Source organism: Porites lutea, chromosome 10 (genome assembly GCF_958299795.1).
Source record: "Porites lutea chromosome 10, jaPorLute2.1, whole genome shotgun sequence".
Taxonomy (NCBI): domain Eukaryota; kingdom Metazoa; phylum Cnidaria; class Anthozoa; order Scleractinia; family Poritidae; genus Porites; species Porites lutea.
This window is the reverse complement of record NC_133210.1, coordinates 30,447,111-30,519,199: the sequence shown is the minus strand read 5'-3', so window position 1 is coordinate 30,519,199 and position 72,089 is coordinate 30,447,111. Positions and strand designations below refer to the sequence as shown.

Sequence of the window (72,089 nt, the reverse complement as noted above, 5' to 3'; positions counted from 1 at the left end):
GTTTTCCAAGAGTAAAGGAATATTTTGTATCAGCCAACCAAACCCTAGACAATACAATATAGGTACTAGAATCAGCCAATCAGCGCAAAGCCGCTGTGACAGCGTGCCAGAAACCAGTCGTCAGCTGATGGCAGTTTTTCGGTGAAGTAGATTACTAACGTATATTAAAATGAATATTTACAAGAAGGTCACTGTGATAAAATTACAACTTCAACTTCAAATTTTTTTGATAAAAATATTAGCGGGGCTCCCACGCGCCAGAGCCCCGTACTCATGGAATATGGTCACCCTCTTTTCGTTTGGTTGTCACGTGATTGACAGAACGTACGTAAGTACGCGTCTACAGATTGTACGGGCGGGGTAGGGGAGACTATCGAAAGGAAGGGAAGGGTGTCTCAGGCGTGTCTTCAACCTCGTCCCCAGGGTTTTCCCCTCAAAAAATGGATGGGGCGGGAAAAGGCCCTGGCATCGCCTGGTCACGTGTCTCCTCGTACACCCTAAAATCCTGGGTGTAATAAATTAGCGCCATGTGAAAAGCTAAAATTATGCGTAACCTCACAGCGCGTGATCTTGGGCGACCTTTTATCTCTTGACGATTAACGAAAATTTTTACAAGGTTTCCTTTTTGTCACAGATACTGGCTATGGTAATTTTTTGCTTTCCTCCTATTTCTATGAAGGGGACAGCCAGTAACATTTGTAAAACTTCTGTTTAAAGAACGGTATAAATGACAAACAAGCTATCGTACGTGCATAAAGGTTGTACTGGAAAAGTCCGCTTTCTCGACTCTTCTGATATTTTATTTCAGTTTCGTGCAAAGTGGTCCGCCGTACACAGCTTAGTTGTGTTCACCTTAACTCTCAGCCATATCATAGCGACGCGCGTTGGTTTAGACTTTTCCTGTATGACCTGTGTTTTTAAAAAATTCATTGACCTCTGCGATCAAACGACTGGCAACAAAAAAACTTGGGTCTATTTAAAATTGACAGAGCTGTAGTTGATTCCAATCGATCAGTCAATCTTTCCTTTGAGTAAGAGATAAAGCCCGAGAACGGAGGTATTAAGCCATATACATCCCGAGGGCCGTAGGCCCGAGGGATGTATATGGATTAATACCGACGTTCGAGGGCTTTATCTAACTTATTTCATGATATTATTCATGAGGTATAGGTTACATAAAGGTCGTCTTTCACAGGGCAATAATTGGCCACTTGTTTTTGACATCTGTTTGTTTGTCATTTTTTGATCCGACCGCAGACAATGACGTATTTCATTGTAAGTATTGTAAAGGTTTTCACACAGCATCGAGAAAGGGCGTTTCACGGGTCATAATTTGTTCAAACCACTTGTTCTCACTTAGGTGAGAAACGGAGAACAATAGCACATTGTTTGTTTGCTAAGCCGACAACAATCAAATTTCAAACCTTTTGTGTTTTTTTATTTTTGTCTTGGTATTTTTTGGAGGGCCAGTACACTTGTGAGAGCGGCAATGGATAGTGACGACGAAATTTTCCTAACGCAAAATACTTTCTCTCAGGAGCCTTTTTCCCCTGAGTTGAATTTGGAATAGTTAGTGGGAGACTTTAGAGAAGTAAGCGAACGAGATAGTGTTGAAGTCGAAAAGAAAGAAAATCCTGGGCGTAATATCGTTGTTGTTTGTGATAACGAAGTCGAGAAGAGAAGAGAGTCTAGAATACCGGCAAACACGAAAGTTAATACTTCATGGGCGGTACGTTGCTGGGAGGAATGGGCCGTCGAACGCAATGTAAAAGTTAAAAAGAATAGCAGCAAATAGAAATACTACGAAGTCAATCCTGACATTAAGAAAGTCGCTAATGAGCAGCTTGACTACTGGCTTGGGAAGTTTGTTTTGGAAATTCGGAAGAAGAAAGAACATGGAAGCGTGTAAGTGACGACGAAATTTTCCAAAGACTTAACATTTTCTTAGAGTGAACACATAGCCTGCATGATATATGGGATACTATTGTATTTTCTATAGTTGCAGAATAAATTTCTATACTTGTGTTAAAGGGAGAAATTTTGTCAGAATGTTTGGCGGGGTCAAAGGACGTGTATGATTTGCTTTAATTGCTCATTATAAATGGAAGGGATTTATTTGTATATTGCCCAGGACAGCAGGGCAATATACAGATAAATACCGGGTATTTATATAGATATTGCCCTTGCATCTATAATTAGCAATTTATTCAATTCATCAGCCCCGCTCTTCCCTGCTACATTATCAAGCCCTCCCCGGACTTTCAGTTAGTTAAATATTCATGAAGTATGTAAGTTAAATAAAGGATGTTGAATAACAAAAGAAAATGTGTGATTCATGAAATAATATAAGGAAAATCCTTTGTACTTACCCTCGGAAAAGAAAAGATATGAGAGTTCTTCAAATGTTTCAGATCGGCGACCTGTCATCGTTCCTGGCTGGAGGGCTGACTTGCATCCGGCGCGGAGATTTGTTTGTTTTATGGTCGGGTTGTAGAGAAGGCCAGACTTCATAAAGCATTTTGATGAACAATTCTATTTCAATTAAGTTTAATATGTTTAAATTCCAGGGACACCCAACGGGAAATTTTGAGAAAAAGACCTAAAAACAACAACAAAGCGTGAATAAAGTTTTATGAGACTATTTTAAGCATTTTGGGAGATTGCTGGAAAAAAATTATCTGTTCCTCACTCCCAGCAAGACTGATGGAAGAGTTCCCAGCCAGCAACCTTACAACCTGCAACCTGACTTACTGGGAAGTTTCATAGGGCCAATTCAGATCTTGAGTGGTAAGTAACCCATACAAGTAACCCGTAGCAGCTATTCTAGACTTCAAATCCCCTCTGACACCCTGAATTATCTTTTTCCCAGCAACACTTTCCTTCCAAGGACTATTATTTCTTTCACATCTCCCAGCCAGCAAAAATGTGCCTGAAGAACAGATATTTTGAGGAACAGATCCATTGGGTGCCCCTGAAATTCACTGCAGATCCTGAAGGCAAAGGCCCCCATTTTTGTTTGACATTGGATAAAATCACTTCCCGCTTGATCGTTCAGTAATTCCACAGCCACAATGAAGTTTAGTCGGAGTACTAGTCGATAACAGTGGGACATAACAGCTTGTCTCAGCGCTGAAGCATTTGACATATTTTGTACGTGACAACGTAGAGCCGGTCTACCCTTTCATAAACTTCTAGCATTTGAATAATGCGCAATTAAATGGAACTTTTTTTACTTACGCTGTTGAATCGCACACACGCGAAAATATTGACATAGTCCGCGATGTTATTATTTTCCATTGTTGCTCCCTTCTGTCAGCGCAAAACCAGCGGGTTGCATATAAATTAGCTTCTCAGGAATATTTAGGCTGTACACGTGACCAGCCGATGCCAGGGAATTTTCCTGCCCCACCCATTTTTTAACCCTTTAAGACCTGAATTTATTTTTTGCACATTTTAAGATCTAAGGCTGGTATTGTTAAATGCACTGAATCTTCCTTGAAATTTAAGGTATCAACATAAACTTTGGATATCTGGTAGACAACACTTTGGGCTATCTGCCAAGCCACTTTTTATTGATAAGTAACTAATAAATTATAATTAACAGGTTGTTAAATATTAAGTTCATGTCACACAACAAGTTCACCTTAATTGTTTTCAGTGTACTGACCTTCCAATTTGGTCATGAAAATTACTGCTGGAGTCTAAATCTAAAGCAAATTTACTGAGGATTATTTTCATACCACATTTGCCTACCTTTGATACTATCAAGGTTACATTCTGTCCACAAAATACAGCATGGTTGTGTGTTACACCTTCGTAGGCCCAACCTTATTAATTCACTGATAATTGAAAGTGAGAACTTCTCGATCGCTTTCTTCCAGGAGCTAAACATAAACATCCAAACAAATGTTTTGTGGCCTTCCAGGATGAAAAAAATCTTAATCACTGTTGAATCATCAATGTGTATGTCCCGAAGACTGAGTTTTTCCTCTTCTTCTTCTCCCTGGTTTGAAAAAATTTCATTACTCCATCCTTGCTATCTTCGGTGTTCATATCAAAGCCTTCGATATCCGAAACACGCCACGATCGGGTTTCTCGAAGTTTCCATCCAAAATAATCAAAAATTCTTTCAAATTATAAAGTTTCCTATGCTCAGACATGTTGCAGAACTAAAATTAAGCTTACTCTTGCTCTAACAAATCGAAAATGTCACAGAAACTGGTTCAAAACAACTCAAAATGGCGAACAAAACAATCCACTATGCGTTGCAAAGAAGGGGGGTCTGGAAACTAAGTTTGAGGAAACTGCTGGTCAAATGACTGTGGGCCATATCAGATCGTACAAATTTGTACCATTCGGTCTTAAAGGGTTTTAAGGGAAAAGCCCTGGGGACGAGGTTGTCGTTCTCGAGGATATTTACCTTTTCTTGGCAAGAGAACGGACAAAGCAAACTTAAAACAGAACTATGAATCTTTCAGTTATTCGCCCATTCTGATAGTTTCGTGAGTCTTCTCTTCTGAAGTGAAGCGAGCACACTTTCGCTTTTTTAACTCCGTGATAGAAAAGTGCCTCCATTCGAGGTGCCGAACCGCTTGAATCCATTTCTTTCTTCGTAAAGAACCTTGGCAAAGCGAGGATAATCAACTTTCGTCTCTGCTGGAGTTAAATCTTCTCTTTGATGGCTCTTAAGCACAACAACTCGAAGGAAACCATATCGCTAAGACGAGCAGTCAAAACAAAACTCCCGAGGCCCCACTAGCCTCGCTTTCGCGCAACTAGACCCGGGCCGACCGAGAGATCCGCCATATTTGCATTCGGTGTATTGACAGCTGTCAAAACAGGATAGCCACTGACCAGTATCCCATGACCATATCACGGGCTCATGTGTAAACTCATCGAGGTGACGTGATTTATTTGGAAGCTGTCCGCTGACCAGTTAATTGTTTTACTAGATCGCGAACAATGTTCAATTTCATACTTTTTAGCTAGTTTGGGAGCTGAGGGGTACTTACCATTTGACAGAAAAATCCGTTTGGTGTGTGTAGAAAGCATAAGGGTAAGCGATTTACCAGTTTACCGTAGAAATGCCACATCCGTTACGGTTTGAATCCAAAAAATGGGCGAATTTGTGTCGCGTGAGTCTGGAACCAAGACGGAACCGAGAAATTGGTTAATGGTAAGCAGCATTCCGTTTGGTTTGTACCAACCGGAATGAACGGACTACCTCAAAACATGGATAATAGAAAGACTGGATAGGAAACTTATGTCACGTGGGCTGATTTCTTATCGCCGATTGGTTGTTTCGTGCTGCGAGATGGCGTTGGATGGTTCCATCATAGTGGAAGTTTGTGACGAAACGATGGCGAAAATGTGGCGCAAACCATTCGAAATGTAGGGTTTGTTTGCCTGCATGTTGTTCTTCTTCGGAGTTTTTAGTGCTACTTTAATTTTTGGTGTATGTTTTTCTCTTCGTTTGTCGTGTTACGGCGATGGCAACCCTTCAAAGCCACACTGGAATCTTCGAGGTAAGCACTTCTTGTTGTTGTTTTGTGTTATTTGTCCTTGTTTTTGAGAAAATTGCGTCCCAAAAATTCACCTTACCAGAGCCATATTTAGTACACTTGGCGACTGTTTTGGGACGCCTTTATTAAGAAGGTTCCTTCTTCTTTCTATTCATAACTACGACTGACAGATCCTTCAAGGATGGAATTGTGGCATAGGCATAGTTACAGACTGAGTGCTGTTATTTTCCAGCCATAAATTTCGATTGAAAATGGCTGAAATAAACTACATTCGGAACTGGCGCCGAGCGAGTGTACGCACACTGTGTGTAAAGTTTCAATCGACAGACTAGTTTGTGTTGAGAACTGTTTCGCTCAAGTAATATGCTAATTGTTCGTAAAGCAGTATGTTAATTTCGGTCATCTTTTAATGTTGAAATAAACTGCTAAATTACATATTCAGTGAATACAATCGCCTCACGTCGCTCCTCGCAGCTTGTATTCGAAGGCACTAGAGAGACTCGAATAATTTTTGTACTTTTCCCTTACATAAACTAATAATTTTAGCATGAATGGGAAAACACCTACTAACATTTTTTGGCCTCCGTTTGGGCTCCTAAATGTTGTTGTTATTATTTAAACAGTGTTTAAGTTTTCCTTTTGTTTGTCTTTATTGTAGGATTTGCTGAACACATTTAGTCATTAGAATGAAGACAGTATAATTGTGGTCAAGTACTCTTCTGAGAGGGCACAAACCAATCAATCTTTCTGTATTAAACAGCAACTTTTGTCATGCATGAGAGCCAGAAGGTGGCATCTAAGTTTCCAACCAAAGATGGACTTGATAGAACTATTATTGTATTCGTTTTTTTAGAGATCCAAAGCAACAATGTACCTGTACCACCATGTATTCTAAATCAAATTAATAAAACATATACATGTACTTGTTTGGTTGATAATCTGACCAGACAGTCAAGTATTTTTTTCAATCCCTCATCCACTTACCTCAGACTAAACAAAAACCCTGGATGTTACTGTTTTTTTATAACCAGCTTCTTTTTTCTTTGGGAACAGCGTTTATGTTTATTTCAGAGGTGATTTACAGTATCCCCTATCCATATCATTAACTTTACAATACAAAAACTTAAACTTTGTTTCATCCTAAAAAAAAAGGTCAGCATCTCGGAGATAATATATTTCTAAGTTTTATTAAGCCTTATGGAGGACAAGTGTTTCCTCGTGAAAAATAAGTGAAGGCCCTTCTATTAACCAGGAGAGTTGTATTCTAGTAGTTAACAATTAACCGTTGTATGTAACATTTTAAAAAGCGTTGCAGTTAGTTTTTTTAAAGACCTGACTGAAAAGTACCTTGGGTCATTGTACATTTATACCTGAAAACAACAAAACAACTTGCTTTACGATGAAAATTGAGTTGAAAAAGTTAGAAACGGCTTTTCCACGGTGGTCCACAAGCAAATTTACTTTCTCTGCTGTGAGCTTTTTATCCCCGCTTTTTATACATTTCTCAGACACGGCTTCTTGTCACTGGTTGTCCGTAAATGATTTGAATAGAAATTAAACACTTGTTTGAGTTGGGTACTTGAAACATCAAGCCTCGACAGTTTTACCGCTAATAAAATCATTTTGCCAAGGGTTATTAACTTATAAAATTCGACACTCGATGAGGTTGTCGATAAAAGCAGAAAGGAAATCTTGAAAACCGTGATAAAAAGAGTTAAAACTATTTCCGGTTTTCTTGTGGTTTGTAGAAAATTAGACTGTGCCTTTTTTATAGGTGTTTTGTAGCTGTATACATGTAAGTTTTCGCATAGTTTTTATGTAGTTAGTCTTCCCGTTTGGTGCATAAAATTATCGGGCGCTGGAGTCATTCTTCGCTCTCACAAGTTTCATAATCATTTACTCTGTCTTTTGCCTCTACCGGTTTTGTACCCTTAAACTATCTTCTCCAAGAACAATTCCTCTTCATCCTTTACTTCAAAACATGGGCAACCTGTATAGTCGAAGACAGATATATGAAATAAGCGATGAAAAATAAGACGAGCAAAACATCGGATCCAGATGTAAGAGGTTGAATGGCTCTCGAAAACATGACGTCACACTTTTCCACTATGTTGGAACCGGTCGCGTCAACCAGTTTCCTATCCAGTCTTTCTATTATCCATGCTCAAAACGTACTCCTCAATTTTCGGTTGGAGTTTCCGAAAAGTGACCTTACCATTTACTTTCCATCCGGAATTTCCGAAATTTTCTGTCAAATGGTAAGCACCCCAGGAAAACTGATAATGCACACATTGGACATCATTGTTTTGATCAATTGACAGCTGTCAAAACAGGGTACCGGCTGACCAGTATCACTTGACCGTATCGCGGGCTCAGGTATCGACCCATCGAGGTCAAGTATTTTTCGAAGTCATCCGCTGACAAGTTACTAGTTTTCAAGTGATCGCAGGCTCAAGTTTGAAATCATACGAAATATGTTGTGTCGCTTGTCAAAGTTGGAAATCCGATTTCGGATGGCATCGTTTTCGTTTTCACCTTGCTTGATGCGGGTTGCAAAGTCTGAAGCGAATACTGGCCTTACTTGATACCTTTCAGGAGCTGCATCTCGAATGGTAAGCCAGAGTAATTATTGTATTTGATATTTGTTCTTTGTATCTAATTTAATGAAGTCGCGCGTAGTCTATGCGGGTATTTAGTTTAATACTTGTCCTCCTGAATGAAAAGTGTTGTCTCTGTATATGTTTCACCGAATTATATTTTTTTTATTGATTGTTAGTAGTCTCTCTTGAAATTTTAATCGTTGTGCCGATTGTTTTCAGTCGTTTAAAGAACATCGCTAGCAGGAGTATTCAAAATGCCGCGCGTTAAACCATTAAATAAAAAATAAACATAATAAATTATTTATCATGTTGGAGCGTAACTCTGTTAATATTCATTCAAACACTCGCCACAGCTCGCACTACAAAAGTGAGAACCGGATGGCCGTGTAGGTGATTTTGGAAATTTTTTTAAACGGTTTAGCTAAAAGCCCACGCGTACTTCCATCGTCCTGAATATTGAATGAGTGCAATTTGTATTGCAAAATTGTGAAATACTGCTTTCTGTCCGAGGTCTGTTTGATAAAAACAGTGCCTCATAGTACTGTTTAACCTCAGATGTGATGTACAAATGGTGTTAAAGGTTGGTTTACACGCACCCAGATTTGTTGGCAAGATTTTGCAAAGTAAACTTGTCGAACGCAAAAAATTTGGCCTGATTTTTTGTCCAGGCCTAATTAATCTTCGGTGATCAAGAGTGATCGAAGATGATTACCAGTTTTTGGATGTACATAGGAGGCTATAAACTCGATGTAAGTTTAGGTTCCCTCTTGGGCTGTTTTCAAATTGTTTTTCCCTAAAATCACGTAGCCTTTCCCTCAAAAGTCACATAAATGTGCTCTAAAGTTAACTTAATTATGGAATACAAGTTTATTGTTTGATTTAAATCAAAAATTTATTAATGGGAGCCTCGCTTTTAGCCCTGGCTAAATCTATATATTGATTACAATATTTCTTCTCAAACAAAATCTTTTTTGAAGGAGAAATTAAGGATGCAAAAATGAGCAGTTTTTCATCTGATATCCAAACACTCATTAAACATTAATTTCCTTTGAATTTTCTTTATGAATTATTAATGAGTTTGAGAATTGTTAATGACGTCTCAATATAGTCATCTTCTCTTTTTAAGATATCGGAAAGCAATCTGTGACGTGAAGCACTTTCGTAAATTCCTTTTTAGGAAGATCTCTAATACGACAAGGTATCTCATTCCAAAGTAATACGCCAAAACGAGACAAGTAGTGTAAAGGAGTTTTTGTGTATTTTCAGCTTTGAGCATTTAACGTGAAAGTTATATGAAGTAGATGATAGTGTATGAGAGTATGAATTAATTGTTGGGGTTTTTTCAAATAAACTTGAGAGATTTGTTGGTGAATTGCTGCTGTTAATATCGTGCATTAGACTAGCTACAGTTTTATAATACATAAATGACACTGCTAATATGTCAGCGTCGAGAAATAGAGGAATTGCGTGTTCACATATATCCGTAAAATACATCATGCGAAGCACTTTCTTTTGGAGAATTAGAATTTCATTGAGGGATAGTCTTGGATGCCTGATCCCAGGCAGCGAGACCAAAGTTTAGGTGAGGGTGGATTAATGTTTGGTAAATATATATATGAATATGACGAGGTAGGGAGTGCCGAAGTTTTGAAATAAGTCCAATAGTAAACGTATTTGTGATTTTTGCCGTAATAGCGTCAATGTGATATTTCCAAGTAAGGTTTTTATCAACTAACACACCAAGACATTTAATTGAATTTTTGGACTCTAGAGTAACATTTCCATTTTTTCCGTTTTTTTTTCCCTTCCTTTTTCAGCTTTAGATTGCCCTGTTAGCTGGAATGAATTTGAAGGCTCCTGTTACAAGGTTTTGGAAAAGATTGGTTATTTGCGAAAATTTTCCTGGTCGAGAGCCTCAAAAGTGTGTTCCTGGTATGGAGGAGACCTTGCTAGCATATCGAACAAAAAAGAGATGGACTTTGTTCGTAACCTGTCCTCTAAACTCAGAAACGATCCTGTTTGGATTGGATCGGCTTATCAGTTTCAGAAAATAGCATATTTATGCGTCGAAATCTTGGAAAGTGGTTCGAGTCTTTCCGACTGTTGCAAGGAAAACAAATATTTCATCTGCGAGAAAGCGAAAGGTGAGCTGCCTCAGAAAAAATTTATATGACAGCGATGCTCGTCGAACATTCTACATGTATATGAGGAGGGGAAGGAAAATTTGTTGACTGGGCATCATTCAGAGGGCTACAATCCAAAATGACTGACATTCGAGTTGTTAAGCTATCTGTTACGTGCATTGAGTCAGTTGATAAAAGTGAACATTTTTTCACTCGTGCAAAAGAATTCCCAGCAGCTTAGCAGAAATTAGTGCATCTACATACTGAAGATACTGGGTTCTATTCCCTTCTGAGAAGCTCAGGTATTTTTAATTCCCCCACCCTCAGTATAATTATATTTTCATTCATAACGTTTTTTAAGAATTGATTCGATTTTGTAGAAACGGTATCTCTTTGGGTCAACACGAACTTGAGTCGCGCCCATATACAAAACCAATTTATCATACGTTGTAAGGGTATTTCGAAACTCCGAGAAGTGTCCATCATTTTTAATTAAGCCCAAAGGTTGAAAAAGGTTTAAAATAAAGCTAACTACGGCTTAATCAATTGTCTCTACGAGAGAAAACGTCTATCATCGACAAATTTGTCAAGCTGCCTCTTTTTTAGTTAACACACCCGTTTGATTTCACTCTGATCATGTCAAATTTTCTTTTCTTCTGTGACCCAAATATAAATCGCAGTTCAGTTTCGCCCCATATGAGGTTTATCCGGATTGCGGAATCCAGGAAATTAATTTTTGCCCGTGGAGCCCGGAACTTGCTTTGAAACTTGAGATCCAGCTCACACTGCGTTAGAACTGTAGTGCTGTACCAACTGAGCTATGAAGAGCCATGCATTGGGATCAGGGGCCCGTTTCTCGAAAGTCCCGATTATTAACGGGCCCGGTACGCTGTCCCCGTTTACATTCAAGATCGAAGTTTTAATAGTTTTGCATCTAACATGATAAAACTATCAGTTCGTGAAACAAAATGGAGCAGTTTGCTAGCTGGAACCTGCGCTCATACTCTTTATATCTCGATTTGAATATTTGATTTCGGGCCCGAAAAGTTACCGGGTCTTTCAAGAAACGGGCCCCAGGCCAATTTGTCGAGTTCATCTTAACCCGTGAAAAGAATGAAACTTAGAATGAAGATGATGTGAACCGCGAAAACAAATTTAAATGAAGACATTGCAATTATCACTGCGACGATCATATCTTAAACTTAATGTATTAATGATGAGTTTTACAGTTAACCTATTCATTGAATATATATTCAGTTACTACGTTTTGATTTTACTATTTTGGCCCATTAACTAGGCGCCCTGGTTTGTCCTCCGGACTGGTTCCCCAGTGGATCATCTTGCTATCTGGAAAACAAAAACGATACTTGGAAAGGGGCAAAAGAAGGCTGTTCTAATTCCGGAGGCAATTTGGTTAAGATAAATAATAACTCATCAAAGCGCCAGGTTTTCACTCGTTTCCTACAAATTTCAGGTGTAAGGGAAGCGCAAATAGATGTAAGTACGCGTTATTTACTGCACTTATCACCAGGTGTAAAAATCATCAAACGCAATGACATGCTTACCCATCTTCTTTCTGTGTCAAGATGTTGTGCATTGTTTTACTAATAGTGAAACGTATGTCAGCCCAAACCGGGATTTGTAAGGGCGGCACCCTGGAAAAGTTGAAGACATCTAGCACATCGATAATCTTTAACAGAAGTAGTGTCGTCATGCGTGATGAAGTCATATATACCCGTATGACAACTTAAAAATATCATATTTCTAGATATGAAACAAAGAAAGTTTCGCGGTGATAGCTTGAACAGATTTGAAGTAAGTCGGTCTGAATAGATTTAAGAAAGTTTGAGAAAAGGCACAGAGGCATACTATTAAGGTGGCTAGCAGAGGTTTGCAGCATTTCTTCAGAACTTTTACATTAAGGGTTTTTCATTTGATGCCACCTACAACTGACAATTTAGCTCTGTATTAGTTTATTTTGGCCAGTTGGTGCAATGATTAAGGATCGGCTCTGTTATATTTTTTAAAAGTTTTGAAAACTTAACAACTAGGGTTTAGTAAACCGACACACTAACCAAGTGCGCTGAACATCACTCGAAAAGACAACGTAGTGGGCTTGTAACTAGGAAAAAAACAAAAGGAAAACAAGGAAAACATTTTGGAAAAGAAAAGTCACTGCCACAAAACAGTCCTTTTGCTAGTGCAATTCTGATTGCCTTGAGGCAAAGTATATGTACATGACACTAGCCAGTTATGGTCAGCCTCTAATCAGCCGTGAACCTTGTCTAAATTAAATCATTTTATTTTATTATTTTATTTTATCAGTTATTGTTAGGTATCATGTTGCTAGTCTTGTTTGTGGGACACACCTCCTTAAGGGGCTTATCACAGAATTATAGCATAGACGTAAAGAAATTTGCATTACTGAAGTTATTTCTGGGAGATCACGGTCTCTTGATTTTTCTATTACCTTTCTCTTGACCCGTTTTCAAGTACGTGTGGATTGAGAAAACCGGTAACTCAAAATGTATCCGAATGAAGACAGACACTGGAAAGATGGAGGAGGGCAACTGTGAAGATCTAGAGAACTATGTTTGTGAAAAGCCAGCCTCAATAAGTAAGTATAAATCTTGTTAGAATATAATTGGATATGTTCGGGTTTTATTTAGGTCCGAGGGAGTCTCTCTTATAAAGGGAATGGGGTTCTCGATAGTCTCGTTTAAGAGTGTACAGTGAAGCCTGTATTAAGCGGCACCGTATTAAGCGGTCACCCTCTACTATGCGGTCAGTTGATGTACTGTAATTTCCACCTCTATTAAGCGGTCACGGTCACCATCTGCGAAGTCCCAACGGGACTTTTTCTATTGTCTGGTCACACGGTGTCAATTATTTGTTCATCAGTTTCAAATAATGAAACACACGAGGTACAACAATTGATTTCCTTGTTTGTTTTCGCAAATCATTAAAAAGCCGGAAATGAATGTTCTATTTGAGGTCAAACGTCTGATCTGATCAGCTCTGGTGATCCAATTCGAATTCTTTGAACTGTGTTTCTTGCAACCTGTAATAGGCGGTCACCCTGTATTGACCGGTCACTTAGCCATTCCCCGAGGGTGACCGCTTAATACAGGTTCGACTGTAATTTGAAATTTTGTTATCCCCAGTGTACGGTGTGCCCAATAATTTTACATTTACATACTGATAAAACTAAAAAAACTTTTTAAAAAAACTAATTAAGTCATTCAGTAATGTGCAGAGTTAAAAATAAATAACTTAGCTAAAACAAATATGTGTGTGCACTTCATTTACTATTTTACAAGATTTCCGAGTGGGAAACTGATGATTAAATCACGCGTTCTATTTCCATTTTGAACTGCCCCATTGACTAGATGTTTGTAACATATTCTGGTAAAAAATTCCGGCCACAGTTGGGCCCCGCTATAGCCTCCGAACAGAAGACGCATTTCCGGTCGTCGCTTCTCTCCCTCCGAAAAATTTTTCGGAGGGAGAGCAGGGATGACCGGAAATACGTCTGCTGTTCGCAGGCCAGCCCCGCTATAGCTAAAGCTACGCTTTAGATAATTGGTGCGGTGGCTTGAGCAGAGTTAGCTTACCGCTTAGCCTGCAAAACAAGCGTTTTTGCAGCGTGATCCATGATTTTTTTCGGGAATTTTCGGGTCCGTACGAAAGCGCCCGACATCAAAACGAAAACTGTCGTAGATCGATCGTTCCCGCTCCGAGATCAAGAAGAGCCGAGCGTGCATCGTGCCCAGAGCTTTTATGTTATGATTTAGTCGGTCTTTCACAGGACGATAAGTTGCCTTCATGTGGACTTTGAATGTTTCAAATTAGCACTCATGGCCAACTTTTGCAATTGGAGACAGGAGTTTATGAACTTTTGAAGCTTTTTGACTCGTCCAGGCGATAAACACGACGAAGGGATCAGCCGTTACTCTTGGACTCCTCGTGAGTCTCACAACTTTTTAACTTTTCTCACGACAAGACTCCCAATTTCATGTTTTTCAAGGAAATATCATCTTAAAATGAAATGTTTCTTCGGTTGGATAAAAACGAAAACGTTTACTGATGCTGAATGGCAATTGATTCTCTTTAGGTTAAAGCAGCGGAATTGCAAGCTGTACAACTGCCGTCAGCAGAAGTCTTCGCGACGGTTTTGCGAGACACTTAATATCGATGAGTTAAACCGCGGCTTTTACCGTCAAAACCATGCTTCTTTTTTTCCTCGAATATATTATTCAATTTCTCATAAATAAAGCTCTTCCAGCGTCAAACAGCGTCCACCGACAGATTTTTATGGGTAAAAATGTGTAAAGATAATTGTAATGTATCGATAGTATTGTCTACCGGAAGTTGTGTTAGCGGAAGTTCTCGGTTACTGTAAACGTGCAAAGGATCATGGATATTTGTGTGGGCCACGCTTTCCTGGTGTCATTGCGGCCGAATAAAGTGTAGTTCCTTTTAAAGTTAAATCTGGTTTATTACATTTGATGAGGCAAACTTCGCCGTAAGTTCCTTGAGAAAAAAATGCTACTCTGAAGGATTTACAAGATTTGGCTCGTGTGCAGGAAGCAGTGAACATGCAGGTCAAGGCTATGGATCAGTCATCCGGTCAGGTGAATGCTGTTTCCGGCAAACCTCACAGAAAAGGAAAAGGGACAGCGCAGGGTAGAAACTGAGGAAATAAACCTGGTAAACCGTCGGGTGGTTCTCAGGAGTCAAAAGTAAGAGGCTGTTTTCGCTGTAATTACACTGACCATATGGCACGTGACCCGAATTGTCCTGCCCGTAGCAAGAAATGTAATGCATGTGGCGAGATTGGACATTTTGCAGTCTGTTGCAAAACAAAGGAACGCAAACGTCTTACAAGGGATGACGAGGGAAGGAATAATACACGGGGTAGAGCCTATCAACTATCAGAGGATTCAGCCACAGGACAACAAGATTATTATGCATTTACAGTTGGAGTCAGTCAGCCTACAAGTGGTAGTGAAGTTGATTTGAAGGTTGGAGGAGTGACGTTACCAGGGGTACTTATTGATTCTGGAGCGTCGTGCAATGTGATTGATCAAGCAACCTGGGAAGTTTTGAAGAAGAAGAGTGTTCAGTGTGAGTCCAAGAAATCAAGCAAAAAGTTGTTTGCTTATGGACAGAAAGATCCTATTGAAGTGATTGGGACATTTGTGTCTGAGATTGTGTGCGAGATCAGTGGCAATAGTTGTGCGGACGAATTCACAGTGGTTAAAGGTCCAGGAAGATCTCTTCTCGGAAAGAACACTGCAGAGAAGTTGGGCGTGTTAAGGGTCGGTCCAGATGTGTGTTCATTAACTGTTGAAGGAAGTGATGCCGACATCCGTGAGAAATATAGAGAGGTTTTTACAGGGGTTGGAAAGCTGAAGGATTTAAAGCTGAAATTACATGTAAGAGACGATGTCACGCCGGTTGCACAACCCGTACGGAGACTGCCATTTGGGTTAAGAGCCAAGGTTGACGAGAAGTTGGATGAGCTGTTAGCCAAAGACATCATCGAGGAGGTGTCACACAACCCAACTGAGTGGGTGTCGCCGTTGGTTGTTGTCCCGAAGACAGACGGTGACATTCGGGTTTGCGTGGACATGCCCAGGGCGAATTCAGCAATAGAGAGGGAAAGACACCCCATCCCTACAATTGAGGAGGTCTTGTATGACCTTAATGGCTCAACCGTCTTCTCAAAGCTCGATCTCAAGTGGGGCTTCCACCAGGTGGAATTAGATGAAAGATCGCACGAGATCACAACGTTTGTTACACACCGTGGTTTGTACAGGTACAAGCGTTTGATGTTCGGGGTAACATCGGCGCCTGAAAAGTACCAGAAAATTGTGGCGGATGTTTTGCATGGTTGCGAGGGAGTGGCGAATTTGGCAGATGATTTGATTGTGCATGGTTGTGGCATAAAGGAACACGACAGAAATTTGCATGCTGTACTGACCCCATTGAAAGAGAAAGGACTAACCTTGAATGGGGACAAATGCCAGTTTCGTCTTCCCAAGCTTACATTCTTCGGTCATGATCTGAGCAGGCAAGGTGTTGAGCCCAGTGAAGAGAAAGTAGCTGCCATCTTGAACGCAAGCCCTCCACAAGATGCTTCACAGGTCAGATCATTTGTTTAGCTTGTACAGTATTCTGCAAAGTTTCTTCCCAACTTCGCGCAAGAAGCAGAACCACTCAGGAGCCTCCTGAGGAAGAATGAGCCTTTCATCTGGGGTGAAGCACAGGAAAGGTCATTCCAGAAGTTGAAACAGCTAGTTGCACAGGCCACTACGCTTGCATATTTCAGAGGAGACTGTAACACACGTATTATTGCAGATGCAGGTCCACAGGGTTTAGGTGCAGTGCTGACTAAACTTCAAGACGGCGAGTGGCGAGCAATCTCGTACGCGTTCAGAAACCTCACTGAAGTGGAGCGGAGATACAGCCAGACCGAGAAAGAGGCCCTTGCCCTAGTATGGGCTTGTGAGAGGTTCAACATTTATGTGTACGGGCGCAAATTTGAACTTGAAAACTGATCACAAGCCACTCGAGTGTATTTTTGGCAGGCTTTCAAAACCATCAGCACGTATCGGACGTTGGGTTCTGAGGTTGCAGGGGTATGACTACAGAGTTGTTTATCGGCCTGGCAAAGCGAATATCGCAGACTCTCTCTCAAGACTCAATCAATATAACCCTAAAGACACAAGTGGGGAGGAATTTGACTTTGTCAAGGCAGTCGCCGAGGAAAGCTTACCTGTTGCCCTGACAGCGAAACAAGTCGAATTGGTTTCTGATAGTGACTCAGAAATTACTAGCCCGAGACAGTACATTTTAGGTAGGGACTGGTCTCAATGTAGGATGACAGCTTATGTGTGTGTCAAGGATGAATTGTGTGTGTTAGGCAAACTTGTTTTGCGCGGTACGAGAATTGTTGTTCCGAAGCCTTTACGGGGAGAAGTCTCGCGTCTTGCCCACGAGGGACATCAGGGCATCGTAAAAATGAAGGCACGTTTAAGGACAAAGGTTTGGTAGCCAAAGATTGACTCAGACGCAGAGCAGGTGTGTAAGTCTTGTCATGGTTGCCAAGTCGTAGGTGAATTCCAGGTTCCTGAGCCCATGAAGAGAGTGAAGCCGCCTACTGGACCCTGGCAAGACATAGCCATAGACCTGATGGGCCCCCTTCCCACTGGAGAAAGTTTGCTCGTAGTCGTCGACTATTACAGTAGATTCTACGGGGTAGCGATCATGTGCTCAACAGAAGCTAAGAGAGTGGTGGATGTACTGACACAGATATTCTCCAGATATGGATTTCCATTTACACTCAAGTCTGACAATGGTCCTCAGTTTTGCTCTGCGGAGTTTGAGAAGTTTCTGTCTGATCACGGAATCGAACACTTGACTTCTCCACCGCTCTGGCCGCAGGCCAATGGACATTTTGAGAGACAGAACAGAACTCTGCTTAAGACTTTGAAAGTTGCTCAAGTTGAGGGCAAAAACTGACGTGAAGAACTGCAGAAGTTTCTGCTAGCATATAGAACCACACCGCAAACAAGCGCTGGTATTACTCCTGCGTTCTTTATGTTTGGCAGAGAGTTGAAAACCAAACTGCCACAGTTGAGGCGCGCTGGTAACCTGTTGGACGAGGGGGTCAGAGATCGTGAATGGAATCACAAGTTCACCCACAAGGAACATGCTGACAACAAGCGGGGTGCAGCCGAAAGCCCTGTAGTGCCTGGTGATCTGGTTTTACTGAAGAACACGAAAACGTCTGGCAAGCTAGAAGCAAATTTCGAGAGTGAGCCATACACAGTGCAGACTAAGGAAGGCAGTGAGGTGACTGTTAGGTCAAAGGAGGGTGTGGAATACAGGCGGAACAGTTCATTTGTTAAGCGGTTCAACCCACCAGGGGAATCCCCGGAAGCCACAGAGGCCGCCTCTCAAGAAGCACCCAATACTCTTCCACCGGAGGAGAGTATAGCGACATCAAGACCAAGGCGGAGTGTCAGAATGCCGGAGAAGTACAAGGACTATGTACTTTATGAAGTGAACTCTGTTGACACGTTGGACTTATGTTGAAGTCTGTTAGATTTGATTTCATGTTATTAGATTTTATTGAACAGTCTTATTGAGATAACTCAATGCGAGCAGAAAAGTTTTCATACAGATTTATTTTTCGCTGTTAAGTGCCCTATTGACTTTTTCTCGTAGTCTGTTTGTTTCTAAAGAAAGGAAGGGATGTAATGTATCGATAGTATTGTCTACCGGAAGTTGTGTTAGCGGAAGTTCTCGGTTACTGTAAACGTGCAAAGGATCATGGATATTTGTTTGGGCCATGCTTTCCGGGTGTCATGGCGGCCGAATAAAGTGTAGTTCCTTTTAAAGTTAAATCTGGTTTATTACACTGCCATCCGGGCGTCATTGTTACAATAATTAATTGAACGATTTTGTTTAAAACTACAGTTGTCGTTGCGCAATAGAATAACGCCATGACTTTACTCGTCGAAGGTTCGGGGTTCGACTTCCGCTAGAGGATTTTTTTCCCTCTTTTTTGGTCGTTTTTTTTTTTTGTTTTGTTTTTTTCGTAAAACATGTTTTCATTATCTTGACAGACTTAAAATAAACTGGTGCCTAACTAATTGCAAGTTCATTACTGGGGAGCAAGGGATGGTGCAGTGATGAGAGCGCTCGCTTCCCACCAATGTGGCCCGGGTTCAAATCCAGGTGTCGATGCCATATGTGGGTTGAGTTTGTTGTTGGTTCTCTCCTTTGCTCCGAGAGGTTTTTCTTAGGGTACTCCAGTTTTCCCCTCTCCTTAAAAACCAGGATTTCCAAATTCCAGTTCGACCAGGAATCAGCTAGACGAAGAACCACTTTGTGGATGTGCTACCTCTAAATCATTATTTATTTCTTTATGTTTTGCGCGCTTCTCCTTTGTTCATTTCCAGATTCTCTCTGAAATACTGCCGCTTAGCTACTTTAATGGCATTATTTATCTCATACCTTTTTCTTTCACCAAGCGTAGTGACCACGTGGTGGGGCGACTACTCTCTCAATTATCCTGCATTTTTCCACAGGTCGTATTTGTTATCAGTACCCAAACAAGAATTCATCGGTTCCCATCGAAACCAGCTGCTCATTCCCAGAAAACCTTTGTTTCAAATTTGACAAAAAAACGGAGGATAACGAACAAGTCACCATTCAAGGATGTATAACCGCTGAACAATGCAGACAGTTTGATGACGAACATTTGCAATGTTGTGAGGAAGATCTTTGTAATAGTAGTAAGTGTCATGGTTATAGAAACGCAAAAATTTATTTATTTAGGCGCACTCTAAGATTTTGACAATGTTCCAAACCAGAGACAAGTTGGTTCAAAGTTTTTGAATCATGATGATGAGAAGGAGAAAACTGATCGGAAAGCAAATATGGTGTACTCCTATGGAATTTTTTTTCTTTATTTTGATTATGATGCTTCTATTTCGCAACTTGTAAGTCTTCGGCCAATCTCAGCTACGGCAGGATAAAAATAGGTGGGTGTCAAAAGTTGTTCAGTGATGACACAGAGGGTTCTTCGTGATACACTGTAAGTCTTTGGCTATTTGGATTTGTGCTAACCCAATTTTAAGGTAACGGACTAATTTCATTAGGTGTTTTTGCCATACTTTGTGGTTGCACAAAATCAAAGGGAATTTCCATGTAGTTCCTTTTTTTGTGTAAATGCCTTCGCATTATGACTGGATCTTATAATTACAGAGGACACGAGTATACAAGCTCAGTTAGCCAGGTAAGATCCGCTTTTGTCCTCGCCGAAGCGCAGTGGACAAGTTCCACTGTCAACAAGTGACAGTGTAGTAAGAGAAGAGGTTTTAACACTATATAAGCTCTAACATGCCTGTACCCCTTTTAACCTGACCGCATATTTTTGGAAAAAACTTCCTCATTTCTATTTATAGTACAGTACCTTTGATCACAGTTTGATATATTTATTTTATTTGCAGTCATAGAAACCAGGACTTCCGCATCTGCATCAGAAAATTCCACTGTCATTAACAAAGCTATTTACATTTCACTTGGTGTCACGTCCGCTATTTTGCTGTTGTCGGTCGCTATTTTCTTCTGGTGCTACAGAAAAAGAAAGGCAAAGACTATTGAAAGGTTTGTGGAGCTCTGCTAATGCGTAGCTGGCGTTTTTTTTGTTTGCTTCTTTTTTCTTTTCAGAGGTTTGGTAAAGTAAGAGATTCAGCCGGGCGAAAGCTGAACCGAGGACGAAAAAGAATTGATAGGGAAGGGGGCGAGGGGAGAAGTAGGTGAGAAAAACCTCCTGTATTCAACCCCTTGAGATTTTTAAAACGCCTCTTTTTGGCCCTCCAGAAAGTGTGAAAGGATGATGTGACATGTTTTAAGGTCTGACGTCATGCAACCGACAAAATGTCGCGCCAATGGTTTTTTGTTTACGATCTTTTAATGTCTTTTTTTTACTAGCGCTTTCCCGGTAATTATTCTCTCCCCTCGCCCCATCCCTCATCGTTTTCTGTTTCGACCTCGGTTCAGCCGTGTTCACGCGGCTGTAACTCTTATATTACTTTGCAAACCACCAAATAAAAAAACACACAAAGGAATCTCCAGCTATGCTAGCTTCATAAATACAGAAATAAATCTTACACTAAGGAAAGCTTTTGCTTTGTCTTTTGATCTAAACGTAGCGATTAATCTTCGCTCCCCGTGACGTTATTGGCTAAATTACATCACGTGTCAACAAAACCGACGTAGTGCACCTGCCAAGATGACAGATAACTTTAACTGGAAGTCTTATGAAAAATAATCAAAGAAATTTTTTCATTCTCGAATGATGCATGGAAAAAAATGAAAAATCTCAAGAATACTCTGATGAAGACGAATTTTGCTTTTTAGGTATGCCTAAAATGAATTCGAATTGAATAAATTCTTTTTTTTTTGTTAAGTCATTGCTTGTGAAGGATGGTGCCCTTGACTGAATGTCCTTTAAAAAAAATCAGTTTCTTTTATCCCCACTCGGCTATTTTGATGTAGCTTTTTTTTTTCACGCGGAGAACATCTCAGCTTCGGCCATTATCCTCCGATGCACCAGTAGCCAGGTGCAATAATTTTTGTTGTTAGTAAAGGTTACAGATATGCAAGTATATGTTACTATAGTATTGTGCTTAGCGTTATAATCCGGCATTCTTTTTTTTTCCTTTTTCTAGGTCATCTTATTCACAAGACGAGATTACTCCTCGTGACAAGTGGGAAATTCTGCCTGAGCAAATAGAGTTTGACGAAGAGCTGGGGAGAGGAGAATTTGGTGTTGTTTACAAGGCAACCTTTAGAAAGAGTGACGAGATGGAGGCGTTGGTCACTGAGACTTCAAAATGGCCTGTATCAACCAGGAGGCCGAAAGCACCACAGCTGGTGGCTGTCAAAGTTATACGTGGTAAGAAATACTGACTGTTATCTCCATAGACAAAGGCATAAAGTCTTAACTACCTTTCAGTCCTTTTCATACTACTCTAAGAACCCTTTTGGATTTAAGTAACTCTTTGGGAACTTTAAGATCTCAACGCAATTTTAACAGAAAAAAAAACTCGACTCTTTTCGAAGAGGTGATCGCATGATATTAAAACAAATCACACCACCTAAAGACATTGCATTTTTAAAATCGGGATTGTCTCTCGCTGGTGAAGAGCACGGCAAAGTTGGAAGTGCAAGTAATTTGTGGTTTCTTTATTCACTATGCAAGTGTGAAAAAAATAATAAAGGCTGTTAAGTTCCAAAAAGTAGGTTTAAGCCTATTAGCTCTAAACAAATCGTCTCTTAAGAATTTACATTTCCCCAAAACCAAACAAAAAGTAAATTGATCTACAGAGCCTGAATTAAAGCCAATAATGAATATAAATTTTAGCAATGCAGCCTTTAGTCAGTACATGTATCAAGGACACCCAACGTCAATTTTCGGAAAATATCTGTTCGGAAGACGATTTGAGATCTACAATTTTCGGAACATTTATTGTAAAATTTTGTGCTTGCCTGCCTCTCCTAGGATTTTCGAGCATCTAAAAAATGGTATAATTGCCCATTTTTAACGGATTTTTACCCTAAAAAGATCACCTAGAATTTTCGGGAGCCTTTTACCTGGCTGAAACTTTCGAAAAGGTAAGTTTTGATCCCTATAATTTTCGGGTCACCAGACTTTCAGCTAGGAAATCCGAACAGATGAAAAATTTTTAGGGGGTAAAAATATGCCAATATATACTATTTAAATACTAAAATACGTTTAACAATGCTATGTTTAAGTGGTTTTGAACTATATTCTCGTTGGGTGCCCCTGATGTATGGCAACTCTTTCTGACGACCCATGTTGCCCAGTTTACACCGCAAGTCATTTGATAATGAGGAGAAGGGAAAAAAAATTATTAAACTGAGCCACGACATCACCATGCTGAAGGCTAGACCCAGGGGAACTCTCTTATAGAAGCCATACAAGTGTGAGCGGGGCCGAAGGACATGGTTGTTGACCCCTTACATACATACTTTATTAGTATTCCCCAGGAGGCTTTTCAATACTAAACAGCAAAGAACATTATGATAAAAAATGAATAAAATTAAAAAAGCGGTCATTAATTAAAATAATTCTCTAGCATGTGCGTTTTCAACTTCTTTTTAAATGATGGTAAAGATAACTATTTAAAGTCTTTGTCTAAATTGTTCCAAATGTTCACTGCTCTATGGAGGAAATGTCGCTGTCCTGACTTTGTCTTGCTTGGAGGAATATCAAGGGATTCTCTGTTTCTAGTGTTATGATAGTGAATAGACTTGCGTCTTCGGAGAGACTCACACAAATATGTGGGGGCTAGGCCCTTCATGCACCTAAACGTCATAACACTATCTCTGTAGTGGAGATTCTCATTTACTCGTAGCCATTTGATCTCGCGTAACGCAGGTGTTATGTGCTCAAATTTCTTTGTTTTTTTTATGATTGTGCACGCGAAATTCTGAACAGCTTGAAGCTTCTTGATGTTTGTGGCAGTTGTGTTTGACCAAACTGTAGAGCAATAGAACAATTTGCTTAGGAATAGAGCGGAGATGATTGTGCACAGAGTGTCCCTATCAAAACTGTTCTTTACCCTGTTTATTTGACAAAGTTTGGTCATGCAAGATGAAGTAAGTTGATGGAGGTTAAGTTGTTGTCTAGAATTATTCCGAGATCCTTGGCACTGGAGACAGGTGTGATCTCTTTCCCTAAGAAAGAGATCAAGATTTCGCTCGGAAGCCTGCGCAGTAGTTGTTGTGTTCCGACCATAAGGAACTTGGTCTTTTTAGGGTTGATTAGTAGTTGATTTTTACAGCACCAGGCAGCCACTCGTCTTAAATCTTCTTCAAGAACACGTTTTGCAGACTCGACATCCTTGACTGGAAAGGATAAGAAGATCTTAGAGTCGTCTACGTAGGACTCGAGATTGCATACTTGTGGAGCGAGAGGAAGATCACTGATGTAAATACAAAACAAAAGTGGTGACAGTATGGCGCCCTGTGGTACGCCATGGGTGATAGGGAGGGCTGTAGATGTAGATGTGCCAATACGGACCACCTGAGTTCTATGAGACGGGTAACTCTCAAACCATTTCTTGGTTTTGTCGGCGGCAACAAGGCTCAGCTTCTGTAATAATATAGAATGGCTAATGCTGTCAAAAGCTTTTGATAGATCTAATAGTATAAAGGCTGACAGTCTCTTATTGTCCATAGCATCTAATAAGAAGTCGCTGATCATAATATTAAGAGTCTCTGTGGAGTGGTATTTACGATTACCACTTTGATGTTCACTAAGGAGGCCGTTATGTTGTAAATAATTGCTGAACTGTTGGAGTGCTACCTTCTCGCAGATCTTTGAAGCAACGGCAAGCATCGAAAGGGGGCGATTATTTGATGGCTCCTCGTGATCTCCGTCTTTCAGTAATGGTATGACCTCAGACGCTTTCCCGGAGTTTAGAAAGGTAGAAGTTGCGAAAGAACAGTTGATGATGTCCGTCAAAGGGCCAAAGATAACAGGAAGGCAGTCTTTGATGATGCGCATGCTGACTTTGTCGGGGCCAGGAGACTTATCAGAAGGCATAGATGATACAATACGTTCGACCTGCGTGCAGGTAACAGGTGTGAAGTTGAATAGTTCCTCGGATGAGTTTCTGGTCATTGGTGTTGAAATAAGGTTTGTATCTGAAATATTGATGTTGTTGCCTACGGCCAACTGAGCAGCAGTTTGAGCAGCGTTTCTCCCAAAAGAGGAGAAAAATTGGTTGAAATCGTTAGCAACTAGCTCAGTGTCTCTACTATAAACCGGAGTTTCTTTTTCTTTAGATGGAATACAAGTATTGATTATTTTCCATAGAGATCCAGTGTTATCTTTGTGTGATCGGCATTCTTAAGAAGTTGTTTTAGCCTTCCAGCGTTTCGGCTTTGTCGGTAACGACGAAAGAGCTGATCTCTAAAGGTCATCTGATCCTTAATTTCAGGTGTTACGTAAGGGCAGGGACGACTGCGAATTCTGATCGACTTAAATGGTGCATGAGCGTCCAGTGTGGAAAGAAAAGTGTCATTAAACGTTGCGAGTTTGTAATTTATATCTTCCTTTGAGAAAATGGAAAGAAATTTGTCTGACTTGGTTGCTAGGTCTGCGGTAAATAGATCGGGTTTATAATGCTTGTAACTCCTTGTTGAGATATAACATGGTGGAGGTTTAGGGAGTTTCAGCTTTAACTACACGTATACGGGTAAGTGATCCGTAATCGGAGTGTTAATAACGCCACGCACGTGGACGAGGTCAGGAGATGAGACTAAAATAACATCAATCAGAGATTCGCAGGTGTCTGTTATCCTTGTTGGTGTTGTAATTATCTGCTTCTGGTTAGTCTCAGACAAAAAATTAGACAAGGCTTTGCTCTCTAGGCTCTCCTTTAAGACGTTACAGTTAAGGTCACCTGAGACCACAATGGGCTTGTTCATGGTAAGTGCTTGAATGTAACTCGGTTTCAGCAACTCTTCAAAACAGGAAAACAGACAATCAGGCGGTCTGTAGGATATGGAAATCACGACTGATCGCAATTTCCTGTATTGCAGTTTTAGCCAGAACTGATGGAAATAATTATCAGATAAATGGGAAATGTCCTTCAGTAGAGTGACTGTAATGTGTTTGCGAATATAAACACAGACTCCCCCGCCGCGTTTACGTAACCGATCCTGTCTGTAGAGCTTATACCCGTCGATGCTAACCTCAGAGTTGGTAAGGGACCTAAGAAACTAAGCAGCGGTCATTCAACCGGCGCATGCAATCACATGTGTGAAATTGGGAAAAGATTTCCACGATTTCGGAAAAACAGATAAAACGTGAAACAGGATTAGGTTTTGCTCTGCCTTGTACCAGGTCTGTATTTATTATTTGGGCGTGGCCCAAATAGAGTAATGGAAACGGCTTGTTTTGACGCAAATGTGCAATAGGCACGCAATACGTGCTAACGTAAACAAGGCAAGTAAACAAGCGAAGCGAGGCGAATGTCTGCCATGCGAACGTCTTTTACAAGGTAAGAGGCATGTGGGAAAGAAAGCTCTGCTAGCACACGGCACTTTATCACACTTTTACGATCTCAAAAGTTAATCTGAATCTTCAGTAATTTTGCCTCATCGAAATTTTGAAGTCTGAAGTCCAGGGATGAAATCTATCAAAAATATTTGCAATATTAACGTCGGGTTTTGGTCACAATAAGATCACAAGCAACGAACCTTGAAACACAGAAACTCACAAAACGGATCGAAATCCACAAATCACAAACTATGACCTTTTGAACCCGTCGAAGAAAACTTTCATTTCCTAAGAGGTCCGCTAAGATGATTGGCGTCTGACGTTTTTTTGACGAGAGGATCGAAATGCACCAATCATAGAAAGACAGTTTTAATTGCATGTTTCCTAAGAGGTCATCTGAATTTGCTGTTTTCCTTATTTTTTTCCTTATTTTGTGATTGGTCGATTTTGTTAGGTCGAGTGGATAATCCAATGAGGGACGATTTCGATATCGTTTGATCCGAAATTTTTCGACGCAGCAGTAAGAAGCAGTTTGGATAACATTTGGCTGCGGCGTTTCGAGGAACGTGTTAATATATTGTTCAATCATGTTATCCCGGGTTAAACTTACAAATGCACACACTGTTCGCGCCTCCTCCGGTTCGCGGTAGGCCCACACTAAAAAATAATACTGAGTGTTTTCGGAATGGGCTGGTCCGCGAACTCAAAGAAAAACAAAGGAAATTATCAAGTCATTCAATAACATCAAAGACTCATGGACCCCACAGACGTAATAACAAATCTGAATATCAGGAGTGTATGTGTAAAATGGATAAGAGTTTGAACAGAGGAATGTTTAACAAGTTTGAGAGTCGCAAGATTTGTGTAGCTGGTTATCAGTGTGACAATAGTGATTTTCATTTTTGCCTTGCGGAACACAACGAGTTGCCTGTTATAAAAATCTGTTCCGATGAAGGAAGAGACGATTGTCAACAATTGAAACCAAAAGGGACTGAGGCTTCTTTTGGAACTACTGTGATGACTGCAACACTTCTTTTTATTATTTCTATGTTGTTTTGCAGGGTGACGGTTAATGTACTTGTTTTTGTATTGTAAGTTGTGTTTTTTCATCCAATTGTGTATATAGTGACGCGGTACATGTAGGATGCCGTGCGTCGGGATTTTGCATTATCAGCAAGTTTTGTGTTAGAGTGTTTTGATGGCAGCGAGGTGACAACAAGAGAAGGTAATGAGCTAGTTGCACAGAAGCAAAATTGTGTTCTGGGGGAAATAAAAGAGGTTGAATTGAGATCTCGTCGTGGGAAATTTATTTATAACAGAATTTACAATTCCATTGGTTTAAATCAGGTTAGTCAATTATATTTTCGGCAAGACAAATTACCATAAAATCGAGATTGTAATTCGAAACTCGCGTTGTTTTAAAAATTTGCATAAATCGGGCGCTGCAAAGAAATATTTAGGTTACGAGCGCTTCGAAATACTGTACCTTCAAAACGGCATAGCTTTTACTTGTTGAGCTATATCTTTCAAAACCATCGATCGATTCTAGCTCAAAAACTCTCAAAGCGGTGGTTTAAATGAAAAAGCCCGTGGCTGGTTGAAATCGTCTCTTATTTGTTTTCAAACGATTTAGGATGGATCGAATCGACTTTGGATCGATTATTAATTTATCAGCTTCTGGTATGAACGAAACGTATTTCTTCTCGATAAAGTTCACTCAACAAATTTAGAAAGATTTACTTGACTTTTCACGTGTGGAACGAACTGACTTTTTTGTGGAACGAACTGATTATTTGATGGCACGATCTGACTTGGAATGATCTGACCACGGAACGAAATGACCGGTTACCGTCACGCACCTAGCAGACTACCGATGAACAAATTAAAATCTTTGTTACAGAAAACACGGAAAGTGACACTTTTTGTATGGAAGAGTATTCGGAAAAATACACCATTGTCATCTTAAATTCATTGTTACGTTAAAAATAGAAAAGGTTTACACTTAAACAGGTCTTAAGGGGCAACTCCAAAAATAGTTCGTAAGCCAGGGAAGGTGTATCTGTCGTCTAAGCATCAAACCACAGGCGATTTAGGTGGAATTAGATATCCAAATAGGCTTTTAAGTAAGAATTTGCCCCTCCGTACATGCAATTATCCATTTTATAGTGCTTACAACAGTTTGAATCACCGGGTTAATTTTGGCCAATTTAAGCTTTGTAGTGATATAGAGAAGAATCCAGGACCTTCAGTTTATGTAGATGCTGCAAAAACAATTAATGCTCCATACTGTCAAGGAAATGTTACAGTATTTGGACAAAATGCTGGACAACAATGAGTCGCAATGAGTCTGTGCGCTTTAATTTACACTAAGATAACAAAGATTACTTCAGTTGATGATACGACTCAAATAATGATTGTTGGTATTCAATTCACGTTCTAGTCTAGCACTGCTTGCAAGACAATCTATGTTAATGTTAACAGAATTGCCAGGAATGGTTACAGTGTTTGAGCAATTTTTCTACCTTGAATACAGTGACAGTTATACTTGTAACATCCATCACTACTGTCTATGCCACTCACAGGGTACTGCATTTGAAACACTCTTGACACTGAACTACAACTCATTCATTTTAACGGTGTCAATTATTGGTGTTGGTATCTACAGCATTTAGGCTGGGGGATATAATGTATTTGATTCTCATGATAGAGATATGTATCATAACAGTCATAGTGAAGGGACATGTGTATTGTTGGAAATACCATCCATGCATAAATTAGTCCAATATTTTCAGACTCTACATAGGAATGAGGATATATTTATATATATGAACTAAAAGGTGTACATATTGCCACCTTTGAACCTCATCTTTTCTCAAGCAATGTTGAACATTGTAGTATATCAAATGTTAATAGTTATCAATGTTCCTGTAAACAGTGCTGCCCTTATAGCAGTTTATGCAATGTGTTACTCTCTTATTAATCCTTGTGGATACAGGACTTAGGGAACTTTATTTACCCTTGTTAGTAACCGGAATACACTGTACAATGTGATGGGTGTGAAAACACATCTGTCAGTATCAGTGGAGCTGAGATAAACCTTACTCTCCGGGCTGTAACCACTTATGTCCTATGTTGCAATTTGGCTCCAAGCATGTCTGCATTAAAGATGTGCATATTTTCAAACATTGTCATGTAATGACACTAATTTTGTTGTGGATTGGGACATACTGTATAAGCTGTGTGGTTCAGCAAACAAGTGGAGTAAAGGATTTTTCTTCTCCGGTAAGATATGATGACAGTTCTTTAGCTGCAATAGGGCATGTTCAAAGTATCATACCGTGGTACGACCACGCCCAAATATACGCTCCCACAGCGTCTTGTTTTATTCTATTTTATTGTTGGTTTATTATTTATTTATTTATTTTTCTATCTATCTATCTATCTATTTTTTTTCATTCGCCTTTTTATGAACAGAGGTTTAGGTAGTGAGGGAAACCACTTTGTAACATCACACCGCCACCCGAATTTTCCAGGAGTTCCTCCCAGGGCTGCTGGGAGGGTGCATGGAGTGGTAAACTAAAAATAATAACACGTCATTTTATTTAATTATCTTTAGATAATCCATCTGAAGTAGAGAAAGCAGAGTTCACGTTAGAGATTGAACAGATGAAGCTGTTGGGTTCACATAAGAACGTTGTATCCATGGTTGGATACTGCACGCTTCAGGAGAAAATGTTCCTGGTTATAGAATACGTTCCGTGTGGTGACCTGCTGACGTGGCTACGCCGCAGAAGAAAAAAGGTAAGGAGATGAACAATTATATAATTAGATAATAACGAAATTATCAAGAAACATATATAGGGAGACAACATTACGAATATATTTTGGTACTATCTGAAGATTTTGTACAACTTATTTGAGCAACTGCAGTTACTTCAAAATTATAAAAGCATTTAATGATAATACTAACGATAATAATTATTTGATATTTATTATTATTATTATTATTTTAAAAGTATTTTATTCTTGGGTGTAACAACATAGGGATGGTATTAAAATCCTCCTTACGAATCTTAGTCCATAAAACCTGGTGTGCCTCGAATTAGGGGCCGTAATCTAGTATGGAGATAATAACTTTTTGACTCTAGGATCGCTTGAAGCCATGCAGACGTAAAGTACCGTTTTTGTGACTTGCTTGATGTTTAGGTCAAAGAACTTCAAGCTACCGAGAGATCTTATGCTGACAAAGAGGTTCTGAAAGATCAGAGAGAGACCAGAGATCATGTAGGCTTGTATATAAACTGTAGTTTAAGTTTCCATACTAGCTCTGTCCTAAAACGTTTATTATCCAGACTGCTTGTTTGTTTATGTCTGGTTGACCTAGCTATCTAATCTACCCATCCGATTGTTGTTGAATGGTTTGCACGTAACGAAATCATAATTCAAAAAAAAAGAAATATTTATCCTTCTGAGTTTCAATTTAGTGAACTGTTAGAGCAATTGATCATGAACACGTGTATTTCTATAAAGTTTCAGATCGAAAGGTTCTTTATTTTGTGACAGAACACATTTGGATATTCTAATATATTGCGTGACGCGACGATAATGGGGCAATAAAATCTGTCACGAAACTGTAGGTTAAAGAGAAGCATATCCTTTTTTTTTTAGATTTTGCTATCTGAACAGTCCTTGTTTTTTGAATAAGTATTAAGTCTAATGTTTATGAGCTCTCCAGAGATGAGTATTCGCTTTATGGCAATGTTTCTGTTAGTTTCCGGCCGCCATATCTGTGTTCCTCAGAGGGATTCCAACATGGCTGGCGTCTCAAAACAAAGCTCTATAAATTTGGGTAACACATTTCTCCGAATACGTCGCAAACGAAAAAACCGCACAGACCTGAATCTTAGCAAGACTTTTGCATATCCCTCAGTTTCCTGAATTTATTCATTTCCACACAGGTCAGTAAACTTGGTAAGAAACAGATAAAGCAAGCGGAGAAAATACAATCGAGCATGGAAATGACCCCATTACTACAGGATAACAGCGAGGACACAGCGTCGACTTCTTATTATCTCGGTGACGAAGTATGAAAGAAGTCAGCCAGGAGGGCTAAAAGATTTTTGATGACGTTCATTTTTTCTATATATGGAAAAACTGCTTAACTCAACTTAAACGTGGTTAAGGCTTGTAGCTCATGAAAGCAATTCTCGTGTAATCCTTGTAATCCTGACTAGTGCAATCGATAGAGTCGATAATCGATAATAATGGATAACCTATCGATAAAGAGCGATTGATTAAATTGAAAATCGATAAAAATCGATAGAGGAAAAAGTTGTTGCTAATCGATAATTATCGACTTCAATCGATTTTTATCGAAGTTGTCGATTTTAATCGGCGCTTACTCGATTAGGTTAACATTGGCAAAGAACGTTGTTTCCGAACATAAGTGCATTATTTATGTGGCTTTGGACGGTTAAATTTGTAACGAAATTTATTTCACAAATTACACTCAATCACTAACGAAGCATTTTCGGCCAATCGACAGGATAAAAAAGAGTTATAAACAACTGACTCAGCTTGCTTGCACTGGAAACTGTTCAAGTTGAACCCTACAATGTATAGTTCGGTCAGGGCCGTAGGAGTAGGGGGGCCGAGTGGGCCCATGCCCTCCCACTTTTTGGGCGACAATTAAAAGGAGAAGAAGATACCACTTTACCGTCGAAAATACTGAGTGAATAACACAACGCAATTTTCTCTTCTTAATTTTGTAACCTCTCAAGTCTGTTTAAATCCCTGTCTCGCCCTTAGCCAGCGCATACAACCGTCTCTCCTCGCTCCTTATCACAATGCATGTTTCGCAGGGAAGACGAAGAGAGACGGCTGTCATACAGGCTACTGATCTCGTCCTTTGCTTGTAATTTCCTTGATGGCGTCGCTGTTTTACCTTTCTTTCCGTTAACATTGTACCTTAACGACAACATCAGAGATGAGTAAAATATATTCTAACCATTTGCATTTTTTTTTTCGTATTTTTTAAAATGTCCTGTGAATAACGCAGAAAATAGCATTTCCGAGCCCCTAAATTTAAAAATTTTCTGGGGGAGCATGCGCCCAGACCCCCTACTTTGCAGTGCCTTCGGCCTTCTGACTTTTTTCCCTTTGCGTACACCTTCAAAATCTCACGCTACATCCCTAAAATCTATTAATACGAACCTCGAAAACTTGCTTGTCAAAACGGTTTCAGGAGGCGATTTCTCAAGTTAGTCGTTATCAACCTGAAACTTTCATGGTCCAGATATGAAGAGGGAACGTCTTGAAACGTAGCTAACTATTTTGAAAATGCATGTTCGAAAAAGTGCCATAGCCTCTGTCATCCATTAGAATTTCTCAATGCAAATGAACCTGCTTCATTCAGTGAGACTGCAACAGTTTTAGTGAAACTGATATTAGTTATGCCTGCCACAAGTGCTTTGAGTGAAAGGTCTTTCACTGCCTAAAAAAGAATCAAGAATTACCTTAGCTCTACCATGACGCAAAAGAGGATGAACAACCTTTTGCGCGCTGATATCGGTATACAAGGAGGACGCGGACAAATTGATGTCGCTGATTGATGTTGCCAACGACTTTTATACTGAAAACTCTCGCTGGTTGTCAAAATTTGGACTAATTAGTACTGATGGAAACCACTATATTTTCAACTACGGTGGTCATACTGGTTTAAATAAATTCCATGGCCTCCACTGTCACAGTAATCTATAGCAATTTTGAGTGGACACTCGGCGCCCTGACACCGGTCCCTTTTTTTTCTATCGTCTGGTACAGCCTGTCTATAACATTTGTACTATACTCGGCCAATTGTCGTCATTTCAGTCTAGATTCAAATGTTACGTAGCAGTTTATATTTTTTTATTACAGTACAGGTTAAATATTACTTGAAGATAACCTGAAAGTGGAAATAAACTACATCTAAAAGTTCTTAATAAATGGCCCAGACTGCATTAGAGCGAAACCCCGACATCCGCTTTATATGAACACCCTGTTAATACGGACACTTTCTATGTCCCCCTCAGTGTCCGTATTAACGGGGTTTGACTGTTTAGACTGTAAAGACTTGGCGGGGGGGGGGGGGGAGGAAGGGGTCTCGTCCCACAACAGTCGTGCCCTGTCACTTTTAGCTTCGTTCCTACGGGCCTGGTTCAAGTGGTGAGAATACTGTCCAGTGTACAGTTTTTCAGCAAGACCCGGCTTAAATAGCTTCTTCAAAAAGCATATTGGAAAGGATCATTTAAATCGTTCTGTAAATATGCAAAACAAAGAAGATGATCAACTCCGCAACTAAATCAAGAGAAGTAGCATAATAATGTGAGATAAAATCAGAAAACATCTGCATGTTGCCAATATAATTTGCTGTAAAATAATGCATTATTGGGTTTTGAACCTGGGAGGCAATCGATAATATCGTTAAAATAGTTTAAAACGATAGCGCTGACAATTGATTTTCTGATATCGATTTTTATCGATTGCGCTAGTCAAGTGTGATATGCAGAAGTTGTCTCTTTATTTAATGATCCGGGAAGCGAGAAGCGCCTCTTTATGAAAGAATTAGTTAAATATAAAGACGTTTAGAAAACTCAGAGAGAGGTTTGGGAATCAAGTAGGCTTTCCACAAAACTAAATTTGGTATTGATCAGGCCTAGTAAAGATCCGGCTGATCCTCACTGGTTTGTCGTGGTGGTTGTGCCTTCACAAGTGTTTCTTATACCACAAAACGTAATCATGAGTTAATTTTTAAATCTATTTCTTTAGACTAAGTACGTTTACCTAGATTTTTGTCCTGGCATCTGTAGGTCATCTGGTTGTTGTTGAACTTTTAGTCTTTAATTCACCAAAATTCATTGCATAGAGTAACAACAGAGTGGAAATTTGAGGTATACTTGAAAGGATAGAATACAAGATTCCACCATATATTATATTAAAGAATGATAATGGTTAAACGAAGAAAATGGCCAGTACTGGACCAATAATTTAATAAGGTTTTTGTTTTTGTTTTTTTTTTACAAAGGAAAGTAAACCTGCTAAAGATCGGACAAAGCGGGAGCAGCAAACGAACGAAAACATGGAATTGATATCGTTATCAGAAAAAAGCATTAACGATGAAGTCCAACAGGACCTGACGTCGACTCTTCAAGGCCATCTTGTATGAAGGAAATATTTAAATATTTCATTGAATTTATTTTTCTTAAATTTATATATCCGCGTTATCAAAAGAAAGCAACGATGATATGCGACAGGATCTGGCGTCGACTTTTCAAGGCCATATTATAGAAAAGAAATACTTAACAACGTCTGTTTTTTTCTTAAATTTAATGATATTGAACGTGGATAAGGCATGCAGACAATGAGCGGACGAGAGGGCTGCCATGAAGGCTGAAAAAGTGACTGTGTGGGGGATTTGCTATCTGAATGGTCATTGTATTAATGTAAATGTTAATGAGTTCCTCAAGAGATGAATTCACCCTTAAGTAGCACAACTCCGTGACACATGTTTCTGTTGGTTTCCGGCCGGCAATGTTAGTGACCATCCGGATGGGCACCAACATTGCGTCTCCATATAAAGCTCTATAAATGTAGGCAAAAAAATTCTCGAAAATTTCTCGCGCATGAAAAATTGCACAGACCTGAATCTTGGCGAGGGCCTTTGTATATTTTCCATCTTTCATTTCCCAGATTCTAGACTTTATCTATTAAACGGTTTTGATTTTTATTTTTAATAGCGTGACAGTGAAAACCAGCAATAACGTTACATTTCTTCTACATTTAAATTTCATCGCCATTTTCTTTAATCATTTAGCAAAGTTTGGCTGATGAGTATGAAGTTAAGGAGAATCAACATTCTATACACCAAGACCAAGAAGACATTGCAGTGTCTCCGCAACAAAGAAACAAAGATGCCGTTCTTGAAGTGATTCCATCGACTTCCACCGAAGTAGATGTAAGACGAAAACAAAAACACCATAATAATTAATTATTCACTAATAAAGAAGAATTTGCCTCTAGGGCGCCTTATTTTGCTTACGTTTCACGTTAGAAGGACCCAACGCCTTTGTGATCTTGGTTTTCCTGTGCCACTAATGTGTTTCGTCGATGGTGTACCTTTTCTGCGCTGTCTTGGATTTACGTTTCAGCGTCTTGTTTTCATTCTCTTGAGCTACTTTCAGTTGCGGGCTTGTGACTTCCAGAACGATGGCTGATATAAGGAATCTTCTAGTAAAATGGTGTGTTTGTTGTTTTTAATCAGTACCACGTGTATCAGCAGGTGGCCGAGGCTTTCTGGGTGAACATCAACCTGTGGGCGTGGATTTTCATCCTAGACTTGAACAGTACCCTGGACCCAAAGTAAATTTTATCTAGCTCTTAACTGGTCAGTTTGAAATTACTTTCAATAGATAATACCATATATTCCGTGGCTCTTGTCTGGCTTAAGCAAATTATGTTATTTTTATCTTTTTATCTGTTAGTTACTTATTTACTAACAAGGAAAGTAATTACTTGAAAGCTATGCTGTTTCAAGCTAAACCAAAAATTTGATAGTTTTTTTTTTATCAATTTAATTAGGATGAGGAATTCAAAGTAACTGGCAAAGAACTTCTAATCAGGTCATCGGTTTCACTGGGAAAAAATCAAGCTTCTGCAATGCCACTTTCAATTGAAAACCTAGAGGAGTCAGGCGAGGATCCTTGTGACGTAGAGGAGGACTTTTCTACCAAACAACTGTTTTCACTTGCCTGGCAAATAGCTAAAGGAATGGTAATTATCTTTGTTTTCTGGATCGAATGTCGCTGGGATTCTGGTTCTGAGTATAACTTGGAAAGAAGAATTCAAAAGTCAATAATTTATAAACATGAACAGACGGGATAAATATATTGGCTGTTTTTCTAGATATGGGCGCATTAAAGTGGCTTATATGGAAAAAATTTTCTTTTCGGTCGACCCAGTTTTGGCTGAATTCGTTTCGTTATGCGTCTGAACGTAAATATCTGAATCAGATCAGTGCCGATATTTACTTTTCATCTGGATTTTTCAGCTATACCTAACTACTTAGTGTACGGCGTAGCCCCGTTATTACGTTTTGAGATAATTTTAATCGTTGTTTCGTTGCTTATTTGTTATTAGAATCATCTCGCAGAAAACAACCTTGTTCACAGAGACCTTGCTGCCCGTAATGTTCTTGTTGGCCATGACAACCAGATCAAAGTGTCAGACTTTGGGTTGATGAGACAAATCTATGAAGATATGAGCAGCACAACGAAGTCCCAAAAACTTCCTGTAAAGTGGATGGCCCCAGAATCACTTTATCAAGGCGTTTACACGACCAAAAGTGATGTGTGAGTGATGAGTTTTCCCGCTCCCTTGACAAGGGAACTATTGAAACGTTTCTACTGAATCACTTCTCAAAATTGTAGTTGCCGTAAAAAAATTACAGAAGTATATAGCTCTGAAGCGCCAAAATTCTCCCCATTTGTTTATAACCATGCTAGGGTGGGTTTTTAGCCGTCCAATCAGAAGAACGGAAAATTGTTTGCCCAAATATGGAATCATAGAATTGAAGGCATCCCTGTCTAAATATAGCTAAAAACGGATTCTCCCTGTCCTTAACAATTCTCCAATTAATAATAATAATAAGAAAAAGAAGAAGAAGAAGAAAAAGAAGAAGAAGAAGAAGAAGAAGAAGAAGAAGAAGAATGAATGAATTTGTATAGCGCAAATTCCATTCAATGTTCAAATGCGCTTCACAATAAAACCACACAGTGGGAAACTGGATACAATAACTAATGCACCTATCAATGTAATGCCGGCGGGGGGGGGGGGGAGGCAGGGCATGGGGTGGGGATTTGATTGTCTTTGTTGTCCCTGGGGTAGGGCATTTGACTGATCTTGTTCTCCCGGGGGAAGGGATATTTGAATCTTTCTTCGCCCGACGTGGAGATATTTGACTGCCGAGTTGGACGAAAAAGACTGAGACCGAACATATGTTTCCCGCTTCCACGCTTCACGCATGCGCCATACGGTTTGAAAAGATCAGGAAGTCATGGAGGCCAATGAGAACAAGCGAAGGCTGAGTGGATTTCACTGTTTTGTCTTCAAATTTTGTTTGTTTTAGCGTGTTTTTGATCAATTGAACCTCTTAATATACTGTGGTATCAAAGTAAACGGAGGTAAAGAGAAACCAAGTCGATTTTTGCAAGTACAATTGATTAGTGTATGGCTCATTCGCTACAATCACTGTAAACTTATAAAACTGACTTTCTTTGTACCCTTTGCTAAGAACGGTTAATTTAGACTTATTAAATGTGGACTTTCTCCTAAAGGTTTATGTATTCTACGCAGTGTAACACGGATTATGGTTAAAACGTATAATTGTAGCTGTAACAGGAACATGTATCTTTGGTGATGCAGCAACGTTTATAAAAGATTGCAGAGTTTTATTTGGAGATATTTTTATTGTGCCTTTCTTAGGTTCTGCCTTGGGATTGACAGCAATGTGCAGCCTGGGGTGGGGAAATTTGGTTAGATTTGACTGAAATGATTTGCCCGTGGGCAGGGAATTTGATTGCAAATTTTTGAAAAAAGTCAAATCCCCGCCCTATGCCCTGCCTCCGCCCCCCGCCGGCATTACATTGATAGGTGCATAATACTAACATCATCATAATAATAATAATAATAATAATAATAAATAAATAAAAATAAAAACTAAAGCTGCTACTAATACTAATACTGCCTAATAATACTCCTGTGCTAAATAAATGCTACTATGATATTGCGCTGCAGGTTATGATAAAAATGCTAAAGGAAAAAGGTGCGTCTTTAGCTTTGATTTAAAAATGTCCATCGACTTGGAGTCTCTGACTTCAAATGCCAATGCATTCCAGAGTTTTGGTGCTGCTCAAGTAAACGACCTGTCACCAAGTGTCGCTTTAGATATAAATGCGGGTTGCTTAAGCAAGAGGGTGTCACTAGAACGTTTCAGGTTATAGCATGACGGAGGCTTCAGTGGGATATCAGTGACTCCAAGTAAGTGAGAGCTGTGCCATGCAAGATCTTGAAAGTTAGCAGAAGAATCTTGAATACAATTCTAGGGTGAATTGGTAATTAATGCAACTTAATAACGAGTGGTGTTATGTGACAATCTACCCTCAGTAAATATCAGTCTAGCTTTGGCATTCTGCACACGTTGTAATTTGATCAATGAGCAGTTTGGCAGACCATACAATAAACTGTTACTTTAGTCAAGACGAATTGATATGAAAGCATGAATAAGTGACTCTGCTGAATTATTGGAGAGATACTTCCGGATCCGACGTATGTTATTAAAATAGTAGAATGATGAGCTGCAAATTTTCGAAATATGTTCCGTCATAGAGAGACTGGCATCTAACCACGAGCCAAGGTTCCTAGCGACAGGCACAGGGTGAATGTTGATGTTACCCTCGCGAATATGAGTGATAACTACCTTCTCAAGCTGTTGCTGTGTACCTTTTTTAAGAAGTTCAGTTTTTTCGTCAGTTAATTTAAGATTGTCATGCGACAGCCAAGAACGAATATCAGTATAATACAACTTCCCAGTAACTGTCCAGCATTAAGGTAATCGAGCCTGTCGTTTGGGCAGAATGAGATGTATACCGGCGTGTCGTCAGCGTAACAATAAACCGTAGGAAAATGATGTTTGATGATCTCGAAGAGATTACTATAATACAGAGTAAATAATAAGGGGCCCAGACAGGAACCTTGAGGGACACCACATTGCAACTCGAATTCCGTAGAGAGTGTCTCATTGATGGCTATTTGTTGAGACCTTCCAGACAGGTAAGACGAAAACCAGGAGAGGACTTTTCCATTTATACCAAATGTGAACTGAAGTCGATGCAGTGAAGTGACGTGATCGACAGTGTCAAAAGCCGCACTTAAGCCGAGGAGAAGAAGCAGAGTGACACGTTGATCGTTTATGTTAAGGAGGATGTCGTTAGTGACTTGGAGAAGTGCTGTTCCTATGCTGTGTTTGGGACGATAAGCTGATTGCAGAACAGGGAAGAGATCATTGCTGAATAAATAATGTTGAAGTTGCTTGGCGTCCGCAGTCTCCACAAAATTTGAAGCACACGCGAGATTACTCACAGGTCTATAGTTCTTAAAGATGAGGTCTACACCCTTTTTCTGAAGCAGTGTTTAACAAAGCGCGCTTTCAGATGAGAGGGAAATAGCCTGATTCCAGCTAAAGGTTAATTAATTTCGTAATTGGAGGAGGTAATACATCAAGACACTCAGTAAAAAGCTTAGTAAGAATGGGGTCGAGAAAACAAGTAGTCTTTGTAGATGATTTGATTAGTTCATGAACTTCGGTTTCAGAAAGAAGACGAAATTCAGAAGAAGAGGGACCATCAAGTGCAAAGTGGGATTCGCTAATATCGGAAGTGCTACCTTGGAGTGCAAACTCAAGCCGAATGGAGCTAATTTTGTCACGGAAAAACTTGCCAAAATCGTTAGTCATTAATTAATTAAGATCGGAATGTAGAGGGAGACTGGAACGCTTCGATAGGTTAAGCAGTGATTTACATGCAGTGAACAGTTTCCTCTGGTTGAGACAGTTTTCAATAAAATGTTTCAATTACATCCAAAACTCAAAAGTACACGCATTTTTGGGCTCGTCCACCACAAATAAAAGGAGTTAAGAAATAAACGGGGAAATAAACAATCTAAATGCCGTGAATCTGTACATATTTATAACCTCTTTGGGTTTTTTTTTCATAGTTGGTCTTTTGGTGTTGTTCTTTGGGAAATGGCTACCTTGGGTGAGTGGACCGTAATGTTGCAGTTTATTATTGTCATGTTAAATTTGAGGTTAACTGACAAATCAAAAAAACATCTTTCATGGTCTGTGACTCTTATCGACTGTAGAAATGATGTCAAAATGTTGAAAACGCATGCACGACCCTCAGGATGATGGTTTTACACTGCAAAGTTTTGAGCTTTCCAAAGGAATTAAGGGGACTGTGCCTTAACCTACCTTTCCCCTTTTGCCATGGTGGGACGTGGCTTAACTGTTACGATTGTTATAGAGGTTACTGCTACCAGGAAGGGCGAAAACAATGTTTCATAATGTTTTGTTTGCGGCAAGTTTGAATTTTCTTGTTTGATCTGGGCTTTGTTTTAATTGATTAAGTGCTGTGAGACATCTCCTAGATGATAACCGTATGTGACAATACATATTAAATTTGCGAGCATTTGATGACTGGAAACGAGAAGCCTTATTGTTAATCGCCCTGCCTTCTTTCATTACGCCTTTAACTGCATTGGCTATATATCAGACCTCCATTCAATCAACAATTTTTGCAAAGTGGCCTTATTGAGTTTATATGAGGAGAAGTGACATTCGACTAAGGCATCTTTAATATAAATCTATCCAATGGAAAATTACGCGTATTCAGTTGCCGATATGTAATCATTTGTTTTCTTTCTCGCAATCGTCAGGAGGCGTTCCATACCCCACGCTGACCAACTCAGAGTTGTATCGACTGCTCGATACTGGTTATCGCATGGAAAGGCCTGACGTGTGCTCCGATGGCGTGTACGTTTCTTGATCAGGGTGGTCTTAGAATTAACAAACAGATTCCATTTTTCTGTGCGTCTGCTCAGTTACATTTCACACCGAACGGTGCAGCATACGAATACGTCAAATATTTTAACGCCTTCTTTGATCACATTAAATACTGACCAGACGGACGGCAAGGGAAAGCGTTTGTTGGGATCCTCACTCTTTGAACAAGGAAACCCTCCATTAGCTTTATGGTCAATAAAGGCATCATTAGCAGTGATTAGGTTAATCTCTTTCCTGGGGCCGGAGGGAGTACTCCCTGTACTGGGGAGGCACCCCCCAAAAGGGGTACCTCTCTCAGTCTTCTGGTGTAGGAATTTTGCTGGTCGAAGTATATGAAAGGGTAGGGAAATCTGTCATGTCGGTCTGTAAAATGACTTAAGAGGACCAGATAAAATTTTTTGGCAGTGAAAAAGTCGAGCAAATTTTCTGGTTTGTTATTTATTCCTTTTTTTAAAGGAAGTACATTTTTCAGCAATTAAAAGGGATAAAGTAAAAGTTCTTTTCTGTCAAAATGATACTCAAAAGGATAAGGGATTGGACCTCGGGGCAGAGCTTTACATAATAATGGCTGGATGAAGAAATGGGGAATAACGTGATAACCCAAACGTTCCAAGAGCCCATTTTAATGGGCTTTACGTGGAAGCTTCACCCAAAAGGAGTACCTTTTTAGGCCACATGTATATGGAAAGGTAGGAATTTAACGAGCTAAAATGTTTGAAGTGGTAGGAAATTTTGAAACTTCGGTAATTTACATTAAAAGATATTTTAAAAAGATGCACCTTTATTGCATGCTTAATGTTAAGGGCTTAATGGCTTAAAAAGTGAAGTAGTCGTACCATTTTTCAAAAATGCTGTATAAAAGGGGTTGGACCTCAGGGTGGAGCCTCCCTGTAAACTCATGAAGCTAAGAAGCCTATATATTCTACTAAAAATTTTACTTTTATGCTAATAGACCTCTTTCGCTTGTATGTTTTGTTTTGGCAATGCAGGTCATGTCTAACGGTCAAATTCCCTTGGGACCTCTTTTGGGAAACCAAAACATATAAGCTATAAAGAGGTCTATTGACACTCTCTAACAATTGACTGGAGCTCTACTAAGCACTGAATGTTTTTTTTTTCCTCCATTCATAACAGATATGAGCTGATTACTGACTGTTGGAACGAAGACCCTTACACTCGTCCCAGTTTCTACCGTTTGATCGAAAAAATGGAGGCGATAATGGAAAGGGATGCACCATATTTGAATGTAAACAAACACAATGAATATCATCCGTATTATAACGTGCCACCTGAAGCTAGTGCTGATTAATATGGAGAAGAAGGAGCATCGCAATAATCGGACAGTTTAAGACGGAACAAGTATAAACAACTAAATGCATGTAATGGACTTAGAAACTAAGCCAAGAAAATAGTGAAAGAATTAAAACTAACAAAAAAGGAGCTTTAAGCATAACAAAAAATGTGTAACAGTAAGGCCATCCAGATCTAATCAGGAGGCCATCATCCAGGAATGTAAACCTCTCTTAGAGTGTATTTAGATTTTTACTAGGCTATTTGTAGATCAATCTTTCACCAAAATAAAAAGCGGGACTGAGTAGGATTTCCAGCAATCAGCGGATGAGAACAAAGAAATATAAAGCGATTAAGGTTTTAACAGAATGACGAGTCTTAAAAGTTAGCCACTATATGAGAAGATCAACCGCCATGTTGGATTGCACCGAAGTTTATTTTAGAGCACAGCGAATTTTTCGTAAAAGATTGACGTAATGTCTTACCGAGGTCTTTCACCGACGATAAGGGCTGTTCGTGCAATGCAATAGTTTGATATCTGGTTGCTAAAATGTTCGTCATTCAGAACGTTGAAAACTTTTTGGCTGAAATGAAAGTTGTCACCCACAGATTTATCATTTTAAAACCATTTAGTTTCTCTACGCGGCCTCAAGATTTGAAATTAAAACAAACTTTCTTTTATGTTTTTTTTAGAAGACAGTTATTGGGTTAAGTATCATTTTTAAAATACAACTTGTATTTTTTTTCTTAATTGTATCCTAAATTACTAAGCTCGAGGTTTTAAGGCTCTTTCTTAAAAGCTCTTACTTTCTTTTAAGGCTCTTTCTTTCTCTTTATTCTTTTTTAAGGTTTTTCTTGGAACGATCGCCTTAAAAGAAAGTAAGAGCTTTTAAGAAAGAGCCTTAAAACCTTGAGCTTGGTAATTTAGGATACAATTAAGAAAAGGCTCTGATCATAGCGCTAGCATTTGTACGTTGAAATCCCGCTTAGAAGCCCTCGGGTTTCAGGGCAAGATGGGAAAAAGTTTTTCTTAAGTTGGCCACCTGTGGCTTTAAACTATCAATAGAGTATGGGGTGACTTAAAGTCAGTATATACATAAAAACAAAACTTGCAATGGTTGGAATGAAGAATTACCTGTCTTGTAGATTCACTGACATTCCTCCATAGACTCCGCACTCCCATGCTCCGGTGGAAGTTAAAAGATTTGTCACTACAACTTACCCTGTATTTATTACTGTCAGTACAGTAGTGTAAATTAATTAAACGGGGGAGTTTAAATAAGAATCAACAGACTACATATTCAACTATTGTTTTAATGCTTTGCAAAAGCCTTATGATAATGTCAGTCTCTGCCAATATGAGATATATAGACTGAAATACCTGTAACGCTATCAGAATGATTAAAGTAACATTGTTCCGCACTTCACTTGCTTCATACAGTAACTTTGGCATTTCTCATCTCATATTGTAATTATGTAAAAGGTTTAACCAATGAATGACTGCATAACCTGACTCAGTAGTCAATGACGTCGCGGTATTCGTTTTTTTTTTCTGTCAGTTAAGCCATCGTGCCCTTGGGTCAATCAAATATCAAAACGTCCTTTGTCATAGTTATGTCTTTTACTGTATTTGTCGGCAAATTGCAAGTTACAATAACGAAAGATTCGATACATCCTTGCCATTTTCTCCACGAAGTCCAGCAAATTAAAACAAAAAACGCCTCAGAAGTTTGACCGCGGTGGCCATGGAAGAGCGTACAAACGTGTCCGCATTACTCAAGTGACGTGATTTTACTGGCTGAGCACCAATCTCGTCAGGTAATTTAAGTAGGGTTATTAATTATATCAAGAATGCATTTAAAATGATTTATTGTCATGTTTTGCAAATTACTTTCATGTATAGCCATGTATTGCCATGTTTTATCATGTACTGCCATTTACCATGTATTGACATGTATTGCCATGCGTAGCCATATATTTAACAATTATTCACCGAAGGCTCAGTTAATATTGTTGAATAATCCCCGAGACGAAGTCGAGGGGATTATTCAACAATATTAACTGAGCCTGAGGTGAATAATTGTTTTGGTATATTCACACGAAGTGATCTCAACAGAATCAGAAAGGAAACCATTAAAAAACGATTAGTTTGATTGACGGGTGAAAATTCATGCGTGAACACGAAGCCGTAAACAGTGGATGCGCAAAAGTTAGATCTTTACAGTATCTTCAAACATGGCAAATGATAGTTTTAATCCTTTTGTATCGAGTTTTGTAAGCTTTAGCATCAACGGTTTAAAAGAAAACGCCGAAAATTTAAATTACTACCCAATTCTGTTAAAGTAAACCACTTCACAATAAATCACGCTGTTTAAACACCATGAAGTCTTTTCTTGCCTTCAAAGTCATCAGCACTTGGATATTCGTGTATTTTCAAAAAGGTTTTACTTTGAAACTTTGGCAAAACACCCAATTCACGACAGCGATTTTGTTCGGCTTTATATTCACCGCCTAGCGCGGTGAATATAACGTCATAGTCCGAGATAGCTAACCAATCAGATTGCTTGAATTGCCAAGATCACTGAGTGTGTATATACTAATGCCATGTATTACCATGTACTGCCATGTATTGCTATGTATTGCCACGTATTACCATGAACGGCCATATATTACCATGCACTGACATGTATTATCATGTATTACCATGTATTACCATGCACTGGCATGTATTACCATGTATTGCCATGTAATCAAATCAAATCAAATCACTGGTTTAATATCCCTTTTGCAGTCGGAAGACTGAATTGTAGGATACCTTACAAGCTGTGATAAATATACAAATACGCTGAGGGTTACCTGGCCGAACCTTACCTATAAATTTAATACACGAGACTGTCCGACGGTCACAAAGAGTGGATAATGCAGCTTTGCAAAGTGCTGTTTCATACGAAATACCAGGCCAAATGATGGAAAAGGCCCTTTTTTGCACGTTCTCGAGATAGCAAGCAAGATACTTAGGCAAACCAGCAAAGACAGCGGAGGCGTACTCTAGTACAGAAGGAATTAGCGCGCAGTAGACATGAACAATATCAGCCGACGGAACTTTGCACTTCTTGAGTTGTCTCAGTGCATAAAGCCGTCTGTTGGACTTCTTCACTATGTAGTCGCAGTGCACTGCCCAAGTGAGGTTCTCTGAAAGATGGACACCGAGGAGTTTAAATGTAGGAACCTGTTCAATATCGGACCCACCAACCGCGATTGGGCGTGGAACGCAAGTATTGTATTGAAGAAAGTCAACAGTCATGGACTTGCATTTAGGGTGGTTTAAGCGCATATTGTTGTTAACAGCGAAAGCGTGGATATCATCAACTACTACATTCAAGAAGGATGGCGAATTGCGAGGTACAACCTCCAAAACCGTCAGATCATCCACGAATTTAATGCGAGCGCCTCAACTTTGAACAAGGTCGTTGACCATAACACCAAACAACACAGGACCCAATTTTGTGCATGTATTACCATGTATTACCATGTACTGCCATGTATCACCATGTAGTGCCATGTATTACTCTTGTGTCCAAACAAACGTTTTGCAAAGGCTTTTCTGGGTTAATGGTTGGAAGAAGGCTTGACACACGCTAACTATATTTGCCTCTTAAAACTATTAAGTAATTTTCCACTATCATCGTCTCAGCCCTTCCCCTGTCAACGCACATTTGAACAAAAATTAGCTGTCCTTTGGTGTTTCAGAAATTGTAATAATAAAGAGACATTTGGATTCAAGGAGGAGGACCACGAAGATAAGATTTAACTAATAGTGTTTTTCGCCTATTCTAAGAAAATAGACCTGTAGACACCAAAAATGCAAGCTTCATTATTCGTTTTTTCAGCGAAATGTGGCAATCCCGCCAAGAAACCGCTTAGCACAGTTCGAACTAATATACATTATCTGCGGCGGAAGACGCTAATTTAGTAGAGTATAAATTGAGTATTAGCTGGCCATTAAATACAAGATAAATGTTTTGACAAGAATTTTAAGCAAAGGCGACATTAATGGCAATTAATGAGCGTTCCTTATACCCTGACAAGTTAAAGTTCCGCTTATCTTTTAACCACTTATATACAGCGATTAAAACTCATGTATTTTCTAAAAGGAGTATAATGCACCCGGCTATACTTCGTATATAGTTGTTGTTTTTTTTAAGCGGCCAGGTGTAAAAACGGAGAAAGAAATGTGGAAGGAGGAAGTATTCAAGTGACAATTTTCAGTTCGGCACTAAAATCTAAATGCTTCGATAAACCCATGTTTGCTTAGAACAGTCTTTTACGCTTTGTGTCAGAACATTTTATCAAAAAGGTCTCATTAAAAGAGAAATAGCTCATGTTTCATTTCCTTAAGGTTACGCAGCCCATAAGCACTCAGTGAAAGGAAGCAACTTGGCCTTAATGATTTCTTTCCTTAACGACAAGCACACCAAACAAAAAAATCTAATTTTTCTTGGGTTGGTTCAGGTGTTCATGAAAAATTCAGAGTGTACTTGTTGGTGATAAAGCTTTTGTTAAAGAAATATAAATAAAAGAAATACAGCGGCGTAGCTTAAATGGCAATGAGCTTTTATTTGAGAAAAATGGAGCAAATAAGCAAATTTATAATTGAAACTTTGTACCGCGGTTTTGGGTCTATAAAGTAAAAACCGCGGGACACGTAGATGATAGTGGTTATTTTGTATTCTTAATTTGCGTATTAGATAAAAACGCAGACCATTACATAACGCTTTTGATGAGGAGTTTTAATGACATGGCCGGACATCTAAGCAAACTTGTGTGTTTTTCAGGCAAAACAAACCATTTTACGGGTAAGATAAAAGACAACAACTGGCGCGAATTCATACCGGTTTCCACCGTTTTACGGAAATCGGTCAGATTTTTTATAATAATTATATTTTTGTAAATAAAAAACACTATCCAAGTTGAATTCTGGCCCTGCTGTATGAATGACTAGGAAACCCAGGAAAGGGGACTCCTAGGAGTTCAAATCCAAAACATTTCCTTGGGGAGCCTGCCCCCGAAACACTCTAGAAACTTGTGCCTCCGGCGCTCATTTTGGATATCGGTCAATATTTATCCTAGACGCCGCGCCTGAACAAGCTATAGCTGATCGCCTACGATGAGGAAAATTGATGAGCAATTTTCTTTCGCAGCTACATCATTTCTCTTTATAACGCCTTCAATAATGTTTCTCTAATTATTATTATTATTATTATTATTATTATTATTATTATTACTATTATTGTTATTATTATTATTATTATTATTATTATTAACAAAATTAACTCGGGGGAGGGTTTGTGTTTCTCCTCTTATATAATATAGCCCTTCAGAACGGGACATTCGAGGCTAAGGGGTCCTACTTCTTTCGCAAATTGTTCCATGCTAAGACTGGCTGATGAACATCACTATGTATTCGAAGAACATTTTTAAAAAACAAAAGACTGTAAGCAATTCAATCGTTCAACGTTCTTTACTTTTGAGTATGAAGATGAGAATGATTCCGAAATGAAATCAGGCTCTATGGTGCTACCATTCAAATGAAAGCTACTGAGCAGTACTTTCCTGTGGTACTGTTTGTTATGCTGTACAAGGTGGTTCTAACTTAGCTTAACTTTTGAGTCTGTGGATGAAATCCTAAAGTGTGACCATTCAAATGAAAGCTACTGAGCAGCAGTACTTTCCTGTGGTACTGTTTGTTATGCTGTACAAGATAGCTGTTTTGAATCAGTCTGTAGATATCTAAGTCAGTCCTAAGTAGCGACTGCCATGACTTGAAAAGAAAGAAAACCATTGATTTTTACCGTTTGTTGGATTTTTAATTTTGTATAAATTGCTTTTTGGGACTTTCAGTTCTAGGTGTCGATATTTTGGAGTGAAATATTTTGTAAAAAGCAAGCGTTGAAAGTAGAACTAATTGGCTGGCATTGGTGAGGATTTTCATAGATATGAGATCCTCAACCGACTTTATTAATCGACCATAGATCAATAAACAGTCCGCAGCAAACGATATACACCTGGCAGTCAAACTGTCCCTATTTGAAACCACTTGCGAATAATTGTTAACTTTTTCTTTTGTTAATAGCTTGATATCTACAGACGCCTCGTTAAGAAAAAGTTCACAACCAATGAAATCAAATATGCCCCGATTGTCGGGGCGATAATTTCAGGCGTGAAAAGTTGGCGATTCGTTGGTTGAAGGTCAATATGTTTTTTTGCAAATACGCGCCTCTTTTTCCTATTTGCCTAAGTTGGTGTCACCTCACCTCTCTTTCCATAGCAAAAAACTCAGATAAATTTTGAAAAAAAGTGTTTTGAGTATGATTTATCTGGTCCTTTTCTTCACTCTTTCTCATGGCAATAGGACACACCACAATCCAATGTCTTTATAGTTTTTGATTTCTTATCTTTTCCGCTGTGGGCGTAACAGCTGAAGTTAACTGCCTTGTTTTATACATTGTCAATACATTAAAACACAAAACTAACAAACTCAAAATGATTTTCAGTTCCGGTTTTAAACAATGAAACGTTCCGACAATATTATTAGCGTGGCACTCCTCGCTAATTTATTATCTTTTTCCAAAAGAGGAGCATGCATATTTCAAAGACGTTGAACTAGCCGTTAAGAAGTCATTCAGGAGGAGACTTAAACTGCATAGAGATGTTCAACTTACTGAAGTTCACACTTTGCAGCGCGATATTTTTCTTGTCTGTTTCTTGCACACCAAGAAAAGCCACGATCAAGGTAAGACATATATTTGAGTTTTTCCTTGAACATAACCTCGTGGTCTCTGTAAAATAACGATAATTAATATTTTACAAAACTACACGTTGTGTGTTTGAGCTCAACTTTATCGCGATGGGAGCATGATCCTAATTTTCAAATATTTTTCTCGCTGGTGAATTTTCTGACGAGATAACAAGGAAAGTCGCCTTTTTATGATAACTTAAGAAAGGTTCAAAGGAGGTTCAAGTTTTTCTAACTCGATTAATATTCTGTTTGTTGACGTTTTATGAGCTGCACGCGATAATCTGACATTAGAATGAGCCGTAATTCAGAATTCTTTCTGTAGTTCTTTGCAGCCATGGTAATGAACCCTCCCATTAATAAAACGGCGTGATCGGGGGTCTATAGGCTTCCTTTCCAGAATATAAAATAACATGATAAGTCATATTTTAGAACTGGGAGAAAGTTTAAAGTTTTAAAGTTCGGTTTATTATAATATTCTATTCGATGCTAAAATCTCAGTAGTCATTTTTTGCGGGAGTGTTTTAAAATGCGTCATGACAGAGGACACTCTTTCTTTTTCTCGAATAAACTTTGTTGTCAAGAAATGTTATGCTCATACACCTGTTGCTGTGGGAGTAGCGTGGTGTTGGTTTTCTTGAATAAGCGCCACGATCAACTACGAAGCACCAACGTGCTCTTAATTGAAACAAAGAATTCCTTGCAAACTCGATCCGTAGTCAATCCCGTCGAGTTTCCTTCGGTCAGTTGAATATACTTCCTGTTTTCTCGGTAAGAGATAAACGTCGTTATGACAACTAAAAAATGACTTTCTGACCGGCGAGTCACTCAATGTAAGCCTTCTTCAGGGTTTTAAGGTTTGACTTTCTTGATGAAAATCACCCGTTTGCTTGGAATCTTTAACTGAACAACAAACTGCGAGCCTTGTGGACACTGAGCAGTGTACAACGTTTCCGAGTTTCCATCGTAAACTTCCATTATGAGTTCTATTAAACTGTCTTTTAATTCAAATTAATTTTGTTTGATATTGTTGTTTCTCTTTTTCCGAGGGAAGGAGTTGAAAAAAAACAAGTGATATTTATTGTCATCACCATCATAACCACTATTTTTTCTTCTTATTATCACATGAAGTACGAAGAGTCACCGAGACAGATGTTCATTCGACTCAAGCCTGCAGGTTACAAACGTTTCCTTGATTCCAAGAGTGGTAAGGACAGCTTAGCCTGTCAATTTGATGACATTTGTAGAACACCTTTCAGTGTTAATGTAAATAACTGTTTTCGCGCGACCTGATTCAGACGTTGGCCTCCCCATCTTAGTTAATGCGCGAGCAATCTACTCTGTAGCGAAGAGAGCCTTGATAAGAAATCTACGCTTCTACCTGATTAACGTGACCTATTCTACGAATTAGACTCGAGTATGAAGAAACTGGGACTTGTGTCTCACTCAAGCAACTCACTTTGAACAAGAGGGCAGTGGGGAGGAGAGAGTGGAATTTACCGCATTGGGCACTGAACGCGGCGGGTAGAGTAATAAACAAACGCTATTGTCATTTGCTCTCAGTCAGCCTGTAGACCCCCCCCCCCCCCCCCCCCAACCCGTCACGCGCTCCCAAGATAAAATTGACCGTTGTAAATCATTTTTGCCCCGGCGTTATGTTTAATAACGTCAACTAATACGTATTTTCTTTCAGAAGATGACCAGCCTTGCGGAATAACGTGTGGGCGGTTCTCAGAAGTCGTCCAAGTTGAACCCAATGTCACCAAACTAAGGAATTGCCCTCAGTTTGTGCAAGTTAATCGTTGTAAGGGCTCATGTGACCCTGCTCTTATCTTAAAAACATGTGCACCAACAAAAATACGCAACATACCTGTCAAAGTATACACTGAAAGTGGCAATAGTTATAACGTAGACGTGGCAGATCACGAGGAGTGCACGTGTATTTGCCATGCCCAGTGCAAACCCGAAATTCATGACCGCAATGACAATCTATGTAAATGCGAGTGTCGTAAGAAATGTCCAGATGGGAAAATGCAAGATCCATCTACTTGTGAATGTAATGGGTAAACAAGAAAAGAATTATCTCGGCTGACCGAGTATTAGCCATTTAAATGAACGCTTTATAGATGATTTAATGTGTAAAACTTAAGGCTTTAGCGAAAAGCGTTGAATTTCTCTTTCAATAATAATTTCAATAATAATATAATTTATGCAGTGGAAGCTCTCGTAAGTGGATACCCCCGGGACGCCAGGGACGCGCGAGGGATGCGAGAAAGGTGCCCGTAATTGGAGCTGGCCCGTTAAGGAAATATGAAAATTAAATACAAAATTTATATGGGGGTTGAGTAAAACCCCTGGGGGGCCCATATAAAAGTGACGGGGAGAGATTTCTGGTTGGTCAGTGTCGGGGCATTTCTTGTGAATTTCTTTATGCACAGTACTAAGCAATACCAGAATGGGTAAATGTATTGACTTTCCATCCCAAACACCCTAAGTGAGACCACAATTTACACCCCAAAGCGAGACGACGAGCATCCCCTACAGCCCCCCCACCCCCCCCCCCCCCCTCGGGGAGTAAAACTTGGTTTTGTGAATGCGGCTAAAGTAAAGCTGTCCGTAAGAAGAGCTTCCACTTTATTATCGTCAGATCAGCCATGCACTGATTGACAAGCATATACAAAAGGCACCCATTAAATATAACAAACACATGAAAGATATTCACCTGATATCCAAACACCGAGTCACAGGAATCACAGGAAGAAACAGGAGGAAATTTTTCATCTGATATCCAAACGCTGGGAAGTAATACATTAATCGTAAGAAGGAATTTTTGAGATGACTGGATGCTGGATATAAGAAGAAACACTCCTTGCGCGCGTGTTGATATAGCTTTTCAAAAAGTCGCTACGCAAAAATCTATTTTGGTCGCAATCCACCGTAGCCTCCCAGGCGGGCGTTTTTAGGAAAGCTCGTAACGAAAATACGAGCTCCACTAAAAACGCCTGCGTGGGAGGCTAAATCCACCGCGGTGGTTTCCTACTTCTCTCATCTTTCTTGTGATTTTTATACAGCGATGTCATTTGAAATATGAGGAAAATATGAAGTCAGATGATGTGAGCTGTTACTAGGACTTAAGGTTAATAAAAACAAGCGCTTATTTGAGTTTCAGTCTTACAGTTTTTGTTTTTAAAATAAAGAACTTGGCAATGAACAACGTTGAAAAAATTGAAGAGTATCAGTTATTCAAGACAGTTTGTAGTACTAATTCCTACAAGCTATCAACAGGAAGTCTTTTTTCTGTCCTTTTCCGGGGGGTACTCTCTTATAAAAGCCATATAGGTATGTACCCCCTCAAAGCGTAGGGTTTTTACGCCATTTTGGTCTGAAAACGGGCATAGATTTTGCCCATTTTGGTCTGGAATCGGGTATGGTTTTCGAGGGAACGACGGGAGTGTATGAACGTATTTATCGTTTCAGTTCCAAATATGCGATGATTCGAAATGTATTATAAGCCAAATCTTTTTTGTTGCTGTTCTAATCTAAGTAATGATGAAATAATTCCTTAGAGGCCAGGTCTGAAAACGGGTGTGAAAATTGGAGTACCGGGCGGCACAATCCCACCAAGAATTCCCAGGAGTGCCCCCCCCCCCCTCCCCCAAGTCCTTTTTCACTCACGTGGCAAGCAGCTCTGCAAACTTATTGGAACAATAGAAAAATGTTCAGCGTCGGTCTTCAACTCCCACAGGTTTGCTTACGGACACAAACATGACCGCTGTTTAATTGTTTTCGGACACCAATACGGCGGATGTGACGTCATGTGAAACGCTCTTTTTGGCAGAGCCTCTCTTTGGTTAAAAAGGAGGCTCTTCGTGAGTCACGTCAACTCTTTGAACTTGCCGAATCCCAAATTCTTGGACTAGTCAATCTTTTTCTCTATCGTCAAACTGGTTTTCCGAGTGCGCGCATCCTTTTATGATAAACCAATGGTCATAACTGAGCCCGCTGTACAACTGTATCCAAGCAACATACTATGCAGCGTCGATTCATGCAGAGTCTTCCTTAAGTACCACAAAATCGATTAAGCGAAAGAAAAGCTCTGCTAGTCGGGTGAAAAAGAATGCAAATTGAAACTTAAAACTACAAAAAGGGGAACAGACGTTAAAATTAACTTTTATTACATTTTTTTAACAAGTCTTGTTATTTAAAATACAGTTAAAAGATTATAATTTAAAACGCCGGGATGGATGCGCCTTTCTCTTCGCACTTGCATGAAGATTCACTCCATGTTTTTGGCAAGCGACAATTAAGGCGCAGCAGACATTCGCACTTGCAGAGTCGTTTATTCCACTTTTTATTGTCGTTCTCATTACAATGGCTTCCATCTTCGATGCATTCGCAGCTACAGGTATCCTTTCTGAACCTTTGCTTCGCACGATTACACTCCTGTTTGCAGCTACAGTTGCAGGCTGTATGATTACTTAGAGAAATTTCGGCTTTTTTTAAGTTTTTGTTGATATCCTCGACAAGGATAGTAACCTCCTCTTGTTTTTTCACTGTGCACTGAAGCGCTAAAAAAGGAAACAAAGTGCATGTCATTTTGTGAAAGATCAAAGAGCAGAGCGCAATTCGTGTCAGTTACATTTATATGTGCGTTGGTTTATAGCAATTTTATCGGTAACCATCGCGTCTTGTGCTTAAGCTTCGCGTGAACCAAAAATAGACTGGAGACGCAATTGATACATGGTCTCATCTCTGCCGCTTGCCGTAAACGGGTGATTTTAATAGAGAGGTTTAGAATCACTTTTGCAGCAACTGGTTAACGGCAGATTCAAGTTAGCAATTTCTAAAATTGGTAAATGAGCAGACAAAAAATGTCTGAAATGATTCTTGTGTGATGAACCTGGCGCGAAATTTGTAACTTTTGCGTAGCCTGAATTTCGGACATCGACCTTGAGTCGCTTGCTCCCTCAGCAACCTCTAAATCGACAGGCCGTTAATACCGTCCAACGGGGGAGTAGGAGACACGAAATAATGTCTGAAATTCAGGGCCGAGTCGTTCAAAGCTGGGTCAAGATAACCCAGGGTTAGTGCGACATTTGAATTCAGATTTGAAAGCTTAAAAAGCATTTCAGTTTTAATTCTTTTTGTCTACTAGTTGATGATTGGAAGCTCTAAAAATAACAGAGAAAATTATGGGAGAAAATGCTTTTGAACACAAGAAAAAGAAACCGGGTTAAATTTAACCCCAGGTTAAGCGCTAATCGGCTTTCGAACAACTGGGCCCACGCTAACTTTTGTGTGGATATAATCAACATCTAACGCCAAGTAACGGGAAAATTTGGTCTCGTGGTACAAATTGAAGTAAACTACGTCGGGTAAACGAAATACTTAATCTCTCTATACCTAATATCTCTCCAATAAAAAGAATAACCTACCTGAAGAGCATCCACCAGCACAGCGGTGTAACTCCACAAAGCTCGGCCAGTAAAGCCTTCCCTGGTCTTCTGCCTTTTCTACTTTCACAATAGTAGGATAGGGGCGACAATGCTGCATAGGCAGTTTAACAGCTCCTGTATCAACAGCCAGACGTGAAAAGGTTAAAAGTACTCATTTTTACTTGAATTCTAGCTTTTCTGGAGTCTTACTCGACTGAGATCTGTCCTAATAAATTGTAACAATTCAAATGAAAGGCTACAAAACAGTGTCTTTCGTTGCTGTTTAATTTTTGCAAATAAGTCAGTCCGGCAGTTGGTCTTAATAGGGAGCAACTGACGTCAACCAGCCGAATGAAAGCTTCCTCTTAATAATATTCCTTGACTCTATCAAATTTTATTGCTAAGTGTCTTTGCTCTTTTTTAAAGGCGATTAGCCCGAAAATTTTGGGCGAAAATAGAGAGTTTAAGCTTCACGTATACAGCAAACGGCAAAAGTCAGATTCAAGTTCCGAATTATTCAAAATAGAAAATGAGCAGATAAAAACAGCTCGGAAAATTCTTATGGATAAAAAATTGGGTGAAACTACTAATTTATGTGTAGAAATAATGAACAGTAGGCGACAAGCAAAGGGGAAACTTGGTCACGTGGTACAAATTGACGTAAACATGATGCTTAACCTCTCTATTACTGCCAAAGAATGCAAAAAGTCCACTTCCGGTTGACGCGCGCGTCGCTTAAAAAACGTCTTTGCTTAAGCTTGGCACCAATATCAAAAGTTCAGAGGATCTTTTCTCAGTTTGGTGATGATTGGTTTGCAACAATTGGTAGTTGTCCGCAGAAACATGGTGTGGTTTCATTTTTGCGAAACCACTTAATACAAACATGTTGCATGCTGAAGAAATTATTTAATTAATGGGAATCCTTTCGTTATTATGAAATGGAGAAGCGACAGTTTTAATTTACACCATAATTTTCTTTTATTTCGGCTACTTAATGGTTTGCTGTAGTAAACCAATCACAAACAATGCGAAAAATTGTTCAGAAAGAATATATCTTCTTTCTGGATTTTTCTTTCAAAACTAAACTGCTTTTCGTCAGTGACCGTAGGATTTAATAGCGCATGACAAAGATATTTCAAAGAAGATGTCAAATGAAAAAAGCCTGATTAGTCATTCCTTTTTAAAAATCAATACGTGTTTTATTTCCGAATGAGATGCGACTAATTCAAAAGTCTCCTGATGAGGAATTTTAAGTTCACGAAGAGTTGTGTCTGTACAAACTGCTTTGAAACCTAGAACTGAATCATTTGATCACGTTCTTGTTTTGCAGAACGCAATAGAAAAGTGGGTAATTGGGGGAGGTTCCTACGCACGTTTCAGGGACATTAAAAAGCAGCAAACGCAGCACGGTGATTAAAATTCCGGGTAAAAGGACAGTATTTCACGGATTTTATTTTGTATATCGCCTTTCACGAAATTTAAAAACACTTCATCCCGTATCGATCACGCAAAAACCTCTTTCACCTCCTCATAGAAAAATACACCAAATATATACCATGCGCGCAGATGTGAAAGACTGAATTGTTTTACTTAACAATTATTGGCTTTTAGTACCGTTTTTTGCAATACCGGCTGTCGATAATGTCGTGGTTGCTTAAACTCCGTAAGATTTCACGCCTCTTTTGTTTCACGTGGGGCAGAAAAAACGATTTATTTAAGCTTACTTTTTCTCTCTTCTCCAGGTTCATCGCCATCCGTGAATCTCTTGTTCATCTCCATCATTTTAGCGTGTTTAACCCTCTTTCCTATGTATGACTTTAAATCAGCTGTAGCCATGTCGACATTTGACAAAGTTCTCTACAATGGAAAAGGAAAAGTCTTGATAAGATTTTCCCATGGACGCACTCAGTAGTACAGTAACCTGTCTACAACTGCCCTTGATTGGAGAAAAGTCTTCATCGCCGAAAGGTGACCTTTCGGTAGGAAAGTAGGGATGTAATATGACATCTCATTTTTTTCAGGAAAGGGTAGAACATTTTCGGTTTTAAAACAATGATTACACATGTTTGTAAATTGATTGCTTCTGAATATGGCCGTTACAAAGTGAGAGGTTCAGTTTTGATGGCACCAACTTCAGGAGCTTTTTTTTCTTCTCGAAGAATTTGAGACTACGAAAAGCCACAGTTTTGTCTTAAAATAAGTCGTTTGGTGACGGATCTATCAATTTCAATTAAAAAGTGAGACTTTCAAATAGAAAAGTGCTTGTTATGAATAGCTTAAACTGGTAAATATAACGCAGAACTCATGCATACCCAGTGCTGGGGTAAGAAGTTAAAATTCATTACGCTGAACAAGGTGACCGCGCATGGTTTTGTTGCATGTGGACAAGAAAGGAAATTCCGCTCCGTAAAAACGCTACGAAAATTAAGTTAACTTGGTGATCACTAGTGCCTAGTAGCATTTTTCAGTCTTACCTCTAGGTTCTGTTTTGATCCTGAATAAGATGAAGACGGGCTCACAAGATTTGACATTAGAAGGATAAACATCGACAGATATATAAAATTCACGATTCGCGCCATGTTACCTCGAAAGTCACTTAGCTTGCTATGCCAACTAACATAAGACAACACGTTTAAATAAAGATAAGCGACAACAATTATTAAAACATATGCCTGTAATCATCTGGGAGTAAATTTTGGAATTCTGAATTAAGCATTTAGATGTTAATGAACGGCGCCACGCGGTAGAAATTATTCTTACCTACATTATGAGCTAGAGAGGTAATTAGCCTTTCATTCTTATCTCCCATGGATTTCACGGAAAAAAAGTTTCTTATGTTTTTTAATTCACTAAGACACCTTTCAGTCTATTCGTATGGTTGGTCTGGAGAAAAACTTTACTTGTATCGCAATTTTTGGACAGCTACATACAGTGGAACCTCGATATAACGAGCTTCAGGGGTACCCAACGACAATTTTTGAAAAATACACGGAAGACGATTTGAGATCTAGAATTTTCGAAACATTTGTTGCAAATTTCTTGCTTGCCTGCCTCTCCTAGGGTTTTTCTAAAACATGGTATAATGGCCATTATTAACAGATTTTTACCCTAAAAAGGTCGCCTAGAATTTTCGGGAGCCTTTTTTCTGGCTGAAATTTTCAAAAACGTAATTTTTGACCCTATAATTTTCGGATCACTAGACTTTCAGCTAGGAAATCCGAACAGACGAAAAATTTTTAGGGGATAAAAATATGCCTAAATCTACTGTTTAAATACTAAAATACGTTCAACAATGTTATGTTTAAGTGGTTTTGAACTATATTCTCGTTGGGTGCCCCTGGAGCTTCTATGCAACGAAGTCCATCGGCCCAAAAACGAACTATGCTCTTTACCTGTCTTTATACCACAGCAGTAGTAAAATTTATAGTGAAAAATAACGTCACGTCGATATAACGAAACCTGGCGGTATAGAGAACAAGTTTTGTCGGTCGCTTGGCCCTTCGTTTTATCGAGGTTCCACACCATGAAGACGGGATGTTTTGATATTTTCTCATGTACCAGTAATGTTGTCAGTGTCTTGCAGATCGACAGGCAGTTTTTTGCTGAAGCCCAGCATTGGCGACTGAGATGGATCTTATTATTAAATTATTAGAGAGGCATGGAGAGTAAGACAAAACTTCGTGGCTTCAAAAAAGGACTGAATAATTATTTACTTTTAGACAAATGGCACCAATCATGAAGTTTTTTAATATTTAAAAGTATGATTCAGTGCTGAATGAAAGAATGATTCTATTCAGTGCTGTTCAAGAAAGCCGTTCCTAACTTTAAGCTTGTGGAGAACTGACTTGATAAAAGGAGCCGCAGTGTGTATTTTTAGCCAAACATCAAGGTGTTTGTAATCAGAACCATTTGACTTTTTCAGTAGTTTGACTGATACGACAGATAAATAATCCTTAAAGCCCTGAAAATCAAAGAACACAAGAAGCCTTGTAGCCTTAGAGTGGCAAAACTGATCTTTAATAGGAAAAGACAGGCAGTATAGGAGTATCTCTCCGTGAGCGGTCCAAACACTTCTTGTAGTATCTAGAAATAAATATTGGATACTAGATCTGCGAAAGGAAGTCAAACTATCGGGAAAACTTGCATACGTGCTCACTTAAACAAACCCTGTGTCAAGAAATTTTTGTGTGAAACTTTTATCATTTTTAAATATCACATTGCACTAAATATCCTATTATCTGTTTTATCCGGGCCTCTTAAATGACACTCAAGCGAACATTAAAAAAAGATCATAGGAAGTATTTGTTTTGTTTGCTGCTAGTTTTTCCATTTTCAGTCTAACATTCAATTTTTCATTAGAGTAAGCACGTTTTAAGCGTAAATAATCCTTTTTGGATTGTGACTGTAAGGGATTTTAATCATTTCACACCTCACGGTCATATCGACTTACAAGATATTTTTCTAACCCATGGCTTGCAATCATTTAAAAGAAATTTCGCTTGGTGCGATGAACATTTCAGTATAAACGTTTAAAAACGCAATTTTGGTCATTTCCAGAAAATGGTAAAAAAAAATTGTGTTCAAATAAAATCATACTTTTTTTTCCTATTGCAGTTGTCTTTTTTGTATGTGAATTATAACAAATTAGAAAAGGATTTACCTAAACGTCTAAAACTTTTAGATATCAGGGTCAATCAATCCCAGCATTTGATTGCTGTTTAAATTGTGTAAATAGAAGCATATTTTAAAATGTACATTTAGTGCTTGTAACTCGCTAACCATCATGAGACTCTCGTGAAATGTACGGTTTTAAAATAAACACGGGAGTTTGTGGTAAAAATTGGATGATTAAAACTCAATTTTTATTGTTAGCAGTATGCTTAAGATTTGTTTCACACAATATGCAGGCTTTGTGGCTCTTAGTTTATTTTTCAATTTAGGTAAACAATCATCATTTACTGTAACTCCTTTCTAAATTGTGTTTTGCATTTGTTCCCCAAATCCTTTGTACAGCCGCCATGTTTACAAACAAAAGCATAAAAGTGCTCGCATCAAATAAAACAAACAACTTGAGGATAAAATGTATTTCCTTAATTGAGGTTTGACGTATTACAAGTATTAACTAACAATGGCAAGGAATATACTTACAAACATTTCAGGTAGACTCATTCATTTATGATTTCACGACATATTTATTTTCTACACTAGAAATAACCTAATTTGCCACGGTCTTTTTTTTCTTCTAATATTCATTTGTTTTGTTAACTTACTTTTAAAACGGTAGTTTGAATGAATCCTTTCAATAGAGCTTTGGATTATGACGTCAATGAGCTACTGACCAATGACATAAGAATTGTGTTTGACGTCAGAAAATAGGAAACCAATCGCATCACCTACTGTTCTTCTTGGGTTTTAAATACTGAGGAATCCAGTTCCAAGGCTACATTTTCTTATCCTTCTCCACCGAGTTCGTTCCGTTGAGCCTTGTGCATATTCAACAGAAACTGTGCCCTAAATTAAAGATGTTGGCCACACTTCTTCTTATTGCGGTCTTTGGGACATACACACGTTCAACAAATATAGAAGTAAGCATTTATTCTTATTTATTTTAATTTTATTAATAAACCTCGACTGCTGGGATGTCCTAGTTTTTTACCTTACGTCCGGTCCCACGGTTTTCAAATTTTATTCATGTAGTTGAATTTGAATTCGAAATTCTAATTAATTTCCTTTATTTAAAGACACCTTAGTAAAGAACTAGCTATTATATAATTGTACAATCATTAGTATTTATCGATAAATGCCACGCTCTTCAAAGAACAACTTCAATTTCAGTTCCTTGATTTATAGGCCGGTTACTCCAATATTTTTGGACATGCCACGTGAACAGCTTCGGCCTGAAATTCTTTTCGAATCGTTGATGTTGCTCACCTAAAAGATCGAGGCGTTAAAACAAAAAAAGAAATTTTGCAAGAAAAGAACAAACAAACAGACCCAAATAGGTCGGATCAACGACAAATAATTGGTATGTAACTTCAGGGACATTTATCGGCTATGAACAAAATATTTTCTATGCGGAAACGATACCGTGAATACACGCAAATACAAATAATTTTAAAGAATTATTAAAAGCTTAGGAGTAAACACTCCATTTTTTTCTCTTCCTTTTTCTTTCTTTTACATAAAGTCCTCAACATCAGCTGGAATTTGAGTAAACAACTTTATTTGCGGGGCATAGAAAAAAGTCGACACATTTTTAAAAGCAAATTTCAGGTTTTCACAGATCTACTTACACTGCCAACTTTATCATTGAAATATGAATATTCTGTAAGAAATTATAACTAACGGTATTCTCACGCCGGGAAAATATCTAAAACGATGGTATGCTGCACATAATACTCAGTTTTAACAGTAGGGATTTAACTACTTTTTTGGCCGAGATGCGACATATATGATAGTCCCGTCCAAGTCACTGACCAAACGATTAGGTAAATAATAGGTTTTAATTTGCTTAAAAACTGCAAAATGATCTTATCATTTTCAGCCGAGCTTGTCTTTTTCATAAATTGTACGAATCGATAGGAAGTCCTTTACTGATCTTCCGGAAGGCAGCTAAGGGCCATTTTATATTGACTCGGAAGTTTCGGTTTCAGATATACCCGCGAAAGGTCTAGACTTATTTTTATTCATCATTCAGGGTTCGGTTAGGGTTGACAACTGACAAATGAATAAATTAGGTCGCTCAATTTTGGCCTCGTAAAAATTTGGTTTAAATGAAAGATTTTTAAACTGATGGAAGCTAAATTAGATAATTATATGTTTTGTCAGTTATGACTAACAGACTTACAATTTCTATTTCACCATCTAAATGTTAAAATCTGGAAGGTGATTAAAATTTTTTTTCATAACAGAACGTCACGTAAATAAAATGTTAATCTAAATCACGTTAATCTTTTATTGTTCGTACTTTTCGTTAATTTATCTTATTAACAACACTATTCTTGATACGCCTGTTATTCTGCTGTACGAATATCATTTTACTCTTATTACTCCTTATTTCAACTATAAGTCGTCGGAGTTGTTTTGCTACGTTCAGCTAAGTTATACACAGGGTAGTTTTGTTTTCTGAAAGTCAGGTATAGTAGTAACATACATCTTTGGTTCGCTCAAATCGAAAGATTTTAAATTGAATCCCTGCATTTTTGTGTAATTTTACGTGCATGGATTCTCTTGTTGATTACTGAAAACGTAAATGTTATATAGAAACAACCCTTAACAATGCCCTTGTATCTATGCCCGCAACAATGTTAAAAATATTATTTTAAAGAGACTGGTAAAATTAAAATAATCATTTCTGCATTCTGCAAATTTCAGCAGGATCTACGCATGCGCTTCACGTTTGACCGCTTTGAATTCCATTCTTGATCTCGAATGATGAACTCGACCTTGTGAGTTGCTTTGCATCACCCTTTGTTGCACTCGACGAGAAGTTTCCCAGAGCTCTTTCTGTCCGTCTGTCGAGCTCTCTGAAAGAGGACAAGATCAGAAGTTAAAAATGTTATGAATCTTAGTTCTTTACATTTGGTTCCGTGTCATGCCCGGCTCATGCAGAATCTATTATGTCTTTAGCCTGCGAAAACATCCGTTTCTCTTCGCTCTTCATCGCTGTGGACGTTTCGCTCGGAGGAACGTCTGCGACTCAGCAGCGGAAATTCCATACTCATGACGCAAATCAATGTTTACATGATAAATTCGGTATTCATGAGGTTCCAAATATAAATCTGTCCAATTTTACGTTTCTTATAGACTACGAGTAGTCCCCCATTTTTCCTCAATGATAATAGAGCGAGCAAAACGCGAGCGCGCGTGAAAACCACCCCACGCGAGAAAAGGCGACACGCGGCGGGGAGCTCATTTTTCTCTCTCCCAGCCGCGTGTCGCCTTTTCTCGCGTGGGGTGATTTTCACTCTCGCTCGCGTTTCCCTCGCTCTACTATCCCTGAGGAAAAATGGGGGACTACTAGTAGTCTACGTGTCTTCTGGTTGATTTTGGTAAAGTGTTGTGTTCATCTACCAACGAGCCCCAGCAACCGGCTCAAATGCTTCTTCTAGAGAAGGCTATATTCCACAAATATTGACAGTTTTATTAGACATTCTTCGCGTTCGCATTTGGCCTTTGAGGCCTTTTGTTTTTCGTAAGCAATAGCTAAAACAATGTAATTACTCCAACGACCAATCAGCGCTTCTGACAGGATTCCGGACAGATTTTAAGTCATCAGTATGAAATTTCTGTCGCTGACGTTCCTCCTCGCGCAACGTCCCCAGCGGCGAACAGCAAAGAGGAACGGATGTTTTCGCAGGATATTACGTCTTCAAAAAAAAAGCGCGCTTGTTTGTCCCTGTCTTAGTCTAAGTGGGGAAGGAGAGCTATACGTGCCTTGCTCGGGACCCGCCTCGAGCTCCACCTGCTACGAATGAACGTCACATAGTGTAACCAAAGGAAACGCTCCTTTCGCTGCGCCTGAACATTAACAGCCGACATTTTGCGACGCCAATTCTGGTTTCCGCCACAAGAGGACGCCTGAGGGGTGAGGAACGGACTCATTCCATACTGATGACGAGTCACTAACCAGGTCTGGCTAGTGTTTTTGATTGGCTGAAGGTACGACCAATCAAAAGAACTGCCCAGACCTTGGGGGGGGGGGGGGGGGAGAGGGGTTAAGCCATCACCCATTGCCGTAAATTTGTGTGAAATCCTACTTTGCTCTGACTGGATGCAAGTTTGGCGCGCAAAATGAGCCAGGTTTTATAAGAAAGACGGAGCGGGCAAGAGCGGGCTCAAGGCCAGAGCTAGGCTCCTGACTGTTTCTTAGTTCCTTTAGATAACGTCTTTAATTTCAGGATACTTGGCTTGATGATATCGATGGGCCAAACTTTTTGCGTGGAGTCGAGCAGGAACCAAAGCAAGGAAGGAACCCGGATTTCACTAATGTAAGACATTTCAAAGATAATTATATTAAGCACAACGTTCACGGTGAATACTGAAAACGGCAGAGATTTCTTGTTTGCTGTTTCAACGTGAACAATTTAAAGGATAGTATGCTTCGGGAAAACCTGTTTTATTTCAGGCTGCCATTGAAAGAATAAATGAAAAAGTTCTAAGTTTTGCTGTCAACGTTATACGTAACGTTCCTTTCTATTATTGGGCCTTATTCAGTAGGTCTCACACCTGCAAACTGTTGCCATGTTTTGACCAACGGCCACGTTCTACATAAAATTAAAATATTAAGAAGTGTAACCAGACGCCTGCAAAATATGCAGGAAAATACTTAGCTTGAGAAAACAGTCAACGTTTCGCGACGCCACTAACAGTTTTCCCGCGAAGACCAACCTCGCTCCCAGAAAGAAGATAGAAGCCTGGGAGCGAGGTAGCGAAAAGACGTCGGAGGATTGTCTGAGGAACGAGTTTAGAAATTCCACACTGATGACGTGTCATGGCAGATCTGGTAGTGCTTCTGATTGGCTGAAGCAAACTTGCGACCAAGAACAAGCACTATTCAAATCAAGGGGTAGTGATACGTCATAAAAAATTTCTATCCTGGTTTATCAAACGTCATTTCAGGGGGAAACAGTGAAAATTTTCATCTTTATCTAATACAACAGTGGTGGTTTTTTTTCCCAAATTCTTGTTAATAGCGACGAAGTTAATGCTCCAACTTGAGAGGTATCGACCCTCAGAACAAGGATCATTATACGTTGGTGGGAAACTGCCCACCCACCCCTCCCCTAAGCCAACATCAACACTTACTTCTCATTTATGGCAAAATGTCGGCTTAGGGGAGCGGTAGGTTCAAGCCACCTTAAGCTTGTTACAAATGGTTTCTCTAATTAAAAACATGTGCTTGAATGCAGCATTGGTCACGTGATTCGACTGGTTCGTCGAGCTCCAGTGGCAACTACATGACGTCAAGCCCGTCCACGTCAAGTGAAAACATTGTCTGTAAAGTTGCCTCCCATCCTTTTGGCATAAATACGACAAGTAAGTAATTTTATCACTGGTAAAAAATTCTCGCGCGATCGTTGTGTTTCACGTGCACCTAATTAGCTCCTGAAAATTTTGCCGGAATTTTTAAAAAAGAGCCAGTCGAGCCGTTTTTTCTTTCACACTACCTAGCCAAAAAGAAGTAAAACCACCCAAAGTGTTATTTAAAAGTCAGGATCACTACGCTGGTTATGTTCCTGATGCTGAAATGCATTTTCCTGCGTTTGGACCATACACAGAAGGGAAAAATTCGAGTTTCTGGGTAAAATAAGCAGTTTCGCTTTCCCCTTGGCCATTTCTGTTGATTAACCCTGTAGTTTCTTCAAAAACCATACCCGATTCAGGACCAGAATGGGCTAAGACTATACCCTTTCATACCTCCAGATAAGGAGGGGCCCGGTCATCCAGACCCTGAGATAAGCGGGGCGGGGGGGGGCGGTCTCAAAAATACGTTTTTTTTTGGCCCTTCGGGCCTCATTTTGGTGCAGAAATAAGGGGGGGTAAGGGGGCCGGGCCCCCGGGCCCCTACCCTGGATCCGCCACTGCCCGTTTTAAGACCAATCGGTGCAAAACCACTACCCTTTGGGGAGGCACATGCCTTTATGGCTTACTATGTAAGGGAGTACCCTTTGTGTCTCAATGGGGTGTCAGCTTTGACGGTTCAATTTTTGGAGTTCAAAGAGCTTAGGTAAAAATTTAACTGCTGTATAAATTGATATTAACTATGTGTTTTGGAGGTTGTCTTGGCCCTTTCTAGCAAGGTTTAAGGTCTTCTTATGTCTAGAGAGTGTGTTCTTAAAAAACATGGGAACTGGTTTTTTCCACGTTTGGGGAGCTGACGGTTAATATAATCTGCATTTTTGACGGTTGAGGGTAAAAAATTACCCTTTTCCACGGCTGACGGTTAAATTTTGGAACGTTTGACAACTGACGGTTGACCATTGAGACCTTCTGTTAAGAACTGCTCAGCGTAACATTCAAAATTTACACGGGTTTTTCGTATGATTGAACTGTAACGGACTTTCTATGCGAAATTCTCATAACTGCAAATACCACAGGGATGCCACACAAATTGCAATTTGTGTGGGCTTCCCCTTGCAATTACGTTCTTGAAAAAACCAACCAACATGGGGGGAGAGGGTCAGCAAGAGATACTCAGGGCCAAATTTAAGATAAGGAGAGGTTCCTATTCGGATGCAGTGCTTATTTGAGGCCTTATGACGTATTACTTTTTCAGGGAAACAAGGTATTAAGGATGGAAACCAAATACGAGTGCATTGCCATCCATTCCTTACCGTCGTTGAGGTTAACAAGCTCCAGGTGAAAAAACCAATACCGTCCCACATTAAACTTCATCGGTGCATGGGGTTCTGTAACTCAGATAAAATAAACTGCACAGTGACAAAACAGGACGAGATTAAAGTAAGAGTGTATGATGTCCAAGATGCTAAATTAGTCACCCTCAAGATGTTCGACCATACAGCTTGTCAATGTAACTGCACAGAAAGACAGTCGGACTGCGACGCTAAAATACAAGAGTATGATATTTCGAATTGCGAGTGCAAGTGTAAGTTAAATGGAAGCCACTGCTCCCCCTCTCAGACTTGGAACGATCGCACGTGCCAGTGCGAGTGTCGAAGCCAGGAAACTTGCCGATTAGACCAAGTTTGGAACGACTCAGCGTGCCAGTGCCAGTGCCGAAACCATGATACTTGCAATGCCACTTCAAGCCATATTTGGAACGACTCGACTTGCAAGTGCGAATGTGTAAAAAAGGTGAAAGATCGCTGCGTGCGCAAGGGAAAAGTTCTCAACGAAAAAAAATGTGAATGTGAATGTCCGAACCCGCGGCCCGTATGTGATGCAGGCACTTCCTTTCGGAAGTACAACTGCACTTGTGCGTAACCAGCCTACATCAAAGGTTTATTTGATAAAAAATAGTATATAGCAATACATGTTAAAGGTCATAAACAGTGGTTAGAAAATATATTGTTTCGTGGCAATAAATTACTACATTCAACAGGATTAAGAGCCTAATTGTTAATTTATTTCCGTTTCCTACCCACCCTAGACCTTTCTCTCTCTCTCTCTAAATCCACAATAGATAATTACTTGGGAAAACAATAAATATACAAGATGTGACGGTCGCAGCCATGGTGAATGACTCAACCGATTTTTCCAACGCTGGGGTCCAAAATAAAGGTTGATTTCCCCTGACGCGTTTTTGGCTACGCACGTCAACGCACGAAAATTTTAATCACGTAAATAAAATAGAGGCAATATATAAAGGGTTGAGATTAAACGTGAAGTTGAGCGAGGTTTATCTTTTACGCTTACGAGCGACCGTTCATGCATTGCCTCTATTTTATTTGCGAACGTAAATTTTGTGCATGTATACACACGTAAAAATTGCGCGACAGTGGAAATCAACCCTAAGGCCCACCACAAAGCTGGGCCTACGTTAGCGTTAAAATCTCAAATAATTATGACTATTTTATCTTCGAGCCGCGCAGATGAGCGTGTGGGAGCGGAATAGATAACTGGGTAAAGCTAAGTTCAATGGGTTAAAGCAAACACGAATGCGCAATTTTACTACAAGATTGTACTGAATTTCCTTCAACCTATGGGCCGATAAGCATTATTCAGCAATAGAGAGCTTAATAAAAGACGTTTTTGAGAAAAGCATGTCAACCGTAAGAGAACGTTTTGCATTTTTGCGCAGTGGTCTTGCCAAATTTTCGGGCAGTTCTTCCCTATAAGAGTAAAGACCCTTTGATAGAAGTACAAATTTAGGAAAAAGGCCTATTTCCGGTTGACGTGAGTCGCTAAAAAACGTCCTTGCTAAAGCTCGCTAATGTGAAAGGCTGGGTTCATCGAGCTTCTCTACTCTGAATGTGACAACTGCTACTTGTGCTGTGTATTTGGCTGTAAAACAGTCCCAGTACATACTGAAGAACGGTATTCAACTGTAGCCATGGACCGAAGCCTTTTTATGCTTTTTTTTTGGTGACTGTAGAACAGTGTTTTGGATTTCGGTTAGGAAATCACAGCGCCTTGTTTTTTACGCTTTTCATTTGTCGCTGGACGTTTCCAGCGTGAAGATGAGAGTTCACTCTTGACGTTCATGAAAAATGTGTGAGAGAACTTTACTTTATTTTCGTTCTCGGATACATGGACAATCTTCACGCATCTCTGCCCATTTGCCATAAATCGAAAAAAACATGTTGCGCAACCTTGCTAACTCGGAAATACGTTCGGTAAAGCTCCCATTCCTTGTATTTACGTACTGGCTACACCTCGGAAGTCCTGTGGGTTCTCAAAAACCTTATAAGGAAAAACAATATACCATTACTGATTTAAAATTATCTGTCCCGTGTCTAAAAACCTATCAAGTACCCTGCCATGTGTGACCTGGAAACGCCTCAGCCTCACGACTTTATGAATGAAAAGAAATTTAAAATATTGATTGCCATGGAAAGGGCATATGTACGTGTTGCGGTCCTACGCTACAATGCGCGCGAGGATGTGTAACACTTGAGTGTCGCTAGTTCGTTTTTACGCGTGCTGGCGAAACACGCAAATGATGTAACGATTTTGATTAATAGGTGCAAAAACAAAGATATTTATTAAATCAACATAAAAAATTATTCCAGTAAATCGAGATGAACAACACTACGAAAACGTGCTAAACAATCCGTTCGTAGAGTTTTTTTTCGGTTCAACAAGCTTTTGTTTTAGAGAAAGGTTATTCAAAAACGATATTGTATGGCGCAATGCAGCAGTGTCGGCAAACGCTTCGTCGCGCGACTCTTACTTTGGCTCACGCTCAGCGCGCGAAAGTTTTTGAATTCTTTAGGTGGTAAACAGCACTTCAGTGAACTTCGAGTGACTATCAAGAAATAAAACGGAAAATCGAGAGTTTCTTTGTTTTTCAAAATTCCTGGATCTCCAAGATGGCTTTGTGTATGAGTAGCAAGAAAGCGCACACGCCCGTGGTCAAGACGTAATCAGGTCAATCAAATTTGCACTTCTTAACGTGATCTTCATGGTTGGCTGAGTATTTTTTGCATTATTATTATTTGCATATACTCATCAAATTCATTCACAAACAGCAGCTCGAAAGTTCACTGCCATTACGACCTGCATATTGACAATGTTGTTGAACATTTTACTATTTCCTCTTCTTCTCGTACAAGCTCCTTCGCTTGAAGCTAAGGTAAGTAGCTATAACTAAATCATCAGTTGTTTATTCTTAGAAACTGCAAGGTATAAAGGAATGAGTAACTTTTTTAAAGAAGAAGGATCTGGTTTGTCAACTTTTCAATTCAATGCCGTTGAAACAGTAACGGCAGAGAAAGGCTTTCGCGCCGTGAAAGCAAATAAATCTGTAACGGACGAATTCAAAGTTGAGTCTTCGAGGAACACGTAATTTTAAAGCTTGCAGTCTGAAATATTACTTGCTGCTGATAAATATTGAGACGATAAGCCGGGCTGTGTGTCAAGCATTATATAAAAGCCCAGCACTTATTTGAAAATGCATGATAACTGCTTTTGAAGACATTTAGACATTTCGCGCCAAGAAAACACAGTTCATTGAAGTTTGGTATCTTTCTCATATGCAGCCAAAATCAGTTCGTAGCTCGACCTTGAAGCATTAATTAGCAAGTGCCGTTTAATACTCATTGTTTTAAAATATTTAAGAAAATTTTTGATTCACTGAAATTTTTACTTTTTTTGTTGTTTACACGGTTCAGTGAACCCGCTGTTGCGCTGTGCAATGTGAGAGAGAAAACTATATTTTGAAAAAAACTGTCGTCAAGTTCCATGTCGTGTCCGGTCCTGCTTTCAAAAATGTGACGAAGAATTTCTCATCATAATCTCTTAACAAATAATTCTAATTCCAGGAGACGTAAAACTTAACTTTGCATGCAACACCATAAACAACGTATTAACAAGAAAAATCAGAATATTATTACAAAAAAGTAGCATTCAAATGTATTCGGAAAATTTGCTAGTCAATATACCTACATAAAAATTCAACTCTTTCCGACTTTTTAAAATTTTTGCATAATTTGTCTTCTGTATTAAGTACGCAAACACTCTGAAAAGCAGAAATTCTCTGAAAGGAGTTGTAATAATATGCGTGAGTTTCTTTCAGCCTTAGTTATTGATTTATTACTTAGTTACTTAGAAAACGCAAATCGTTGGAAATGATTCTGATCTCACTTTGCTTGTTTTCCCTCTAAAACTGACGGCCCCTTCTTGTGGCTTTCACGCTTCACAAAAAATGCGGAAAAATCAGTGATATGGAAATCCGACTATGAGACACTGTATCAGTTTTTTTAGCCACTTTTAAAGTTGGTGCTTGATTAGATAAGTTCAAAGGGTGACGGCGAGGTGCACGATTTGTCGATCAGGGCAAGTTTGTCAGATTTTTTTTTCAGAATATTGCTCTACTCTTTCCCCTCAAGAACGGATTCTAGTCAATCGTTTCGGGTCACCTGGTCTGAGCAAGTTCGTCTTGGAAACTTGGATACGTAAATGCATTGACCGAGAAGGCCTGGGAAGACGGGCAAAGTTGTACCCATTTATACAACCGGGTGGAGCAAATGTAATGTGGGTTCATTATTACGGAGCTTAGCAACAACGACGGCGACGGCTTGCTACGGAAACGTCACTTAAAAAGTCGCGCTGCTTCAAAGTTTATCGCGCTTATTCCATCTCGTCTAATTCGCCAAATGCTAGCAAATTTTTTTTTTTTTGACGTTGAATTCTAACGGACTGTGTCAAAATTCTAGAAAAGAAAAAGAAAGTCGTTGTCTTGTGTTAACATCCTCAAAAAAACGTGAAATTAGGTATTTTCACGTCGTAGTCGTGCAATGACGGCAGAGAAATGTACAAAAAAGCGTGATGCACGTGCAGAGTTGTTGTTTTGCTAATCTTAACCAATTGCCTTTTTGTCATTCTCGTTGATGTCGCCGTTCTATTGTCGTATGGACAACCGACAGAAGTTTCTTGTTAAATGGGACTCAACACCATGATGGCAAGGTCTGAATCCGCAATAGACACTGTAACTTCTCAACAATTGAGGTTACAATAATGCTAGATGATATACGTGGTTAATGTCAAAATAGCGATTAACACTTTTTAAAATCACTTTCTTTCTGCCACCCTCAGGAATTGATAAAGAAGCACTTTACACTTTTAATTGATAGATGTATCAGTTAAATAAAACCTAGTCTGTGAGCAATCTTTTTCTTCCATTTTTTGTTGAAGTTAGTGCAATCTCGTTTTTGTTTTCTCGTTTTTCTTCTCTCTTTGGACGGCACCCTCGTTTCTCGTCTCTCGTGGCTCGTGGATCGTCCCCAACGCATCTCTAGATCAAGTGCTCGTATCTTCAATGTCGAGAGTCCTTTGAACAGCGACTATCGACTGTAAACCGCAGCAAATGCGGCGTTTCTTACTGGTCTACTAACAACAACAACAGCAACAACAAACTTTATTCGCAACCCGATAATATTACAGAAGCATTTCCCGCAGTTTGCAAGGCTATTCGAGGCGGGACAATGAGTGCAAAATATGAAATTAAGACTTAAGGCTAACTAAGGAAAGTTTACAGTTTACAAATAAATGAAATCAAAATCGTAATATGGATGACGACTAGATAACGCAATAAAGAGGAAAGAATTAACCAAATAAATTGTAAATTTAGAAACTAATAAGCAAGAATCTATTTTTCGACATTTTTGGCTAATTTTACCTTCTTTAATTACGTGAGCGTATCAATATATTGTCATATTCTGAATTGAAAATATCAAAAAGTAATTTGCGGGTTGTTTTGTTTGTTTTGTTTTTTTCAATCTATTCTTAGGGAGATGTCGGATGTGATGTATACTGAATCTCTTAAAGTAAGATCTCTGTCAACCGCGAGCTTTTTGCCTGAATAGGAATGAAAAAGGCGGGGAGGACTATAAGCTTTTCCCATCCTCGCAGGCTACGAACGTCAACTCGTGTCAAAGAATAGAAAGAGGGCAAACACGCACAAGCAAGTCGGCTTCCCACTTTCTGACCTTTCTTTCACCTATAGTACGGCTTTCTGAAATGTTACAAAAAGGGATGTCTGCTTAAACAACTTGTGTTATGCAACAAATAGCGTGTAATGAGAGCTTACACTTGACAACCACTGTGTAAGCACGAGGCAGTTTGGTTCTGTCTTTTTCACAGACTTAAGTACACAAAAACACACGCAAAAAGACAGCTACGCAAATTGCTCATTACACGCCCCTGGAAAAAAAAGCGTTTTGTTACCACAAAAAGTTTAAAAAAGAGGCTCACAAAACGTAAACGTATTTGCACGTGCGTACTTAGTGACGCACAAGTTTCTAACGGCAAACATTGGATATGCATATCTTTTTCAACTTTTTGGCTTCCATAAATCACTTGCATTTTGTTTTCGAGTCTAGCTGGTGCTCCGTACACTAGCTTTTTTCAGCTTGGTTCACTTCTTTGTCGAAAAATGATCAAATTCAACGAAGACGTGGGAAAATAATGAAAAATCCCGGAATAAAGGCCATCTCCTCGAGAGACAAAAATTTCAACAAAACGCAAACTGAAATAAAAGTGACGAACATATCAAAAACTAACGATTAAAACGAAGTTGGAATTTGTATGCTGAAAATGTTATTTGTATACAAAAAATCGTGTTATTATCGGAGAGGTACTTTTATATAACTGTGAGCTGAAAATTATAAAAGCGGCATCTTTTTCACCATATTCAGACCGTATTGTGTTCTTCTGATTCCGGTCCGGCTACGCAAGAAAATTGTCGACTTCCACAGTAGACAATGTCCCTGACAGCCCTAACATAGACATACATGGAATACATGAGTGTTTTTTACTTCTGCTCAAGAAAATCTTGGATGGACGTGTACCGGATTACCTCTCTGAGAAGCTGTTTTCTTTGAAATACCACAAGTCTCATGATACAAGGTCTCGGTTGCCTTATCGACTTTCTAT

At 39.2% G+C, this 72,089-nt stretch overlaps 4 protein-coding genes across 4 annotated transcripts; 3 read left to right on the top strand and 1 right to left on the bottom strand.

Annotated features, from left to right (window-relative positions):
• Positions 1–35,515: 35,515 nt before the first annotated feature.
• On the top strand, positions 35,516–41,820 carry LOC140949750 (tyrosine-protein kinase receptor Tie-1-like; the record flags this gene model as incomplete). Its single annotated transcript, XM_073398888.1, has 5 exons — positions 35,516–35,665; positions 36,032–36,243; positions 39,665–39,705; positions 40,385–40,481; positions 41,646–41,820. Coding segments are annotated over 5 exons (675 nt in total), but the record flags the coding sequence as incomplete, so codon positions are not given.
• A 7,902-nt stretch (positions 41,821–49,722) lies between these two features.
• Positions 49,723–50,664, top strand: LOC140949749 (uncharacterized). Its single transcript, XM_073398887.1, has 2 exons — positions 49,723–49,804; positions 50,291–50,664. The coding sequence occupies exons 1-2, from the start codon at positions 49,723–49,725 to the stop codon at positions 50,662–50,664; spliced, it is 456 nt and encodes a 151-aa protein (XP_073254988.1).
• Positions 50,665–52,751: 2,087 nt separating this feature from the next.
• Positions 52,752–56,629, bottom strand: LOC140949968 (uncharacterized). The gene is made up of 4 exons (XM_073399120.1): positions 56,507–56,629; positions 55,757–55,889; positions 54,033–54,167; positions 52,752–53,165 (listed from the first exon to the last, which is right to left on the bottom strand). Exons 1-4 carry the CDS (start codon positions 56,609–56,611, stop codon positions 52,825–52,827), a joined length of 714 nt encoding a protein of 237 aa, XP_073255221.1. The 5' UTR covers positions 56,612–56,629; the 3' UTR covers positions 52,752–52,824.
• A 2,858-nt stretch (positions 56,630–59,487) lies between these two features.
• Positions 59,488–66,098, top strand: LOC140949964 (uncharacterized). Its single transcript, XM_073399117.1, has 4 exons — positions 59,488–59,617; positions 62,933–63,022; positions 63,944–64,070; positions 65,311–66,098. Exons 1-4 carry the CDS (start codon positions 59,555–59,557, stop codon positions 65,976–65,978), a joined length of 948 nt encoding a protein of 315 aa, XP_073255218.1. The 5' UTR covers positions 59,488–59,554; the 3' UTR covers positions 65,979–66,098.
• Positions 66,099–72,089: the final 5,991 nt, after the last annotated feature.

Coding starts and splice junctions, on each gene's coding strand:
- LOC140949749 (XM_073398887.1), top strand. CDS start 49,723: ATGAAGTACGAAGAGTCACCGAGACAGATGTTCATTCGACTCAAGCCT. Junction 49,805..50,290: donor TTTCCTTGATTCCAAGAGTG/GTAAGGACAGCT, acceptor ATTTTCTTTCAG/AAGATGACCAGCCTTGCGGA.
- LOC140949964 (XM_073399117.1), top strand. CDS start 59,555: ATGTTGGCCACACTTCTTCTTATTGCGGTCTTTGGGACATACACACGT. Junction 59,618..62,932: donor CACGTTCAACAAATATAGAA/GTAAGCATTTAT, acceptor CTTTAATTTCAG/GATACTTGGCTTGATGATAT. Junction 63,023..63,943: donor GGAACCCGGATTTCACTAAT/GTAAGACATTTC, acceptor GCTTGAATGCAG/CATTGGTCACGTGATTCGAC.
- LOC140949968 (XM_073399120.1), bottom strand. CDS start 56,611: ATGGCGCGAATCGTGAATTTTATATATCTGTCGATGTTTATCCTTCTA. Junction 55,890..56,506: donor GATCAAAACAGAACCTAGAG/GTAAGACTGAAA, acceptor TTTCCATTGTAG/AGAACTTTGTCAAATGTCGA. Junction 53,166..54,032: donor TGCTGGTGGATGCTCTTCAG/GTAGGTTATTCT, acceptor TTCCTTTTTTAG/CGCTTCAGTGCACAGTGAAA.